Here is a 72,089-nt window from a genome sequence, read left to right on the forward strand (position 1 = left end):
AAAGGCTAATTGTCATTGAGTGTTGGTAACTGACAACAACTGAATTGGAGACACCTGAGGATACAGAGAAGAGGAGCATTGAAGCTGCAGCGGTAATATCCACAACAACCTAATCCTGTTCAAATAGAGGCATAGAATCAGAGACTGGAGAATCACAACATTTAAAATATTTTTGTTCAAAATTGTCTGGATAAATCCAGCAACCAGATTCATCTTAGTGGTGGGAAAGCTTCTAATGAACTGTAATCTCAGCCTGAAGCAACAATACTGGGAGATCATATAGACTAACTTTATATGCTGACTAAAAAATCTAATGTGTACCCTGTTTACCTAAATCATCTGATGACGGCTTATAATTCTGAATCTTCAGTTTTCTTGGGTATTTAAGCCGGTTTAGAAACGAAGAAAATAGGAGCAGGAGGAGGCCATGCAATCTTTCGAGCTTGCTCTGCCATTCATCACGATCGTGGCTGATTGTCCAACTCCATAGCCTAATCATGCTTTCTCCCCATGACATTCGATCCCATTTGCCCCAAGTGCTATATCAAGCTGCCTCTTTAATTGTAGTTGAAAGTGCTTGCTTGAAGTGTCTTAATTTGTCCTTACGTTCAATTGAAGCTGAGAAACAAACATGGAGTCCAAACTCTGTCCAAATTCTGAGGAAGTTGACAATTTAAGTTCACGAGAAAAGAAAGTGACAGTCAAAAAGTAAGTTTGATCCAATGTACGACCATGTTATGCTTCAGCATGTGTTCAGTCTCTTTCTGAACCTGTGCCAAGCTTCAAAGTTTAAGTCTGTAGGATGTTGCTTGATTGGAACAGCATTTCCTCAATCAATATTATGTGTAGTGAGATTAGTAATTGCCAGGTTATTACCACATACCCATGGGATTATACCAACTCTTTCAGGTCATTTCGATTTTCATCTGTTTATCCCAGTTTTCCAGAACGTCCTCATTGTTCAATTTAATTTGAGGAATGTCTAATTCACAATCATCTTGATTAGCTTTTGAACAAAATACATCTCTTCAAGCCACATAATGGTCACACAAATAGGTGGAGCAGTTAGCCATTCAGCCCCTTAAGCATGCGCTGCTGTTCAAAATGATGATGGCTGATTGTCCAACTCAGTCCTCTGTTCCATCATTCTTTGATCCCTTTAGTCCGAAAAAAATCTATTATGTTTTGGACTCAAACAATTTCTATGACAGTGAATTCCAAAGAGTCACCACTGTCAGGGTGAAGAAAAGTTTCCTCATCCCAGTCCAAAATGCCCGAGCCAGTCTCCTTAGACCGTGAGGCCTGGTTCGGGACTCCCCAGCCGTGGAGAACATCCTTCCTGGTTATCTAATTCTGGACAGAAACACTGGCTTGTGCTGCATCTTGTGATCTTCGCCTGGGTCATGTATGGGGAGGGTTGTTCTCTGTATTGCCACATTTTGACAGTGCAAGTTAACCTCTTGCTGATAGCAAGTTGGAAGCAAGGTAGCCATTTGTTGCTAAAAAAAGAGATAGGACTGAGTGCTCACTACCCATATTCAAAAGGGAAGAATGACCTACTGAGGAGAGATATTAGAGAACTTTTGGTAGCTTTAACGGTGGACACTGACAGAAATTGCTGACTCCCGTAGAACACACAGGGAATCAGCAAAGGTGACGCAAAGTGCTGATTCCTAATTACACATGTTGCACTTTCCAAATGACAACAGCCCATTTTCCTTTTTTAAAAATTAAAATGTTCAGCGATGTATGACACACCTCTAGAGTAGGTGAGACAGGAATCCAAGTCTACTAAATCCAATTTAGGAACTTAAGCCTACTGACCAAGGGTAGGGAGACTATCATTCTATCATCAGAGGTCCGTTTTGCATCTCATGCAGAATTGATGCAATTGCCCTTAATTGCTTCATTAATCCCTGGGGATGTAAATAATAAGCCACTTGTCAGAGCATTGTGTGCTGCTCAGGTGCCACTGAGTATAATGCTGATCGTTGAGTCGGAGTGGTCAAGATCTACCTTCGGGTTTAGAATACACTAACTGATACTGCCACGGCAGTGCAATCCAGAGATAATCCTGCACATCAGACTTGTATGAGGCATTAAACCAAAGCAATTCTGCCCTCTAATGGGACCCTTATTATTGTGAATTAAAGTGAGATTATATCTGGTGTTCCGGCCAATATTTATCTCTCAATCCCGATGAGCAGACCATCTGGTCATCATCTCCTTTCTTCTTTTCTCACGGTACACAAATTAGATATCACATTTCTGACATGTGACTACATGATCAAAAGTACTTCGGTTGTTGTATAGAACATCTCTGATTGAAAATTGGCTTTGTCAGAACCTGCATGTATTATTACTCAACTTGGCCGTTCATTTTTCACTCTCTTGACCCTCTGTTGTAAGAAAGCACTCCTTTCCAACTTCCACCAAAGGAGAATGAGACAAAGCTCAGTGCCGTATATTTTACTTTATACTAACATCTGGATGAAACTGAAATACCATTCAATGCAAATATAAAACGAACTGAACCAGTTTTAAAGGATTAAAACAAATCATATTTGTCACCAAAGGAGTGTAGTGAAATATTTCAATAGTTCTCATTTTGTCAAGTACAAGCAAACAGTGGAGTCTGTTGCAATCTATTTTATCTTGTCTAAAGAATAGGCTGAGTAAAAGCATTGGAAGCTCTTTAAATTCGAGAATGAGGAAAGTAGTACAGTGTGGAACAGTGACTAACAGCAGGAAAAATATTCTTCAGATTAGAATAGATATGTAGTAGAATATACTAAAATGATAGAATGAGAGAAGCTAAAGTGGGATATTGTCAGCGGAATGTTTTATAAGCTTGTTAATATCGGGTCAGTGAGGATCTTATTGAATGGAGGAACAGGCTCGAAGCGCCAAGTGACATATTCTCATTTACTGTTCATACCTCGAATAAATTCTGTTAGTTACTCGAACGGAGGTGTTAAACACATTTTAAACTGTTACATGGGCACATCCTGATATTTCCGTCTATGATTCCCTGGGTTTCCTAGTATGTTGTTGACAGTGGTCCCAGGGGTTCTGCACTTGTGTCAGAGATCTGGAAAGAGATGTTTAGGATACTCTGAGGTGGTATTAAGATGTTATATAAATGCGCAGCTTTTCTACTCTGCTGGGTTAGAGAGGGTTTTGCTCTATATCAAACCTGTGCATCATTTGACTTCAATCTGCTTTTCTTTGTTGCATTATTGTATGGAGTTTATTCTCTTAAGTCAATAGCCTGGGATTTGCCAAAGTTTAAGTGGTTTTTACTCACATTGGTGAGTTTCTGTATCACATGAGGTAGATTCATTGCAATCAGTAATGGGAAATATAGCAGATCAAATATAATGTTGTTAATTGTTATTACATCTTTTAACATGGATAACTATGTGCTGTTCTATGAACCTCAAGATTTAAAAGCCTTTTCAGTGGAGCCACTGCTGATTTACCCAATGCGCTCTACTGGTGAACTCACTGATACTGAAACCTCTATAATCTGGGACAATGATGAAATAGAAACTGACTGGAACTGCAACTTATCAAGAAAACTAGGGATCAGCAAGAGGTTGAGGCTGAAGCTCAGAATACAGAGGTACTGCAAACCCAAACACCCACTGACACAGTTTCTCAAGATGAATTATGATGTGGTTCTGCATTATCCAGTTCTGATCTCTGTGGTTTGTGGAAAAATATGATATCTGCTAGAAGACAACTACAAAGCTCTCTTGCGATAATGTGACACAGAATCAAGTGAAATTTGGAGTTCTCCTTATGGGGCTTCTTTCATCCTTTCAATTGGCAGCTGAATTTGGTGATCAGGTATCAGTTACTATCAAATTGGATGAAATCTTGATAGTGATTCCTTTATTTACATTTCCCTATCTCTGAGGTTTGCCCCATTTCTTTATTAAAGAGCCAATGTGTGTGAGATCTCTTTAGTGTTGTCCATAGGATAACCGTGCTGCTGCCACTGTGCAACTTCATATTGATATCTGCCTTTAAAAACAATCTGAATCTATGGTCAAATACTGGTGTTGGAACTAACCGGGATTCATAATAGAATGACTAATTCTTCAACTGCTGCAAACCAATATGGGCTAGATTTTCAAACTGTCATTATCACAAAGGTGCTTTTGGTGCCACATTCAGTATTTAGAATGACAATTAGGTTTTCTGTTAGTGCAGAATTTCTCTCTATTACTTTAAATAATAGTGTGATGTGTGTATGTGCATGTGGTTTGTTTCTATTTATTTCTGTTCCTCAATGGCTTTGAAATTGTTGTTGTATAGGATCAAAGGCAAAGTAATGTCTCCACAAGGACATTGTTGCTGGTTTTCCTCTGAGACCAGAGCAGAACTTTACCAGTTCATTGTAGGCCTGATACATTATAGTTAAGTTTCACTCTGCCAGCTGGTACAACATGGAAATTTGAGTATTGATGAAAATAAGTTTTTTTATTTAAGTCTTTAATATTGTACTTGGCAGGACACTCTCAAGAATTCCAATGGAAAGGGAGAAAGCATTTAATCTATCTGGGTAATGAGTGCTGATTGTTAAAGGCATGGAGAGTGGACCAGGTGATGGTTGGCAGTTAATTGCCAATGCTTGTTGTGATTCGACTAAATTTGTGATGGCCATTCTCTGCCTCATTTGGCATGACAATACCTTGACTATTTAGGCAACCTGCCAATTGAAAACATAACAAAGTTCAGCTGTCAACTGTCCATCACCATCTGACCAGTCCATTTTTCCATTGGGAACATCTCGATCAATAATTGTGCACTTTCCAAAGCATCAGAATTCTTTTCTTGTTCAGTATAAAATGTTATTTTCCTTTATGTCAAAATATTTCTGTATTTGCAAACAATCGTTTGAATTTGGGAACCTTTTGTTAACGGAGTATCCAATATCCAGCTGATATGATTAAAATGGAATCTAGTTTTCGAATTTGAAATGATTTAACCCCCTGACAAGCCCACTTTGTTCATGAAGATCCTCTTTGAATATTGTATCAGCCTGGCTGTTGAAAGACAGCTTTGGAAAGTTGTTTACTTTGGTCAATTTCTATTTAATGAATTGCTGAAACGGTAAAAAATGCATTCTATTGCATTTACAAAACTAAGATATCTTGTGAAATCAGGAGATGTGCACAGTGCAAATAAAAATCCAATTTACTGCTGGCCTGGACAAGACTGGTAAACTTAAACTTGTGCTTATAGAGAAAGGACTGAGATCTTAACTGGCTCATTTTCATCTAATGTATTGAGTTTAAACTTATGTCTATCTCTAAATTCTTCAAAGCCTTGATCCATGCTGTCTCTTGTACTCCTTATATACACACTCTGTTCTTTGGTTCTCTGATTGCTTTATATCTTTTTGTCCATGAGTATGACCAAGCCCCCTTAATTAGCTGGACTTTACAGATAAACTTCCTCAGATGCCCTCTGGTACTCATTCTCTCTTTGAAAGCCTGCTTAAAAGCCGGTTTCATGTTTTTGGTCTTGGTCCTTAATCTTCTGATACATGCCAATAAACTTCCCCTGTTTGGCATTTGGTGCATCCTTTTCTAGTTTGGAAGGTCGGACTCGAATAAATATAGGGTTAAAGACAGGATTCTTGGCAGTGTGGAGGAACAGAAGGATTTGGGTGTGCAGTACATAGATCCCTCAAAATTGCCACACAAATGAATAGGGTTTTTAAGAAAGCATTTGGTGTTTTGGCTTTCATTAACAGTGGGATCGAGTTTGAGAGCCGCGAGGTTTTGCGACAGCTCTACAAGTCCCTGGTGAGACCACACTTGGAATATTGTGTCCAGTTCTGGTCGCCCTACTGTAAGAAAGATGCAGAGGCTTTGGAGAGCATTCAAAGAAGGTTTACCAGAATGCTGTCTGGACTGGAGGGCTTGCCTTATGAAGAAAGGTGGAATAAGCTCAGACGTTTCTCTCTGGAGAGAAGGAGGAAAAGAGGAGACCTGATTGAGGTATACAAGATAATGAGAGGAATAGATAAAGTCAATAGCGAGACACTTTTCCCCAGGGCAGGATTGACTGGTACAAGGGGTCATATTTTTAAGATATTAGTAGAAAGGTATAGAGGAGACGTCAGAGGTAGGTTCTTTATGTAGAGAGTTGTGAATGCATGGAATGCATTGCCAGTGGTGGTGGTGGAAGCAGAGTCATTAGGGACTTATAAGCGACTGCTGGACATGCACATGTTTAGCAGTGAGTTGAGGGGTGTGTAGGTTGTTATTATATTTTACATTAGGATTAAATCTCGGCCCACTGTCGTGGGCCAAAGGGCCTGTTCTGTGCTGTACTTTTCTATGTTCTATGTTAAAGCATCTCATAAATGTGAGTATTTAATGTCCACTTTGGCAGATTTAATTGATTCTAATTGGAATGTATCTGCCAAAGCTTTAGCAAAACTGAATCAGCAAACAGCTTCAAACTGTGCACACATCCATCATATAACATTGCTGCTCCACATTAACGTTTCAAATGCACTGCTCCATTCCAAATAGCGGACCACCCGTTCCCATTCATAGAAATTTGTTTCTGTTGGATGGAAGTGTTTGTTTCGGTACTTCTGCCATTTTTACTGAACTCATCTCAAGTTACACTTTAGAATTTAACACTCAGGACAAGACTGTTTGTGTTAAGCTTTATCAGTTTTGACCAGTTTGCCAGCTCTTCATGTTCTTGAATATTGGAATGGGACTGGGTTCTATCAGCCCACTAGGGACAGGCTGCAGGTCATTAGGTGGATAATAATAAGGGAAGGAAGGAGTTTCAGTGGCTTTCATATTTCCACCTCCATAGTATTTTATTGATCCCAAATTAGGGAAAGGATGGCCACTCAGTTGGTCAATGTAGAGACTGTTCCCGCCAATGCTGGCAGTTTGTTAGCAGTAGGTGGGGCCTCCATTGTGTGGGAGACCTCCTCCTGCATCCTAGAGACACGCCTGCAGGATGTCCCTCCCAATGAAGTACCTTATGGCTCACAACAGGGTATTCCATCTGCATACTGGAACAGTCTCCTGTCCATGGTGGCGATCATTACGGGAACTGGAAATCAGAGTAAGTGAGTGAAAGAAGCCGTGAGGGCTAGAGTGTTCACAACATTCCCAGGACCAGGTTGGCAGGTCCTACTGAGACCAATAATAATTCATTAAGTTCCCCCAATTGGAGCATGGACACTGGGTTGCTCCTACTCCTAGTAAGAGTACTGTGATTACTGCTGTTTCAGTGCTAGCAAGCAAATAGTGAAGTGTGGCCATGTAATAAAATCATTTACATTCAGTGCTGAATACTTGAGACTTTTTTGTGAGAAACTTTATAATTCTTCTCGATGTTCTTAATACACTTTTTGTTTCATACAATGGTGATTTTCTACATAGGATTACAGAGGAAAAGCAGACCATTTGGCACAATCAGTTCATGCCAGCGCTTATGTTCCACTCAAGATGTTTCACATCTTTCCTCATCTAAATGGCCCATTGTAATTCTCGATTCCCATCCCTTCAAAGTGTTCGCCTTGAAATACATCTAAACAATTGATTTCTTCTATTCCGTCTGGTCACATATTCCCCGTTCTCATCATTCTTTCAGTGAAGAGGTTTCTTCTGAATTCCCTTTTGGATTTCTTGAGGTACTGTCTTATATTGACAGTCTCTAGTTACGTTCTACCCAGTAGTGAAATGTTTTCTCTGTACCTTCTCTTTTCAAAACCTTTCATAATTTTAGAACTGTCATCCTTCTTTTCAAGAAAGAAGTGAACAGCGCAACAATTCTTCCTTGATATACACAACCAGAAACTTGTGTAGCATTCTTATAAATCTTCTCTTCACTCTCTCTCATACATTCTATAATATGTCAACTCGAACTGCAGGCAATACTCTTAATTATAGTCAACCAAATTTCTATAGTGACCCTACTTTCAAATCTATCCCTTTAGAGATAAAGCTTAGAGCCGTGTTTGCATTTTTATCGCCTTTGGAACCTGTGGTGAAATTGTTAGTGACGGATGTAATTGTCTGAAATCCTTTTGTTTCTCTCCCTCACTTAGACATGCATCTATGGATAAAAGACCTGCACATTATTCCTACCAAGATCTAACACCTTACGTTTATCTGTGTGGATCTTCATTTGCTAATTATTTGAACATGCCGTAAATTAATTAATGATCTCTTGCAACTTCTTGTAGTCCTCCGAATTGGCTACATTTCAACATTCCTTTCCAATTTGGTGTCATTGAATTGCTAATTATTTTTCTCGTAATTAGATACAATATTAATTTGCAGTTTTACTTTATGTTGTTTTGAATTTTTAGAGAGTTGCAGTAATCCACACGGTAACTATAACAACTAAATGTAGAATGACAGATAGATGAAAATTATTACACACACAGGACTAATTAATACACTCTATTAACTTCAAGGTCAAAACAGGGAATTATTTTTTACACGAATGATATGGTGAGATTATCCGTAGTGCAATAACTTTTTGTCCATTTCTTTTTTGTTGCAGTTTATTTCCCCAGGTCTTTCTGTGCTACTGGTATGAAATTGAAAAGGCACCCATCCTCCATTTTAAACTAAATGATAATACAAAAACAGCGTTTGTATAAAATGTAACATGATTTATGAAACCATCCCTCTAGGCTTATACATATTCACAGCCATGTAGAGTTATATAGGGAGAGGCTAAATGAGCTGGGGCTGATTTCCCTTGAGCGTTGGAGGCTGAGGGGTGACTTTATAAAGGTTTATAAAATCATAAGAGGCATGGATACAGTTAATAGACAAGGCTTTTTCCTTGGGGTGGGTGGAGTCTCATCTGAACCTATACTCGTGAGTATAGTTTTAGAGTGAGAGGGGAAAAAGTTGAAAGTACCTAAGGAGTAACTTTTTCATGCAGGGGATGGTGTGTATGGAATGAACTGCCACAGGAAGCAGTGGAGGCTGGTGCAATTTCAACATTTAAAAGGCATCTGAGTGTGTAGACGAATAGGAGGGTTTAGATGGATATGGGCCAAGTACTGGCAAATGGGACGAGATTAGTTTAGGATATCTGGTCAGCATGGGCAAGTGAGACTGAAAGATCTGTTTCCAAGTTGTACATCTCTATGACTCTATGACCTACCCCTTTGCTCTTAATGTACAAGTCAAATCTCTTTGGATTATCTTTAACATTATCTCCCAAGGTTATCTCATTTTCCGTTCTTGCCCTCCTCATTTCCCTCTTTACAATGTCCCTGCACCCCTTGTACTCTTCGGGATTCACTTGATCTCATTTCTCTATATCTAATATACGATTCATTCTTAATCTGAACCAGAGCCTCAATATCTTTATTCCTCCAGTGTTCCCTCCTCTTACCAGCCTTATCTTCACACTAACAGGAACATCACGCCTCCGAACTCTTGTTATCTCACTTCTGAAAGCCTCACTCTTGCCGGCCGTCCCTTGAGCTGCAAACAGTCTACTCCAATCAACTCTTGAATGTTTTTGTCTCATCCTATCAAAATTTGCCCTCGTCCAATTAAGAACTTTAACTTATATATAATGCCAATCCTTTCCATAAATATTTTACAACTAATCGAATTATGACCCCGGCCCCAAAAAGCTCCTCTACTAACCATTCAGTCACTTGCCCTCCCTTATAACACAAGAGTAGGTCAGGTTTCCTCCTTCTGTGATAGTTACATCTGCATATTAATGAAGAAAATTGACTTTAGCACTTACCAAATTCCTCACCATCCAAGCTCTTAAGACCATGGCTGTCCCACTTTATGTTTGGAAGGTTGAAATTTGCTATTATTACAATCCTATTATTTTAACGTATAAATAAGATCTTTCGACATATTTGCTACTCAATTTCACTCTGACTACTGGGGGGACTATTACAATCGCATCAAAGTAATCATGCTTTTCTTATTTCTGAGTTCCATCCACACAGCTTCACTAGACCATCCCTCAGAAATCCCTTGTGTTAGAACAGTAGTAATGTTTCACCACAAGAAAAATTGACTCCAATCTCCTTTTAGCTCTTCCTACTTCTGCTGTACCTTTGATGGTGGGAGGGGCTTTGAACATAAATTATTCAACTTACTGGTGATGGTTAGTAGCTGAAAATAAAAATACTATTGATGACTTGGGTGATGGGAAATAAAAGGTTACATTGTGTGGAAGGAAAATTCTGGATAGAAACAAGAATTTTAAAAAACGAACTCCATTCAGTGTTTGGAGTCCTTGTTGGTTCAACCTGTGCTTTGGTCTATAATGCAAAATTACAGAAAAATATTAAAGCAATTTAAAATAAAATGTTAGGATATTGGAAGAACAGCTAAGTGCTTCAAAGCTTGACAGACGGCTTGTGGGAAAGGACATGGAAAGCAACAGGGTTTCCAGAACTTCTCATCTCTGCCTTCCCTGATCGAAATCAACCTGTGATTTATAATTGTTGAGGATTGTTATTCATTAATATCGGTGTGTCAGATAGATCTCAGTCTCAGGGAGGGGTGACCTGCTTCTTTGTTTTGTGATGAACTCAGGGGAACATACAATAGTAAGGGGGTAAACGCAAAGGGGTGCAGGAGCAGAGGATCCCCCGTGTGTATGTGCACAAATCAGGGAATGTACCATGACACATGGACAGAAGAGCAAATAAACCCGACTTCATCACCCTACGCTGTAGAGAACAAACACACAGCAATTATGTTAAACTGAAATAAAACAGTCTCTTGTCTCACCTGGAATGTTGCATCTAGTTTCAGGTGCCATGTTTTTGAAAAAAATGCAAAGTTATGAGATTGGGTGCGTGACTGATTCACAACACTATTCCCGGGATGATACACCTCACCAACGCTGAGAAATTGGGACTGTTCTCCTCTGCTGATAGTTTCCAGACTCTGTGACCAGTTGCTGTGATTGGTTCCCAATTCCGTCTTGCGTCATATAGAACTTAATGGCTGAATATTTCAGGTACTCATGAGCTGTGCCTTGCCTGATCACAGCGACCTCTGATTTATTATTTTTGAGGGTTGCTGTTCAGTAATATCCCTGTATCAGACAGATCTCAGTCTCATTCCCTGGGATTTGACAGGTGTGGTGTGTCAAGTAGATCCCAGGAATTGTTTTCCATGAGATTTATGTGTGAGAAAAACTCCAGTTTTGAGAATCTGCCCTTGGATTGTGCACGTGTTGTGTCTGAAAACCTGACTGAACGTTGACTTTTTTGGCTGATGAATGTTTCGTTGGGCGCTTTAGGTGGCGATTTCTGCATTACTAACCCAGGCTGCCCTGACATTGGGAGTACTTTTAGTTTACACAGTATAGAGTAAACTTTCAAACTCCGTTGTCTGCTTTTTTTCGGCTTCTGGTGGAACCTATAAAATTATCATGAGGTGACCCGAGGCCGTGACCCTTGGTGCATAAGTGGAAATGTTCTCTCATCATTCTGCCTCTGGAGTGTTCCATCAGGCATATCGTATGAAAGATGTATTTACATTAGTAGGCTGCATGGTAGAGCAGCATTAAACTAAATGACTGGATAAAATACAATCAAACAGAACACGTGAAAGTATTTGGTTGGGAAAGGAGTAGGATGTGGGTAAATGTATTATGACTGACTGGCCTTGAAGAAAGAATTAAGCAAACTCAAGATTAGTGCATATTCATTCGAGATTTATTAACCATTTCAGAAAGCATTTTTATCCAAAAGATTGATGTAAAAGCTAACAGAAGTGAATATAATGGCTGGATGCCACATTGAGACGAGAACATATGCGCTGTGAGCTGGGAATTTTCTGTACATCAGTAACAGTCACAAGAAAGGGAATACAAAGGCTCATCAGAAAGGGTAGGCAACCATTCTGAGTAAGGAACAAATAAAAACAAAACAAACGGGCTTCAAACAACTGGGAAGCTACAAATTCTTCCAACCACAACCATCTCAAAGATATCAAAGTAAAAAGGAAAATCCATCAATAATTGTCTCAGTTACACTCTGATAAACTGAAGTCATCTCACTGTTAGAGTCAGCAATAGGACAGATTGGAGATTGGGAATTCAGAGACCTTGATAAGCAGATCAGGAAAATCAAAGGGGTCCACAACTCATTCACTTAACCTGGAAAAGAGAGAGAAAGCAATGACGCAGATGTTTATGATCAGGGACTTTCAGATTTAATGTTTATTCAATGTCACACTTCGAGATTTCACACAACATATTGGGCTGATTGGCGTGAGAAAGATGTGATTATTCTCACCTTCACCAGAGTGACGGCAGCGCTGTAGAAAATACTCAGGAAGAACAAGGTGATGAACGTGGAAGCAGTTGTCCAGATGTTGCTGTTATCATCCTCATAGTCTTCAATCCAAGTGCGATCTATTGAATCTATGAATATAAAGCCGAGAGGACGCATTTAGATTGTTTATTGATCCAGATCGATCTATCTGCATCCAAGTCATGTAATTGGAGACCATTACATCTTCATAAAGCAGTCAGGGATTTCTCAAGTGTGACTCTTATCTGTATCTATTAGTGCATTATTGACTCAGCAAGAAATTACAAATACTAAGTGCACATGTTCTTTCTTCATTGTCCATGTCAGAACGTTTTAAATTATTTTTCTTTTCATCTATTATTTAAGGATATTATTATTTGAAGAATGCTTATTACGAATGATGATTTTAATTATATCATTATATTTTAAATATAGGCTGTGACAGCACTTTAGTTGAAAATTGTGGCCATCACTGAATAAAAGTTCAAATGTGATTCTCATCTTTTGTATTGGTGACCAATTGCTTGGCAAATCATGAATATAAGTGACATCACAGTCAGGACATTGCTTCATATTTTTGTTTGAAGGATCTGTATATTTAGGAATAAGTTTTTGTACGTGTGTCCCTTAATTTATTTGATCTACTGCTTGGTGTGTTTGGTTTCCCTTTAATGTTTGTGTATGTGGTTATGAGAGTCTCTTACTTCACTCTTGCCCATGTTGGAGTCTGTGCATCAATAAACATATTCCTGTTCCTTTACTGCTGGTGTGCTCATGTGTTTGTGCACCTTAATTTTGGTCTTTTCACATTGTGTAAGATCATCATGCTAATATGCCACTTCGTTGCTGCCTATGCTTATCTTGTAATGTCTTTGTGAGTGTTCACTTTTCATTAGTGCTATCTAAAACGTGTGCTTCTGTGCCTGTTTCAGATCCTACCTACACTGGGTTATTTTCATGTTTATGCATAATAAATGTTAGCATGCAATGTTATGTTTTGATGGATGTTTATATTTATATGATGATGATTGCTTGTGTGGCAATCTTTCCCAAACCATCTCCTGATAAGCTTGTTTGTGCTATTGTTTGTGGATGCTTGCTGATCCTTGTGCCCATTATCCTTATTTAATAAACGCCCCTCTATTTGTTCATCTATGCACTTGTGTGTCTGCATGTGAGACTCTGAATTTGTGTGTGCGTGTGATATTGTATACATGCTGATCAATGTGGTTTAAAAATAACTAATTAAGCTGCCTCTGTCATCGTATGTTTGTGATTCTGAAAATGGGAAAATAATGATATTAATGTTTATCTCTGTGCACTTACGTGCCTGTGTGAGTTGACATGTGGGAGGACATTTTTCGGAATTTGTATCTGTGTGTTCATGTGTGTATGTCTGTACGCATTGTGCTGGATGAATGTATATGTATTCATGCCCATTTGTGTGTTACCGTGTGTCGATGTTTCTCATGGTTATGTGTGAGTACTCCTGTTCATTTGTGCAAATGATTTTCTTTCGGTGTATGTGAGTTTTTGTATGAGCTTAGGTGAGTGTTCAAGTACCACTTGCATGTGTGGCTCTGTGTGAGTATGCATGTGTGACATCTTATCTATATGCACATTTGAGTGTGCACATAAATATGTGTCTTTAGGTGAGAGCCCGTATATGTGTCATTCCGTGTGTATTTGCGATCATCTCTCTGTATCTGTTCTTATACCAGACTGTAATTTTTATTATTCTAATTTATTGTTCTAATTTTAATGCATTGCCCATAATTAGATTTTGACCTTGGTGTTGCAGGAAACATTTCCCATCGTTGTGCAGAGATAAGCGTTTTATGAGCAACTCCTCTGTTGCAGTGATAGAACTTCTGTCTCTGAGAGAAAAGGCGTGTGTTCAAATCCCCACTGTCCCAGAGATAACATTTCTGAATATGTTTATTAGAAAATGTCTATTTGTGTTCTGTATGTGAAACAAAATGATATCAGGTATTCGAATACCAGAATTGATCCCATGTGTTCCAGAAAACTGAGACAAAACTATGGAATTCAAACTGGGACGATGCAAACACCAGTTTCGGATTATGGGAATCAATGTTAATCATTTGTTAACAGAGCCAAGCGTGTCTAACATGCTTCAAAGGTATTGTTTTGCATGGAAATGTTAAATCTTTGGACAGTAAGCAAGAAGTTGACTGTCCCTGTTAGCAACTGGGTTACATTACAGAGGACATGCACCATGAAACCTCTGCACAGGGAGCAAGAGGACAGACCATTCATCGTTCCCCTCCCCTCTGCTCTATAAGAACTTATCTGTTGATTCTCTTTGGTGTGAAAGTGAAGATACATTCTGTCAACTCATGCGCTGGCGCAAGATCCCTGGCAGTTCCCCAGAAACAAAGGTTACATTCAAACTGTTCTGCACTCTTTACGATTGGTATGTTCCAATCAAATTTAATTTTAAAGTGTCTTAAATTTACATTTCCAATTGGTGCAATTTGGCAGTTTAAAACTGACATGAAGTTTGTAAGAATGTCCAATCGGGGGAATCAAAAACACCAAGTTCAAAACTCGTGCCCTACCCTTGACATAAAATGGACATTGTCAGATTTTGTCACAGAGGGATTTAGGATGGATAAGGTACTTGGTGGAATCCTGCAATGAGTGAGCTTTACTCTGTCTCTGACCCAGGGTGTATCTGAGCAGAGAACATTAACTGCACAAGACACTTGTTACAGACCTGTTAATAGTACACTTTAACTACACAGATGGAATGTAAGTCAGAGTGGGAAACAACTAATTCAGTATTTAACTCACAACTGGAGGAAAAAAAAAAAACACTTCATTACTTCTGTTGAATTATTAAATGCAACTTTGAGATTTTTATTGACATGAATTAACAGTGTCCATCAGTGCAAGTGAAATGTTTACAAAACTCGGTTTACCGCTGGATTTATCGACTGTTCTGTTGATGATCTTCAATGGAATCGCTTCATGTCCCACCACACAGGAGTAAGAAGCACCGCTGGCCCACTCCTCCGCTGTAATGGATAACAGGCTGTAGATGAAGAAGGAAGTGTTGTCGCTCTCCGCCATCACCTCAGTGTTCTTGTAGTTACTGGGATTCACCGGTTTGTCATTGTTTGTCCACTTGACGAAGATCTCTCGGGGGGAGAAACCTCTCACTAAACAGGTGAGGGAGAGAAACCTCTGAGCGGAGATTTCTTCTGTTGGTGGCAGGAGGACCGACACTGATGGCTCCAGCGGATTAATCACTGCAGAATATAGAAGACAAATATAAATCAACCAAAAAAATCCTGAACCAATATCACAATTTCACTAAATATTAAAATACGCCATGTTTAATTTGGGATTTATTTAATTTCGTTTTCTAAAGGAGCAGAATGGTACGCATACTGTTCATTAAAAAAAGGAAAGTTTAATGTGAATGTTGCCTCCATGTTTCCAGCCCACAACGAAGACATTCTGTCCATTTGTCATTGCTGATGGTGGCGTCCCATCCCAGGCTTCTTCCCACCTTATCTGATTTAATCAGAATACAATATCCTTTGGTCCATCTTTTTCTTAATCAGCTACTTAGCTATCCTGCCTTCAGATGCATCATTAATGCTCCTAACGGTGTTTGCTCATTACCAATCAAAGCCTGTCATTGATGTAACTGGATCTGGATTACACGTGGGATCCTTTGTGCTTTAATCTCACCGCTCACCTTTCTCCTTGTGGATGGAGTCTCTCAGCGGAGTCGGTAGATTCTGATGGTACACCACACATTCAAAAGTAACGCCACTCAGCCAGGCTTCAGTAGAAATGTCTAATTTGCTGATCACGCTGTCGGGATTCTGTCCAGGCTGCTCAGCAATCTCTGATTTCTTTTCTTGTTTCCAGGTCACATTGACTCCAGAAGGAAGATTGGACACAACGCAGGTTAACGTCACCGTCGCCTCCAGTAAGACTTGTTCTACTGGCGGTGGGAGGATTTTAACGGTGTTAGGGTGGCACTCGGTATCTTCTATGAAACAAAAATCAAAGTCAATGAAAATGCCCCTTTCTGATACAAACAGCCAATCTTCAGATTACTCCTTCAAAGGGTGAAGACACCACCTTCAAAATGGCAACTCCAACTATTGCTGAAACGATGCTTACTATTGTTGATGTATTTTGATCTGTGAAACATTTGTGATTACCTATAACATACCCTGTGTAATTATTCCGAAAGAACACTGGCTTTGTAACAAGTGAAACCTGTGAAAAAAGTAAAATCATCGAAGATACCATCATGTAACACATGGAATTACCTTTCTTTCGGAGTTTGTCTCTCACTTAAGACCATCCATTGATACTTGTGACAAGAGTAATCTGAATATAATGAGTTCATTTCCATGTTCATAACCTTTAGGTGCAAGTGCTGCTGGTCACACTGACTGCCAAATCACATCCCAAATTTTGGACAGATTATAATAAATAATTATCATTCTCTTTGCAGAGTTCTAAAGTGTTACAGGAGCAGTGAACAGCCATGGAAATTCTGTTCATTATATTTAACATGATTAAAAATACTTTGCGTTATTGGTGTGATGTCATTCTCTAATTTATGTCATTGTTCCTCGTGGGCTGTGTTTGGAATAGATCTGAAAACAAGACATTGAGTACGGCATTGGATATCGAGAAGGACACCCATCTCCTTAAGTCTTTCCCTCCATTCAGTTAGTTCATAACTGGTCTGTACTTTCACTTTATTTACCAAGCTGCATTTTTAAATTTCTTCATAGAGCAGGAGAGAAAAAAAAACAAACAAAAGCGTCTTAAATTAATCTACAAACGCGATGGAAATGTCACTAATTTTATAGACATCCACTACTCACTGTGTAAACATCGCCACCGCAAACCAGGCTAAATCAGCCTGTCTCGAGTTCCTAGTTCATTCATCCCTATTGTAGCATTCCCACCAGAATTTATTATCCTGCCTCATCCACTAATTACAGAAAGCATCTTAAAGAAGCTTAGTGAGATCACGTTTATCCCAGTTCATCAAATGTGATAGCCACTTGGTCTGTGGTCTGATCCCATAAATGAAGTTAAAGAGCTCAGTACCAGATAAAAATCGATGTCGTACAATGTCCAATAAACAGGTCATTCCTGAGCAGGGAATGAAGCATTGAACGCATTTTTGATTTATTTTCAAGGAAGGGTCACTGCATATTTTAACCACGTCAATTTGATAGAGGATCAGAATAAGGCTGTTCGGCCAATCCAGAGTTTAGATCAGAATGATGCTGGAAAAGCACAGCAGGTCAGGCAGCATCCGACGAGCAGGAAAATCGAGATTTCGGGCTGAAGCCATTCTCCTGCCTTCTCCCCATACTAAACAAGAGCCGATCTATCTCTGGCTTGAATACACACAATGGCCTGGCCTCCACAGCCCTCTGCAGCAACATGTTCCACAGACTCATCACCCTCTGGCTGAAGAAATTCCTCCCCATCTCAGTTCTAAACGGTGCCCCTTTGACCCTGAGACTGTGCCTTTGGGTCCTAGTCTCGCCTACCAGTCAAAGCATCTATTCCACATTCACTCGACCTCAGTCTCTCAGTATTTTCTATGTTTCAATCACATTTGTTCGGCACAACATCGTGGGCCCAAGGGCCTGTTCTGTGCTGTATTGTTCTATGTTCTATGTTCTATCTCTCCAATATCCCCCCTCTACCCCCAAACTTACCCTTGAAGCGGCTACCAGGCAAGTATTCAGCACTCTGAATGCCTCTCCCAGCATGGTCAGGCAACAAACTATTTAACAAAGCTCACTGTCTATATATCTATCTTCAACAGAGAGGAAACATGCTTTTCTGACTTGCCAAAAGGTTGAATTATGAGCAATGCTAATGTAACACTCAAACTGAAATGAGATACGTGGCATGTTGGGAAACGAGAAGCTGTACCGTGCTGTTTACTACGCCTGATAAATTAGTGTGTTTGATTCACGTCAGAGTTCAGAGTGATTTGTAGCTCTCTCAGTCTGTGTCTCTTACCCTGGAGTGCGGTGATGTTTTTACTTTGAGTGTTCTCTCCATGAGTGACCTGTCAGGTATAGACCGCACTGTTGTACCATTCACCATAAGGGACCATCAGCCGACTCGTCACCGAGAAGTTCCCGTTCGCCTCACACACGGGAGACGTGAAGAAGCCAGAATCCAAGCGTCGGCCATTTTTCAACCAACTCACGGAGATTGACTTCGGACGGAACTCGATGATTGAACAGACGACGGTTGCAAACTTGCTGCTTGCGATGTCTTCACTGGAGCTCACAGTTAGGAGAAGGGTTGGTGGGAGAATGTCTGGACCTTTAGGAAACACATCGCATACATTATCCGACGAATTTCATAACAAATACAATCAGTTCTCATATATCAAGGTTTCTTGTGGTTAATGGATACAGGAATCATAATTGTGCAGAGTGCTGGAGAAGCTGGGATCCACACAGAAAGATCAGCAGGACAATGTGAAAGTCTAAAATTATTGGACACTGCAAGTGAGTCAAAGAGTTCTAGAAACTATAGGCCGGTTAAATCAGAAGGGAGATAGTAACAATGGATGGTATTCGTTTTAATGACAGAGTCTGATGAACAAGGCAGACGAATTACTGGCATAAATGAAGATATGATGCCGTTGCTATCACGGAGACATATTGAGAGCCGGGCAGGAGTGGCTATTCAATATTCCAGGATTTAGTGCCTTCAGGCGAGACAGGGAAAGACAGAAAATGATGGGGGCGGGGGTGTGCGGTACAGAATGTTGTTTCTGTTGCAATTCTGACAAGAGTATTTTAGGCTGCAAAGAGAAATCAAATCATGGATATCTCCTTGAACAAAGGCAAATGGACAGTACTTCAAAACCAAAACACAGCAAACATAACTATTGGGAGAGCACGATAGACCTTATTGTTGGTCCAAAAGACCAAGTGCAAATACATGGGCAAATTTCAGAGACATGTAAATTAAATAGGGGAATGAGAAAAGAGGTTTTTCACTTCCTCTGCATAGGCTTGGATATTCATTTTGTCAAAAATTTAGAGGGAGCACAATTCTGAAAATGCCCCCAGGAGAATATTTGAACAAAGTATGTGTTTAATACAGATAATTTTAATCCAGACCTTGCAAGAGAGGGGTGAACCGGAACTTAACTTTAGGGAATGAAGTCGACCCAGTGGGTAAAACACCAATGGTGGAGCACTTTGCAGACAGTGATGGTAAATCAGTTGGATTTCAGATTGTACTGCAAAGGAATAGAAATTGGTCCAAAGTTCTGAAAAGGGAAGGACAGTTTTAGTAAGATCAGGTAATGACTTGACCAGAGTGGACTGGAAGCCGACACTTCTTGGTAAATCTGAGTCAGAGCAGTGTGACACATTTAAGAAAGAGATAGGAAAATCCCAGGAAGCCACTGCGTGGTACCAAGAATGCAGCGGGCTCTGGACACCAAAGGGCATGGAGAGGGAGATAAAGAGAAACAAGGGAGGCTTCCGGTCTATACTGAAATCTCAAAACAATAGAAACTAATATGGAGTACAGAACGTGCAAGGGGGAGTTTGAAAGACAAAGGAATTAGAAGAGCAAAAGGAACCATGAGAAAATAATAGCAGTCAAAATAAAGGAAAATATTTTTAAAAGTTACAGGCTCATTCATAATAAAAGAATTATTCGGGAAACAGTAATGCCCATTAAGTGTTATTATTGGAGTGGAGCCGGAGGATTAGTTTGTGGTCAAAACGAATGTGTTGTGTCAGTGTTCACTAGTAATAGTGACAATGTGGGGACAGAAATCATGGAGGGGTGTTGTGATGTACTTTCAGAAATTAGGACACATGACGTGATGTTCTGTGTTGTCTTGCTGAATGAAAAGTGGTTATATTTCCAGGGCAGATGAAAAGTATACCAAGCGGTTGAGCGATGCAAAGGATGAAATAGTTGGGTTGCTGACAATAAGTTAGAATTCCTGTCGGGCCACAGCAGTTGTGCCAAGTGAGTGTAGATCAGCTAACGTTGCACTGTTATGCAGGACGAAAGAAGGGATAAATAATGAAAACACAGATCTGTCAAGCTCGTCTCAGTGGTAAGGAAACTATTGAGAAGTGAAATTAGTCTTCATTTGGAAGATAAATCAACAATTTTTAACACGGTTTTATTGAGAGGAAGTCATGTGTAACAATTTGATAGTAGTTTTCATAGAGATAACTCGATGTCCAGATGATAGCAATAATCAGAGCCAATGGGATCCGAGTTAATTTGACAGATTGGATCTAGAACTGGCTGAGTGATGGGAGCAGGGGATAATAGTCATCGGGTGTCTGCGTGACTGTTAATCTATGTCTCCTGGTGTTCTGTAGGGATTGGTGTTGATTTCCGTGCTATTTCACTTACATACCAATGATTGAGACTCAAATTTAGGAGGATTAACCAGTGAATTCACAGATGAAATGAAAACTGTCATGTTGGTAAGTCATGAGCATAATGGCTTTAGATTGCAGGAGGATATAAAAGGGTTGGTTGTATGTGAAGAGAAAAGTTGCAAATGGAAATTATTCTGAATAAATGTAAGGTGATGTAATTCGGCAGAAGAATCTGTGAGGTATGACGTTTTGAATGGTGGAACCCTGGAAAGGCCTGAGGATCTTTGGTGCATGTACCCACCGATCCCCTATAGTACTGTGTCGTCTGGATAAAGGGTCTAAGAAGGTTGTTGGATATTTGCTTTTATTAGCCTAGACATTGACAATGAAGAGTGGTGAGATGATACTGGAACTTAATAAAACACTGGTTAGGCCATACTGAAGCGTTGTGTGCATGTTATGGAAGGAATGTGATTACACTGAAGGCAGTATTGATGAGATTTGTCAAGGTCTTGCCTGGGTTGGAGGGTTTTAGTTATGAAACTAGTTTAGATAGACAGGGGTTTTCCTTGGAGCAGAGGAGAATTAGGAAGAAGATTATCATAATGTCTAGAATTATTTTAGGCATAGACAGGGTAAACTGGATGAAACCTTTCCCCTTGATGGAGAGATCAATGCCTCAGGGGCACAGGGTGAAGGTAAGGCCAGGAGGTTCCAAGTGGATCTCAGGGGAAAACAAAATCAAACAGAGGGTGGTGTTAGCCTGGAGCTCAGCACCTATAAATCATGTAGAGACTGAGCCCCTCAATATAAGTATGAAGTATCCTTGCAAGGGCAAGTCACACAAGGCTGGCACATGAGACTGGAATAGTTAGGTGGCTGTTATTGATAGGCGTGAATTGGGTGGATCAAAGGGCCTTTTTCCTGTGCTGTATAAGGTGAGTCTGTGAAAACGGTTATAAATAATGCCTTATTCATGTTAATCACAGATGATCTGTTTATCTCAGTTCCTACAACACGTACCTGGACATGGCATTTCTTTGCTCTTGTGTGTCCCGCTGTGTTGAACCTCACAGGAGATTTTGCTGGGGCAATCTACCGCTGACCCGGGCAGGGTTAACTGGCTGCTCAGGGTGTAGGTTCCCTTCTTGTTTCTCACTGATGGGTAAGTCTTCAATCCAGTCGTGATTAGCTCCCCACCTTTCTTCCAGTTTACCTTGGTGACGTCAGGGGAATAGTCCATCGCCAAACAACCAAAGATCACAGAACCGGTGTTGTGCTCCTGACAGGAGGAGACCAGACCATAAAGCGTGGGGGGAGACGGTGTCTCTACAATAGAATGACCAATTGAGCATGTTAGTTTCTGTAAATTTGACCTTATCAGTTACTCAAATGTATCCTCAGCTGTAAACGTTTGCCAGTATGCTCCCGCTGAAGTCGACAGCATAACTGGGGTTTATTTTTGTTTCCTACCAGTTGCTGATCATGATCATTGGTTCACTCTTTAGAAACATGCCCTCGACCTTGACCATTACCATATAATTTAGGAAGAAGAACATCCTGATCCCACCCCAGTAACTGTTTGAAGATCTCACCAACTGACACTTTCACTGGATTGCTGTGAAGAGCAGAGACGTTTCACAAACTACAAACCAAGGAAATGCAGATTCATCGAAATTCTACAGTGTTTGCAAACAGGCCATTTGGCCCAACAAGTCCACATCCACCCTCTGAAAAGTAACGCATCCAGACCCATTCCCCTACCCTATTATGCTACAGTTAACCCTGACTAATGCACCTAAACTCCCAATCACTGAACACAACATTTGCAATTCCCCCAGCTTGCACATCTTTGGACTGTGGGAGGAAACGCACACAGACATGGGGAGAAAGTGCCAACTCCACACAGACAGTTACCCGAGGCTGGAATGGAACCCGAGTCCCTAGCACTGTGAGGCAGCAGCACTAACCACAGAACCAGCGTGCTGCCCCACGAGGTGCCATGCTGCTGGAAATACCCAACAGCTGGCAGTACCCCAGGAGAGAAGTCAGAGTGAATCATAGAACATAGAACATTACAGCGCAGTACAGGCCCTTCGGCCCTAGATGTTGCGCTGCTCTGTCATACTAATCTGAAGCCCATCCCACCTACACTATCCCATGTACGTCCATATGTTAGCCCAATGACGACTTAAATGTACTTAAACTTGGCGAATCTACTACTGTTGCAGGCAAAGCATTCCATACCCTTATTACTCAATGAGTAAAGAAACTACCTCTGACATCTGTCTTCTACCTATCTCCCCTCACTTTAAAGTTGTGTCCCCTCGTGTTTGCCGTCCCCATACTTGGAAATCAGGTCCAGTGAGCCTTCCTCACTTATCAATGCAAGGCAGAATGTTCTCTCTGGGAGGAAGGTCACTGCAGCAGCAGCACAGGCAGGAGCTGAGCACTGGGATGGGGAGGATGGCTGTCACGGCTGAACTCATGCCAATTGTCTGGAAGTTGAAACATCTCATTTACAATTATCTGAATTCTGGAGGCCTCTGAAAAATGGAGGACTATTATGGTTCAGAGACTTTGGAGTGTTACAGCTGAGTATTTACGTAAATATGATTTGAGAAATGAACAAGTAATCTTTAACTTTAATAACTATCAAACTGACACACAGTTCACCACCAAACCTCATGTCTCAGACTAACCACTGCACTTACTCTGTCTAGACCTAAATTCCCACTCACATTGACAACACCTACCCTGCTTTACACCCATTCATGCCCGGAACACACTGCCCCTATCACACGAAACACATCCAAGGCAATCCATATTGGTAGTGTAGCTGAGCAGAGAGATCTCGGTGTCCATGTACATAGATCCCTAAAAGTTGCCAGCCAGTTTGATAGAGTTGTTAAGAAGACATACTTTGTGTTGGCTTTCATCGATAGAGGGAATGAGTTTCAGAACCACGAGGTTAGGCTGCGGCTGTACAAAACTCTGGTGTGGCTGCACTTGGGAGTATTGTGTACTGTTCTGGTCACCACATTATGGGGAGAATGTGGAAGCTTTGGAAGAGTTCAGAGGAGGTTTACCAGGATGTTGCTTGGTATGGTGGGAAGGTTTAATGAGGAAAGGATGAGGGTCTTGAGGCTGTTTTTATTTGAGAGAAGAAGGTTGAGAGATTACTTAATTGAGACATAAAAGGTAAACAGAGGGTGGACAGTGAAAGTCTTTTTCCTTGAATAGTGATGGCTAGCAGGAGAGGACATAGATGACAGATGTCAGAGGTTGTTTCTTTACTCAGAGAGTAGTAGGGCCATGGAACGCACTGCCTGCAACAATAGTACACTCGCCAACTTTAAGGGCATTTAAAAGGTCATTGGATAAACATATGGATGAAAATGGAATCGTGTAGGATAGATAGGCTTCGGATTGGTTCCACAGGTCAGCGCAACATCGAGGGCTGAAGGGCCTGTACTGCACTGTAATGTTCTATATTCCAGATGGACATATGATCTCAATTCCTTTCACTCATTTACACTCCTGCCGCCCTGCACCTGGCCCATGGGTAATCTGGCCCTGACAGGACCTGGCACCATCATTTTCACAACCTCGGACAAAAGCCCACTACCCAAGACATGACCTCAGCCCTTGATCACTGACCTCTCACCTTACCCAAGTCAACCTGTGCACATTGCATCCCAGCTCCTTTCACATCTGTCCTTTACCACCCACCATTTTGCCAGACTCCGAGCTTTGCATTTTGACAACACGTCCCCCTGTCACTTCATTACAGTGACCTTCCACCCCCGAAACATACTGGCACTCTGCCCACCTCTGCACTAACCAGCCTGGCACACTGCCCACCTCTGCACTAACCAGCCTGGCACACTGCCCACCTCTGCACTAACCAGCCTGGCACACTGCCCACCTCTACACTAACCAGCCTGGCACTCTGCCCACCTCTACACTAACGAGCCTGGCATCCTTCCCACCTCTCCATAAACTAGCCTGGCAAAGACAGACCTCTTGCATTTCAGCTCAAACTACCCCTCACCTACCAAGCACAATTCGACCAAATTATCCTGTGACCATTACCATTTACCTTGACGCCACCTTGCCAGACAGAGTGCATGCAAGCTTACCCAGCAGCCAGCTAACACCTCACAGCCTACCAGCCCAAACTCTCCCACATGCCTAATCTAGCCCCTCACTTGCTCACCACCTTCCAACTTTGAGCCTACTCCACCATAAAGTCAGTGAGTCATAAAGTCGTACAGCACAGAAACAGTTCCTTTGGTCCAGCTCATCCATGCTGACCAGAGTTCCCAAATTAAACTAATTCCACTTGCCTGCCTTTGGCCCATATCCATCCAGACCGATCCAGTTCCTGGAGCTGTTCAAATGTCTTCTAAATGTTGGACCTATCTCTGCATTTACCACTTCCCCTGGCAGTTCATTCCAATGTTTTGGACATGTACAACATGTAGCTCCAACTCCTGCACTCAGTGCTCTGACCAATGAAGGTACATGGGCCAAACACCTGCAACACACGAGCTACTTGAGACAACGCTTTCAAGAATCTATGAGTCTGGACCCTCAGGGTCCTGTGTTCAACATCACTATCCAGTGCCCTACCATGAACTCTGTAAGTTGTGACCTGATTTGTCTTCTCAAAAAGCAACACGTCGTATTCATTTAAATTACACTCCATCTGCCACTCCTTAGCCCATTGGCCCAGCTGATCAAGATCTCATTGTACGTTTAGATAACTTTCACTGCCAATTATATCACCAATGTTGGTGTTATGTGCAAACTTACAAACCATGCCCCATTCAATGTTTTCATGGCTTTCAACCAATATTGTACCCTGTTTGCCTTTCTCCCACATATCCGAAGCATTTATTTAAGGATTAAAGGAATCTATCTCCTTATTGAAATCATTTAATGTTTTGTCCTGAATCAATTTCTGTGGTGGAGAATTCCAAAGTTTCACCATTCTTTTGCTGGACAGGAAACAATCAGGATCAATGTTATCGGTGTGTTGGGAAGACTGGTGAGCAGCAAGATTAATGCTGATCCCATGAATGGAATAGCATTCTAGAGGGGCCGAGGGGCCTTCTTCAGCTTCCAGTTTGCATGCTGACATGTCCCTTCAGCAGCATGTTCCAAAACTGTGATCCTTTAGGATAAGGGCGCACATGCATGTAAATGCTTCACCTGAAAGCTCTCCTCCAATTTAGACTTCAACTTGACTCTCAATTATTTCTCTGCCGTTTCCTCTTCCTCAATCACAGCCATGGGACTCACTTCCAAACAGCGCTGTGAATGTGCTAATACCACACAAACTTAAGCAATTCAAATAGACTGATGATAACTGGTTTCTCAAGGCGATATAAAAAGTCTGACACTTCCACACCTGTCTAGAGATTCAAACAACCACTGGAAGAATTGAAAATTATTTGAGGCACTTGTGTGTCTACACAAGATGACATGGTTTCCTTTTGTGTGATTTGACTGTGTTTTCACTGAATGAACAGAGCTATTTCTTAATTATATAATAGGAATGAAGCTTCCCTCATTTTTAGCAACGCAATCACACATTATATTTCCTTATTCCAGGGAAGTATAGTGTTAAATTAATGAAATATGGTGATTGGGATGTTTCAATTGGAAATTGTCAGAGATTGAAAGTTTACTTTCATCAGCAATTAATTCCAGCCTCATTGTGTCACAGTACTCACAGGAATGTCTTTCAGAAATGGTGTCTCCCTTTGTTACGGGCAGTCGAATCAGTAAATCTGGGATAATTTTTGCTTGTTAATCAAAGGTGTTAAAGAGTTTTAGCCAAAGGGAGACCAGTGGATTTAGCTCACAGCTGCTCCATGATCTAAGTAAGTGGTGGAACAGCTCGAGGGGCTGAGTGCCCTCCTCTTGCTCCTACCTTCCTATCATTGTGTCATTCATTAAGCTAGCACTGGCGGTGAACACTTTTTATTAAAATATTTCAACAAATTAACTGTTTCACACATGCTGTAAAAAAATCTTCAGTTGATTATTTGGAAGGGGATCATTGACATTCTCTATCTGAGTGATCAAAATACTTCCACCCAATTACAGCAGCCACTGCGCTCTGGAGTGTGTTGTTACTTCATCATAGTTTCTTGTGAAACTACAGCTAGAGATCAGGGCGCTCCAATTCAATGATTCTCTAATATTTAATATCTCTGAACATTCACAATTTGTTCAAATGCATCTTTTCTCTGAAGAACGTGCTTCATCGAACACAACTTTTTTCAATGAAACAACAAACTTTAAATGCTAGAAAACCAAAATAAAGACAGAAATTTCTGAAGAAACTCAGCAGGTCTAGCAGCTCCTGGGGAGAGAAGGCAAGGTTAACCTTTCGCATCCAGAGACCCCCTTCCCGCCTTCACCAAATTGTTTTCATGTTTTTGGCACAAGAGCTCACACCTGTTGAGATAAACAGTGATTACATTGGCTTGACTCCTGTTGGAAAAATAATTCTTAGCAGAGGTACTGGACGGTCTGAGATAGCAATTGAAGACCAACTGAAAAGCTTTCACCATCTGCTGCAAGTGTTGGATTCAGCGGAACTCCCACCGTACTGAACAATCAAATTCAGCTCCAGCACTGGTTTAATATAAAGTAAACCAGCCTAAGCATAATCTCATCAAATATGCTTCGAAAATGATTCATTCTGGATTAGTTATAAATGATATTGTCATAACAGCAAGTCAAAAGCTGGGATTTCTTTGAGCACTTACTCCATTAACACCATCTAGCGATGCCCAAAAGCTTGTGAACAAATATTGATCTGGAAAAAGCTGCTAACCACCAAACTTCTGTTTAATATCTAAGAGACACAAGTCAGGACAGCGATTGAATAGATTTCATTGGCCTCTGTGAGTGGAATTCCAACAAACACCCAGACATGTCAATCTGCTTTCTTGCACTGAAGTTACCTGATAAGAGATTGTGTTACATACCTCTCTAACAGGTTGTAAGTGAACACAGGCCCCCCGGCACAGAATCAGGGACTCTACTACAATATCACAACAGACCTGAACACAATGAGCTTGACACTATCACGGAGAACACAGCCCACATGTTTTGACAGTACATAAACCATGTTAGTTATTATCACCTTCCAACAACCAGGGATTGTTCCAGAATGTTTGTATAATTAAAGTAACATTTCAACATTTATCGAAGAATGCTTTGACAGCAGCTCCAAATTGTTCAAACTCTATGGGAACTACAGAGGAATAAATCTAGGAATTGCATTGCCATCAATTCACTGTCACTGGATTCCAACCTAGAACTCCCTTCCTCTTTCCCTGTGAATGTTGCTGCACCAGACGGTCTATTTAGTTTGGTAAAGATTAAAATGTTTTGAAGTGTAATATGACCGTTTCCAGTGACATTAAAAGCTGATAATAGGTCTTCAAATAATAAGATGCAAAAAAAATCTGATTCTACATTGTGCCACAAAACATGTCCTGCATAACTGAGGCACAAAGAAAATATACAGCATATTTCCCTCTGCCTCGCTCAATCAAATATCTCTTGTTGCCAACAACCAATTTCAAAACTCTTGCTATCTGCCTTTTGTTCCTGAAACGTTCGTTCTGATTGGAACAACTTAGTCAGGGCTCTCAATTCTGAGGCACCTAATCGAATATTGTATTTCTGGCAGATAAAAGTGGTTTTGAAGCTCAAGATAAAATTGAACTGTCTGAGATTCAGGTATCCAAACTGGACAATTTACAAATGGTCAGGACCATTGACAAGTTAGTGAGAGATAGCACTTAAACAAACTGCACAACAGACTTAATCCTAGAGGATACATTGCTCAACTCCTCACGTCAAATATATTCACTGTAATTGAACATTCATCAGAGGAACTAACCAGAGGATTAATGTGAACAAGAATTTGTTCACAATGAACATAAATAACCACTGAGTTAATAAACTTAATAAGTCATTGTATTTAACAAAATTATTGAGGTGGGAAATATCGCCAATTAAAGCACAGATGTGGAGGAAATGGATTATTCTCTAAATTGTTTTTACATATTCTTAAAATGTTCCTTGAACTGTGGAGATTTTGCATGCACTGCATAAAGTCAATACTGCATTCCAGTGTGGAAAGCATTTCTGTTGAAGGAATTAGGGCAAGGTCATTTTTTTGTTAACTGCTTTTAATGAACGAAAATGTTTAAAAACGTATGAATTGAAAATATGCTTCTGTCTGGAGTTGCCCGCTTTAGCGGATGTCTAAGTAAATGTGGGCACTGCTGCCTCACAGATCCAGGTACCCAGGCTCGCTTCCAGCCTCGGGTGACTGCCTATGTGGAGTTTACACAATCTCCCCTGTGTCTGCGTGGGTTTCCTCCCACAATCCAAAGATGTGCAGGTCAGGTGAACTGGTCATGCTGTATCGTCCATCGTGTTAGGTGCATTAGTCAGGGGTAAATATAGGGTAGGGGAATGGGTCTGGGTGGGTTACTCTTCAGAGGGTCGGTGTGGACTTGTTGGGCCAAATGGCCCGATACATACTGCAGGAAATCTAATCTAAATGATTGTCACACTTAACTAATGTGAGCAGATTCCTTCCGATCGCGACATTGCAATAAATCGGTCAAGTATATTAATTAAAATAAATATTACTCAATTTTCAGTGTCTGAATAAATCATGTGCTCTGTTATCCTCTAGTTCATGTCTTCTGCAAATTTGTGAACACTGCATCTGTCTGAACACATCGATGTAAAATGAATTCTCTGCGTTTGCAGCAAGCACTCCCATGGTTTTAAGAGTAGGGTTCCTACAGTATAGAAACAGGCCATTTGGCCCAACAATTCCACACTGACCCTCTGAACAATAAGTAGTCCAGCCAGACTCATTCCCCCTAATTTATATTTACCCCTGACTAATGCACCCTAACCTACACATCCTGAACACTATGTGCAATTTAGCACAGCCAATTACCTGACATGCACATCTTTTGGACTGTGGTAGGAAACCAGAGTGCCCGAAGGAAACCCACGCAGACACAGGGAGAATGTGCAAACTCCACACAGGCAGTCACCCGAGGGTGGGATCGAATTTGGGACCCTGGCACTGTGAGGCAGCAGTGCCAACCACTGAGCCCCATGCTGCCCTGCGAGGTCATGAATGGATTATTTTAATTAATTTGAAATTTGGCCTTGGTCACATAATTCACTATAGCAGTTGTTTCCAAAAGAATGACTCTTCAGTTGATATTTTGTTGTAAAATGTAACTATTTATTTAAAATGCACAGATTGGGAACACCTAAAGCACTGTGCAGATTAAATAATTCAGTTAATGTTTTATTTTATCCAGTAAATCCAGTTTAATCAGGGACACAACAATTAATTAACTCAAGTTGCATGTGAAACTGATCAAAGCAGTGAAACTGACCTGTTCTTCATAGAATTGAGCAGAATTTCCAAATGGTCTTTGCCAATGATCTTTTCCAGCCAGAAAAATATGTATGTAGTGTACAACGGAATTGAAAGGTGTTTGTCGATCAATTATCACACAGTCATGGCATTTTTGCTCAAGAGCAAGAACTATTAGAACATTAGACTTTTGGAATTCTATTTATATTTCTCTATGACTTGTAAACTGTTAAAAAACACACCTTGTGATTGAACTAGATAGTGGAGTTCTGAATTTGGATTGTAAAGCATGGATTAGATTAATCCTTAATTATTACTTTTAAGTAAAAATGGCGCCCGAAGGTATCTGTTTTCCCTTCATTTCTAAAACCTTTGCGATTTGCCTTTCACTTAATAATTGGCTTTATGAAATTTCATCTCGCATGCTGATTGCAGTGAATGGGGAACCTGGAGCGGTTCACTGTCACCAACCATGTTAACATTGCAAAAACAATGTAGAAACCAGAAACGGTTTCCCAAATATAACATAGTTAATGTTACCCAAGCACAGTCCCTCCTCAACAGATCAACGATCACCAGATAACAACACGGTGAGTTTGCAGCAGAACTAGCTCTGCAAACATTTTCAACAGAACCAAGAACATGATGTAACCTCACAAAAAAAACAAATTGAAGTCTAACAAACCTGCTCAGAATCCAGCAAACTAATGATTAAATTGCATAGAAATAACAAGTCATAACAGCAGCCTTGTTTGTGAGGGGACTTAACACTTAAAGCTGTAACGTTTCTGGCAACAGTTCAATTTATTTCCAACCTGTACACCCTTCCTGATCATGTCAATCTTGTGCAGCACACAGTAGAGCGGTTGAAGGCATATATTGATTAATCACTTCATGGTCAAAACAAAATTACTGAATGGACAAATATTACCACATTATAATTTTAAGTTAGTTTCAATTACATAATCTGACCAATTCTGCAGTTTCAGATTTTAGTCCCAAATTTTATTTTGAATGAGGCTACTCAAAACAAAATTCAGTTAGTTTACAATTAGAACTGAGTTTTTTTTTAAAAAGTCAATGCATTAGAAACTCGTTTTTTTCATTTCTCACACTTCCGGGTTTCTGCCTTAAGTTGTTTTTCAGACCGTTACAAATGGATGTAATGTTTTCAATCAAGCAGAGAAAAATGTGTCATATAAGTTTAACAAATGCAGAAATGATTCATGAAAAACCAAAGAACTTCACAAATATTGGTAATGAAAAGTAATTCAGAGAGTCAATCTCCTCACCAGAGAGAAAACACCGATTACAGAAAGCATAAAAACGCTGATCAATTTCACAAACTGAATAAGATCCAATCAACTCAATTCAACAGAATCAAGGAAAATAAAATCAGAATCCAATCAACTCAAAACAACATATTTGAATGAAACATAATCAGAATCCAAACAATTCAATTCAATAGAATCAAATAAAACAATTTCAAAAGCCAATCAACACAATTCAACAAAACCAAGTAAAAACAAAGTCAGAATCCAATCAACACAGTTCAAACCGAACCAACTAAAACAAAGCCAAAATCCAATCAACTCAATTCAACAGAATCAAGTAAAACAAACTCAGAATCTAATCAACAGAATGCAATATAGCACCGCAAGAAAATTTTATGACAGTTTCTAACCTGCTTGTCATCAACTAATTAACAAAATAAATGCGAAAATATAATCAGGGTAAGAACATATATTCAAGAAATTAATAATGATATTTTAGCATATTTTAATCATGTTTAGTAATGTCTCGAACATCTTTGATTTCTTAGCGTTTGTTGTTGATAATAAAACTCACAGTCAGGGTGTCACTGACATTAAACATTATTTATAGCTGACTGATTAAGAGACATTAGGTGTTTCAAGTAACCCAGCCACACAGAATGCCCATTTGATCAAAAAAAGAGATACACTGAGTAACTGACTCCATCATCCCCACTGTAACTATTTGCTGAGCCTTAACTGAAGTCTGTAATCAGTCTGAACAAAAATCAAGCACAGAATCTGAGTTTCATTTAATTCAGAAATTAGTCACATGAATAGAAAGTTTTTAAAAAGTCACGAAGAAAGTTCAAGGGTCTTACCTGAAGTCACTGTCACCATGGTCCCTTAGCCCCAGTAATCAAGATAGTCACAGTGTTACATTATCTGGACTGGGTCACACAATAACTAGCTCTGTATAAAACAAATCAAAAATCTGCCATCATTTTAAATTTTCAGAACCACAGACAAAATAAAGTCACGATAAATCTTCATCACATAATTGCGCTAGTGAATTCTGATCATTCTTGATAAATTTTAATACTGTTTTATACTTCACAGAGTAACACATGAGCTGATTCTCAAAATCCCCAACTGGTGTATCGATAATTACCCAACACTTTTACAAATTAAATAGTGATACTGGCATTAAACCGCACAGAACTAATACTGCACTGCAAGTTAAGACGGTTTGTAGAAGTAATCACTGACTAGTTTCAAACAATGGAGGCTGAATAGGTTTTTGTATTGATCATAATTGCAGTGTCACCCCAGTTATATGACTGTGAGACACGTTGTGTCAAATACTATAACAGACTGTAAACTGTAAAATGCAGAGAATTTCTTCACTTCCTAGAAAGCAGTGATTCAGACTCCTCTAAAAATGATTTGGTGCATTATTCCAGCTTTTACTATCCATTGTATTTTGAAAGCTTGGAATACTTTTCCAGGTTTGGTCTGCATTTAACTTGACAATCAACACGAAGAAGGTAGAAAAAATTATACATTTGTACAAACTAGCACTACTGGATTGCGTTTAAATTGCATCTCGCATTATTTCTCGCTCCTGCCATGGTAGAAATCACCAATTTGAGATAAACACTTGTTAGTGGTTTTTGTATGAGGATGTCGCTGTGCACAACACTGTGACCCACTGTAGTATCACAATGATGTAGACCAGTAAACTCGTTCTCTGTTCTTTACTCGAGGTCTCAATTTTCATTTGAAAGAGCCATTTAGTACTGGTCATGTTTAGAATGAATGCCATAGTTGACATAACAATTAGCGGTGATTTCCTGAGCTGTCAGATATATTAAAACGAACATTTTGTCCGAGCATTTAATTGATGGAAGTGTTAGCGTACATATGACATGCCCAAAACATTGTCCCATTGTGTCACCAGTTTGCTAGTTTAAATTGTACATTTCCTCTTTGATAGATTTGTAAGAGGCAGCCTGAGGTCTGCTTCAGATTGCAGTTGGTAGAATTGCATTTAAAACTCGTACTGACCGTCAGTTTATGATGGAATTGACAAAATGTTCCCTCGAGCTGTTTTTGAACGGGTCCAGCCCTGGTTCCTCCCGCTGTGGTCTCTTGCACAGTAATAGATGGCGGTGTCTTCGATCTTCAGGTTCCCCATATCCAACGCGAAAATGTTGTTTGAAGTGTCTTTGGACGCAGTAAATCGACCCTTAATCGCTGGTGCATAGTTACTGCTGGATGAACTATAGTAGTACAGCAGCCACTCCAGACCCTGTCCGGGAACCTGTCGGACCCAGTTCATGCCGTAGCTGCCAAGATTGAACCCGCTGGTTTTACAGGTCAGTTCCAGGCTGCCTGAGGGACGCCCAGTCTCTGCCTCTGGCTGGGTCAAAACAACCTCCGACTGGACACGTTTAAAAAAGAAAACAAATAAACCATGAGCATTAATGCTGATGAAATGATGGCTGAGTCTTTTATATTCCTGCGGTAGACTAACATTGAGACAGTCACAAAGAGAGACTTGAACAAAAAACACTCACATGATAAGAAAGTCAGTAACAAACTGAGAAAAAGTGTCGACACAATCATTCTGACAACTTGTGGGAAGCGGTTCTGCTAAGATCTTTCTAAACAGATCCGACCCAGGAGTGTTGAATTACGGTCCAGTGCCCAGGATTTATATGGCCATCGGAAGGGGCAGGCTGACAGCTTCCGCATGTTGGTTTCCTGCTGGAGGCTCAGACTGGATCCTGGTATCAGCTTGTACAGCCCGAACACATGGGATCATGTCTTTACATGAGGTTTTGCTTACACACGGACACATGCACATCTTGGGATATTTCTTTTGCTGAATAGCTTCTTTGGAAGTAAATTTGAGTAGCTTCAGGTCTGTTTCACATGATAGTTGCATGTATTTTGTTTAAAAAAAACAAATTCAACTGGAAGTTAGCTCCCTTTATTTCTACATTCATTCACAAGCAGATAAAACTAAAATTAAAGTTCAAACATATTACTAGCTAATAAAACAGTTGAGCTTTTCTTCCCTGGATACTGCAAGTCTCTGTCGCACTAAAAAATAACGTAATTCATACTAAACATTTCAAAATTCAATTTAGGCAACTGAATACAGAGCGTGTCCAAAGTGATTATATTTAGAATATTCAATTAGAAATTAACTCCCTTTAATCCCACATTCCACCACAAGCAGATAAAGCTAAAAAGAACTTCAATAATATTATTAGCCAACAAAATGAATGACTTTATTTTTGCTGTCACTCAAAGTCTCTCTCACATTACAAAATAACATACCATTTCTAACCTGCGTTTCTAAATTCAGTTTCGGTAACCTAATATGGAGCATGTCTAAAGTGATTATGTTCAGAATGTGAGTGTATGTCACTAAACAGTTTGGACCCGGAGATTAGAAGCACCTCCTTACATTGCAGAATGTCTCTCCCTGCATCTTTTTTTCAAATTGCTCCGTCACTAAAATGCACAGTAAAGGAAAGCTGTGTGCTTGAGAAACAAAATGTGAGTCCGCAGCGACACATAACACCTAGGTAAACTTTTGAAAGAGCATCAAATGAACTAGAACAAGACAGGTCATAACTTTTTTTTTAAACCCTCAACGTCTAAACTATTGCAGGTAACAGTCTGGGGTACATCAGGAATGTTTGGTTAAGTTAGAGAGTATTACAGTAATAATTACCACGAATGTAGGTTATAAACAGTACATTTCTCTGCTCACTGATAGCTCTGACAGGGCAGTTAACTCATAAAAATCAGCAAAAATTCGCTGTTACAGTACACCAGTGTTAACCATGTATAAAGGGCCCACTCAGTTTTAATGAGATGCATGAATCAGAGAATGGTGTAACAAGTGATGTGAGTTTGAACCAATTCAAATTTGTTAATTTACTTTGAGATGATAACAAATGTTACTGCAATGTGGGATTTTGGATCCATTAACTTCATTTTCAGGAGCTTTACAGATACTCAAGAAACAGGCTGAACTAACCAGAACGTCACTGCATTCAATGTCCTGTTTTCTGATAGTCATACAGTGAATGCTGTATTCAGTGACTTTCCTTTTAAAGGGAGAAATGCCAAGTGAAATGTGTCCATTGTGAGTAAATGGGAAAATATAGTTTGTTTGGTAGGATTTTACTTTAGTTGATTCATTTCCCTTTAATCGGCCAGATCCAATAGTTGGCAGCAATTAAGCTGACTGCAGAAAAGGTCCTTGAGTTCCCAGTTTCATTTACTGGAAGCAGGTGGAGTTTCTGCAGTGGGTCAAAGATATTTTGTCTCACGGTTGACCAGTTGGTGGAAAGCCAACTGCAAAATATAACCACCGCCTCCGCAGAAACAAAACGACTCAGCAACAATGCTGGAGAAAATTTTATTTTCAGTTATGTAACTCGGAGAACTAGTCACTCCTCTCATTGAAGGTAATATTCGCAGAGTCTCAGACACAACTTACCATCAACAGTTCATTCAAGGATCACTGTAGCACTAATTACTTTTCTATTATATCATAAAATACTTGTGTCTTTGTTCATATTTAATACACTCTATCTTGTTCCGGAGCTAACACTTTTTCTTTATTTATTTCACTCAAGACTGTATGCTGTATTTTTGCCTCAGTATTGACCAAACTCGGTTTGGTGCCAGCTTATACCACTTGAGCTGCTTTTTCAGGAAGTGAATCTCTCCACCTGTTTTGTCAAAATAATCTGTTCATGCTTAGATCAAAATAAATCCTGTTAATATCATCCCAAATTCAGGCTCGGTTATTTTGTATTTATTCATTGGAAATGAACAGAATATGACCGGCCTGTTCTTAGTGGAGTGGGAGAGGGAGTTAAAGTGGTCAGCCACGGGGCCGTGGAGTTGGTTGGCACGGGTGTCCCAGAGATGTTCTCTGAAATGATCCGCAAGTTAGTGTCCTGTCTCCCTGATGTAGAGGAGACCACAGCAGGTGGAACAGACACAGTGGATGACATTTGTGGAAGTATAGATAAATTTCTCCGGGATGTGGTGGGATCATTTGGGGCCTTGTCGGAGGTGAGGGGGGATGTGTGGGCTGGTGGAGGGGCATGGACCTGACGAGGGAGTCGCGGAGGGAATGGTGTCTCCGGAATGCAGATAGGGGTAGGGAGGGAAATATACCCCGAGTGATGGTGTCTGTTTACAGGTGGTGGAAGCAGTGGAGGATGATATGATGTATGCGAGGTTGGTGCGGTGGAAGAGGGCCAGGAGGGCTCCCTGTTGCGATTGGAGGGTTGGGGTTCAAGGGCATCGTCGACCACATGGGAGCGGAAATGCAGTCTTTGAAAAAGGAGGTTATCCGGGATGTTTTATGGTGGAACTGGTCCTCCTGGGAGCAGGTGCGGTGGAGGCAGAGGAATTTACAATAAGGAATGGCATTTTTACAGGAGGTTGGGTGGGAGGAGTGTAGCCCAGGTAGCTGTGGGAGTCAGTGGGCTTGCAGTAAATGTTTAGTCGGTCACTGGTGATAGAGGTGGAGAGGTCTAGGAAAGGGAGGGAGGTGTCCGAGATGGTCCCTGTGAAGTTTAGGTCAGGGTGGAAGGCTTTAGTAAAGTTGATGAACTGTTCAATCTCCTTGTGCTAGCATGAGGTGGCGTTGATACAGTCATCAATGTCGCAGTGGTAAAGATGGGCAATGATACCGGTGTAGCTGTGGAAGATTGACTGTTCCACATATCTGACGAAGAGGCAGGCATAGCTGGGGTCCATACAGGTGTCCATGGCTACCCCTTTGGTTAGGAGGAAGTGGGAGGATTTAAAGGAAATGTAGTTGAGGTTGAGCATGTACTGCTTGGGTTGGCGTGACAGGAAGAAACGGAGGGCTTCGAGGCCTACATCATGGCGTTTGGGTGTGTACAGGGCCTGACATTCTGTTCTCTCTGGGGCTTATCAATAGCTTGCAGTTATTATGGAACTGCAAGTGCAATGGCTGGGAACTCGGAGAAACCAATGTTTAAGTCTTCTGCTTGAAGCAAATGTTGACCAGAACATTTAAACACCACAAAGCTCACTGTAGGAAATGCCAGGGCTGCAACTTTTAATAATATTTGAAACTTTGTTAAAAATAGAGATTTTTAGTCACAGTTTGTGAAATAATCAAGAAAATAATTAACAGTTAGAACAAGCTCTTTCAAAGAGAGAGGATTTGCAAAGTTTGAAACCATACAGTACTGTGCTTTATTTGACTTCAATGTCGGTCAGAGTTAGATACAGCCAAGGTGATCTCTCCATATATTGATTCTGTTAATCTGACACACCGACATACCTGTCTGTACAAAACTGTATTATTTGTTTAGTTCATCAAAATATAGGAAACAGATCAAACAGAATGTATTTGGCTGGGAAGGTGATGAATACAGAAGACAGAATCAAAAACTGGGAACATTAAATCTGAAGAAAGAGTAACAAGTAGTACAAGATCAAAGACATGACAAGGTGCATGTCGATATGTCCCAGAACTTAGTGAATCGAATGAGCTTGTTAGATGGTCGAAAGACTCGCCCAATGATGTCCTGGAATCAGACCGCGAAACGGCAATCGAAAGGTCGATTTGCAAATGTCACTTCAATGTGATCACTTCACACTCTGTGTCCTGATATAGGCCACATTGGCAGATGTTTCGGCCAGATTGCATCCCCTGGGTTTATTTTCTGATCAGAAGTGAGATGTGTGGCTTGCTGCTGGCACATACAAACAGGAAGTTGCGCGCCAGCTGAGAATGAGACATCAGGCGCTACTTTCCGTATTATCAGCACAAACAGTCTTCCTGCCTCTGAGGGTGAACACACACTGACAGTGTTAAGAACAAACAGGTTGTTGTTGGTCTCAACATTGTATTCAATTCCATTCCCATTTCACAGAATGAAACAGAAGAGACACAAGATTATTTCAGCTAGAGTAAATTATCTGTCAGAGAGATAAGAAGAGTTATCATCGGGTGAAAGGAGCTAAATGACAATGTATAGTTTCACTCATAAACCTATGTTTAAAAGTAGAAAGCTTGAGGGAAGTTAATAAGTAAGGCTAAGAGACAGCATTCATTAAAAGTAGGAATTGTAAGGTTTAAGCAATAAAATTCAGCATGGCTTTGGTGGAAATGATATCATATCGGAAGTGGTTGATTCTGTTTTCCGGAGAGGCAATGAGATGTGACATCGGGTGTAAAAAGTGGGTGTAATGCTTCTTGACTTCAATCAGGTTTTTGACCAGATCTTGCATCTTTAATATGGTAAGGGTTCATGGTATCTGGTGCAGTTTGGCAAATGCATCGAATGTTTATTTATTGGCAGAAGGTAATGGTCGAAGATTGTCATTGTGAAGACATATTGTGTCCAGTGGCTTACTATATGACTTGGTGCTGGATCCTTTGATGTTTGCAGCGTATATGAACGATCTAGTCAAGAATGTAGCAATTTTGATCAGTAAGTTCAAAGGTGAGGTGAAAAATGTTTGGTTTTGCAATTAGTGAGGAGGAAAGCCAGTGTGACATCGATGACATTGCCTGTCGGAGAGAAGATTTGAAAACAGAACATTATATCCTAAAGTCTGTGAAGTAAAGCATTTTCGAGACTAACAATTTAAGTGAATATACGATGCATTGTTGGAATCTACACAATACAAAGGATAAGCAATCTTCTGTTGTGAATATCCACATCATGGTGTGGGGGTTGGAGTTATAGTCTGGAGATATTGTGGCTAGACCATTAATTCAGGAAACAGGTGTCTGAGCCCACAGTGCTGCCACATCAAGTCGTGAATTAAAGTTGATAATTAAACAACTCATTGAAGGAATAAGCTCCACAGATATTCCCTTGCTCTGCTTTTGGAGAGCACAACACATCAGCGCAAAAGTTAAGGCTGAAGCATTCACAGCAATCTTCAGCCAGACGTGCCAATTGTCTGATCCATCTCGGCATATTCCATAGATCAGCAATATCACAGATACCCGTCAGCAGGGAATTCGCTTCTCTCCATGTGAAATCAAGGCACTGTTGGGCAGGGGTAGGGGGTCAGGGGTTACTGCAAATGCTATGGAGCCTGACAAAATTCTGGCAATAATACTGATGACTTGTGCTAGCCAAGCAATCCCGGTACAGCTAAAACACTGGCATGGACAATGTGGAAAATAGGCCAGGCACGTCCTGTGCACAGAAAATAGGTGAAACCACCCTAGCGAATTACTGCCCCATCAGTCCATGCTCAATCATGAGTTAGATGTCGGAAGGTGCTATCAAGCAGCACTAGCTCAGCAATAACCTGCGTAAATGTGGGTTACTCAAGGCCTACTCAGCTCATGTCTGATTACAGACTTGATTTAAACATGGACAAAGAACTGAATTCCAGAAATGAGGTGAGAGTGACAGCCCTTGACATTAAGTTCACATTCGACAGAGTGTGATATTATGGAGTCGTAGCAAAACTGGATTCAATGGGCCTTAGGCGACAAACTCATTGCTGCCTGCAGCCATAACTCACACATTCGAAGATGGCTTTGCTTGTTAGAGGTCAGTCGTCTCAGTCAAAGCAAATCTCCAATTGGAGTTCCGAAAGAAAGCGTTCTTGGCCTAATCATGTTCAGCTGCTTCAGCAATGGCCTTCACTCCATCAGAAGGTCAGATTTGAAATCTGCATTAATCTAGCAATTTTTTGCGACTCCTCAGTCCACATTCAAACGCAACAAAATCTGGACAATATCCAGACTTGAGCTGACAAGTGGCACATAGCATTCACACCACAAAGCTGCAAGACAATGACCAATGACAATAAGAGACAATCTAACCAAAACCCCTTGACATTCAATCGTGTTACCATCACTGAATCCCTCACCATCAACACCCTGGGTTTTATTGTTCATTAGAAATTGAGCTGGACACTCCACATAAATAGAATGATTGTACAAGCAGGCCAGAGGTTAGGAATAGGACAGCGAGTAACTCACCCTCCTGACTCGCAAAGCCAATTGACAAAGCGAAGAGACAGAGGTCAGGAGGCTAATAGCACAGCTCGCCCCTTGACTGGATAGGAGCAACTTCAACTGCTCTCAAGAAGCTTGGCATTGTCCAGGACAAAGCATCCCACTTGATCAGTAGCACATCCACAAGCGTCCATTGCCTCCAAATCTGATTCTTAGTACCTGCCATATGCACTATCTAAAATCCTACACTGCAGTAACTTAGCCACTTCCTGAGACATTACCTTCCCACTACCACTTGCATCTCGAAGGACAGGAGCAGCAGATACAAGGGAACAGCACCACTGTAAGCTCCTCTCTAAAACACTCGGCATCCTGACATGGAAATATTCACCGATCCTTTACTGTAATTGGGTCAAAATCTGGAATTCCTTCCTCAGGCCATTTTGAAACATGTTATTTCAGAAAGACAGCTTACTGCCATCTGCTGAAGGACATCTACGGACAACTAAAAGCAACCACCATGTTCCATGAGTCAATAAAAAACATCGTTGAAGCTAACATGACAGTTTGATAAAGTGGTTGAGGAGGCATTATGAGTATGTAATAAGCAATCAAAAGGTTTGGAGTAAAGTTCCAAAATCAGTCCCTACCATGGTAGCTTCAATGAATAAAAGAGCATGAAATGAAAATGCTGGGATAGTGGCCGACCTACCAAAGGTTTGAAGCATGTTACATGGTTCAGTATTGTCCTTCAGAGGAGGTCGTCTGACCTTCCTACCTGGCCTGCACTACCCGTTCAACAATAAGGTGATGGTCCTTTCCTGTGCCGAACCTGACCAAGAAACCCATCAGGAGAAAGTGAGGACTGCAGGTGCTGGAGATCAGAGTTGAGAGTGTAGTGCTGGAAAAGCACAGCAGATCAGGCAGGATCCGAGGAGCAGGAAAATCAACGTTCCAGGCATAACTCCTTCCTCATGTATCCTAATGAAGGCCTCATGCCCGAAACGTCGATTCTCCTGCTCCTCGGACGCTGCTTGACCTGCTGTACTTTTCCAGCACGACAGTCTCGACTGAGAAGCCATTTGGTTGTAATAACGTTTCTTCAGAAAGATCAACCATAATTAGCCAAGCAAGATGGCAGGCCTTCAAAAAGGTACCACCTTCTTGGGATATGTGACTAACTTTTTCATAAGTCAGTGAAGAATTCAAAAAATGCAAATTATGGTGAGTCAGGCTTTTCAGACAGAGTCCGGTACACAGTTTAGATTGATGATTGGATGCAAAGTCTCCTGTGACGTTGCTGTGAACAGCAGGAGAGTTCTTGCCAGTATTGCACTCCAATATTTGTTCATGATGTAAAGTGTCAGATTGATTGCATTTCTGTTTGTGACCGCTTTCTGTGCATTTCCAATATTAGGATCACAGCGGTGATATCATGACACCAGTATTCCCAAACTCCAGTTTGATGCTGAATGGACGGGGTTTGGATACCATCGTTTGCCCAGGGTGAAATTTGAATTTAAAGAAAGTCTGGAATCGGAAAGAAAGCCAAATGGTGACCATGTCACCCGAGTCAATGGAAAAAAATACAAAAACAGCTGGTTCTCGAATGACAAGGCATCTGTCACCTTCACATGGTCTGGCCGACATGGGATTCCAGACCCATTGGGAAGTAATTGACTGTGTTCTGAGTGGCTTTAGCAAGCTATTCAATGGGCAATTGGGGATAGGGACTCATTGCTGACCCTAACCAGAAAGAAATACATGTAAAAAAACCTCACAACAACTACATCAATTAAATGTAATTGTTGCGGCAGTTCCTGATGTCATTTCAAGTATTTCACGTGAATATTCTAAAATGCACTTTGATGATGTTGCACCGTCTAAACAGACTACAATATAAATTAGTGGGACATTCAGAGTAGATCCAGTTCAACATTGAAGTTTAATTGCAGGATTTTCAGCACTGAATATTTAACCTAAATAAAAGTTTTAAATTGTGTTTATCGTCCAGAAATAAATAAAATCTGATGCAATTCGTCTTCATAAATTTGTATTCACTTATGAAAAAAGTCAACATTCTTAAAATAAACTTGTTTCGATTTGAATCTTACCAACAAATCATTTCTTTCATCTGGCTTTGCTGTCACCATCACTTCTTTGAAACCAAATAAGCATTTATGTAAATAAACACAGAAATAGAATTCTCAGAATAAATTACAGAACAACAAAACCCCAATTTATATTTCCCCACAAGCACAGCAGACGAATTGTAGAAAAAATGCAAATAACTCAATGGATTCCAATAGTAATTGATGTTAGGACTTTTTAATACATAGGTTGTATGATTGTTGAATGACAGAGGTATCAATTGTCATGTTTAGTAAAAAAAACTATAATTAAGAGATACATTGGCACAGCTAATATTTCTGTTTCTCTTTTTCTCTCTTCCCCTCCTGCCTTCCCGCCATTTTTATTTATATCTGATGCCTTGTTTTACCTCTCCACAATCAGACAATGTTTTCCTTAATAACATGAAGCCAACACCTCACCAACATGTGGTCTCAGCCAAATTCATCCATTTCTTTCGAGAGATTTGAGTCAGTACAGCCAGATTTTCTCAAAAATCTGTCTGAGTATTGAGTGATCTGGAAATGCTTGATCGGAATGAGGCTGCAAGACTTTACTGTGATAGTGTTTTCATTGTAACTCACCAGTATTATTCTTGGCTGAGGAATGTTTAATGGTTCAGTGCAATGCATATTTAGTCTATAATTAACTTTTACTGCGCATCTCATGGAATGTTTAATATTGTAGAGGGTGATTTATTCTGTGTCGACTCTGTGTTGTACCTGCTCTGGGAGGGTTTTTTTTAGGGAACCCTGGATGCAGCTCTACACTGTGTCTGAACCAAAATGTATTTGACATGTTTGCATTGGACAGCACAATATAGAGGGATATTTACCTAGCATATTTCATGAGCTGTACAATCACAGAAAACATTTGATATAACCATGTAAAGGGGCTTGAACTCCTACCCACTGTCTTTCTGATTTTGAAATGCTTGATACCAGAATAAAAAGGGAACAACACTATGCATCGAAACTTTGTTATACAAGTAGATTATCATCTACAGGCACAGACAAACATACACACATCAGGAAATCATTTATGAACAACCCTTGCAGTGTTTAATGGATGAGTGCTGAGAGAGCTTCAATATGCAATGTGTGTATTCCATGCAATGCATACCGACAATGTGTTTGATATGGCAGTTGAAATGTAGTTTTGATCTGTCTTTAATCTTTTCTGTGACAGCCGTCATTGTGTTTGACAAATATTCAACAGAACTGGAGGACTATAAATTGCAGTCACTGCATTAGAGGCAGAATGCAATGCCATCAAACAGGGAGAAAGGCGATCCCTGTCTTTTTTCATGATGAGGAGGGATTGAAGCAGCTGGGCTTCAAACATGAAGTGGAGGTTAATTTAAATGAGGCCGATATAATTCTGAAAAGACTAACTTAGTGCAAAGGTCAATGATAGGGAACCAGAAGCAGCCTGTTCAGCCAATGAGGTTTGGTCTTCCAAACAATGACATCGTGGCTGAACTGATAATCCTCACCTACACTTTCCAGCGTTTTAACTGTAAGCACTGATTCAATTACCAAATCAAATTCTGTCCATTTCAGCCTTCAAAGTACTGAATGTCCCATCCTCGACAGTGTTCACAACATTCTGGGAGACAAAATTCTGTTCTGCCTGAAATTTGTGACCTCTAATTCAGAGATTCTACTCCCTGGTCCGAAACTCTCCCACAAGGGGAAACAACATTTCTGCATTTACACCATCACGTTTCCTGAAAATAATAGATGTTTCAGAATGTCACCACTGAATCGTCTATGTTCCATTGAGTATAGGCCCAAACGACTCAATCTCTACTTTCAACACAGTCCCTCCATCCTCAGGATCAGTCAATTAAACCTCATGTGGATTGTTTCACATTCCAGTGTACCTTTTCTTTGATATGAGTCCAAAGAATAATTCACAATATTCCAGCGGTGGTAAGAACAGAGTTTTTTTTTCAGTTTTAACAAACATTATAGTCATACAAATATCCAGCACAGAAACAGACCCTTCGGTCCAACTGCACTGACCAGATATCCCAATCTGACTGAGTACCATTTGCCAAACATTTGGCCAATCTTCCTCTAAATGTTACCTGTTCATACACCCATCCAGGTGCCTTTTAAACGCAGTCATTGAACCCGCCTCCACCACTACCGCTGGCAGCTTTCTCCATACATACACGTGAAAAGGTTACCCCTCAGGTTCTTTTCAAACGTTTCTCCTCTCACCTTAATCCGCTATCCTCTAGTTTTGGACTCTCCCACTTGAGGCAAAAGGCCTTGGCTATTCACCATATCAATGCCCCACATGATTTTATAAGTCTTGTTCAGGCCACTCCTAGGCCTCCTTTCCTCTCACTGCAGGGAAAAGAAAAGCCTCAGCCTATTCAGCCTCACCTTATACCTTTTACACTCCAGGTCGAGCATCATTCTTGGAAATCTTTTCTACACCGTCTCAAGTTTCACAAAATCCCTCATAGAAATGGTCAGCCAGATTTGTCTATAATAATTCTAAATGTGGCCTCACAAATGTTCTGTACAGCTGAGACATGACATCTCGACTCCTACACTTAATATTATGACCGATGAATGAAAGCATGCCAAAAACCTTCTTCCCCACCCTGTCTTCCTGGAACTCCACTTTCAAGGAATGATGCATCTGCACCCTTTGGTTTCTTTGCTCAGCAACACTCCCCAAAGCCCAGCCATTAATTGTATAAGTCCTGCCCTGGTTTGCCTTCCAAAAATGCAACACCGACATTTATTTAATGAAGCATTGGTTCATGAAAGGCAGGTCATGTTTAACTGATTTATTGGAATTCTTTGAGGTTATAACAAGCGTGGTAGACAATGGCGAACTGGTGAACGTGGTGTACCTAGATTTCCAAAAGGCATTCAGCAAGGTGCTGCACTGCTGCATAAGGTAAAGATGCACAGTGTTACGGGCAATGCATTAGCATGGACAGAAGAATGGTTAACTAACAGAATGCAAAAATTGGGGATAAATGTGTGTTTTTCTGGTTGACAATCAGTGGCTAGTGATGTGTCCCAGGGATCAGCGTTGAGACAGCATTTATTTACAATTGTTGGGACTGCAATAGTTTACAATTCAGACAGATTGTTTCGAGTTAGACACCAAATGTAGTGTGTTGTAATTCACAGAAGCCACTTAAATGAGTGATAGAGCAAAGTGTGCAGAAGGATATAGACAGGCTAAGTGAGTGGGCAAGGCTCTGGCAGATGGAGTACAATGTTAGTAAACGTGAGGTCATCCATTTTGGTAGGAATAATAACGAAGTGGTCTACATTAAAATGGTGAAAAGTTACAGAATGCTGCTGTGCAGGGGGACCTGGGTGGTCTTGTGCATGAAACACAAAAGTATGGTTTGCGAGTCCAGTAGCTAATTAGGAAGGCAAATGGAATAATGTTCTTCATTGCCAGTGGGTGGAGTTTAAAATTAGGACTTTCTGCTGCAGCTGTATGGGGCGCTGGTGTGGCCACGCCTGGAGTACTCTGTACACTTTTCATCGCCTTACATGAGATGGCACTGGGGTGGGGTTTGCTGAGGAGGTTGACTACGTTGATTCTGTAAATGAGGGATGGGTTTATGAGGAGAGATTGAGCAGTCTGGGATTATACTCATTGGAATTCAGAAGAATGGGGGAGGAGGTTTGTAAAATTATAAATGGGATAGATAAGACAGAAGCAGGGAGGCTCAAAGTTTGTGAGAAGATTTATAGCTCGGGTGCTCGTTGTTGTGGTTCTGTTCGCCGACCTGGGAATTTGTGTTGCAAACGTTCCGTCCCCTGTGTTGGTGACATCCTAAGTGATTGGGAGCCTCCTGTGAAGCGCTTCTGTGATGTTTCGTCCGGCATTTATAGTGATTTGTATTTGCCGCTTCCAGTTGTCAGTTCCAGCTGTCTGCTGCAGTGGCCGGTATATCGGGTCCAGGTCGATGTGCTTATTGATTGAATCTATGGATGAGTGCCATGCCTCTAGGAATTCCCTGGCTGTTCTCTGTTTGGCTTGTCTTATACTAGTGTTGTCCCAGTCGAACTCATGTTGCTTGTCATCTGCGTGTGTAGTTACTAAGGATAGCTGGTCAAGCCAACGTCTTCACCCAAAGGGTTGTGAATCTGTGGAATCCCCTGCCCAGTGAAGCAGCTAAGTCTAACCTGTTGAATGTTTTAAAGGTGAAGATAGATTTGTGAACAGTAAAGGAATGAAGGGTTATAGTGAGGGGTGGGTAAGTGGAGTCTCAGTCCATTGACAGATGATCCACGATATTATTGAAAGCCAAAGCTAACTCATGGAGTCAGATGGCCTACTCCTGATTGTATTTCTTAAGTTCGTATGTTGTAATGTTCCAACATGCCTCCAATTCAAAAAGTAATGTTCTCTAACTACTAAATAAAAACTGAAAGAACTGTGGATGCTGTGTATCAGAAACAAAAGCAGAAAAAGCTGGAAATGCTGAGAAGGTCTGGCAGCATCTCTGGCGTGAAAGGCTCACCAGTTTATGGTTCCCCAGCTTTTCCATACAACTTTCGTCAATAATGCTGCCACATTAGTACTCTCCAGTCTTCTGGCATCTCATCTATGATTATCAACAATACAAATATCTCAGCAAGGGGTCCAGGAATCTCTTCCCTAGCTTCCCACAAGGTTCTGGGAAATACCTAATCAGGTCTCCAGGATTTGTTCCATTTTTCTACTTTAAGACCTCCAACACCTCCTTTTCTGTAAAATGAACTCATTTTAAGATCACATTATTTATTTCCCAAGTTTCTTAGCTTCCATGCTCCTGTTTACTGTAAATATTGATACAAAGTATTTGCTTAGTGTCTCTGCCATCTCCTGTGGTTCCATGCATGGAAAGCTATGCTGATCTTTAAGGGCTGTATTCTCTCCTTAGTTATTCATTTAACCTTAAAATAATTTTAGAATCTTTTCGGATTCTCCTTAATTCTATTTGCCAAAGCAATTTGATGTCCCCTTTTTTCCCTCATGATTTCCTGTTTAAGTATACTCCTACTGCCCTTATACCCTTCTCAGGATTCACTCAATCCCAGCTGTCGATATCTGATGAATGCTCCCTTCTTCTTCTGGACAGGATTTGCAATTTTCCTCATCATTGAGCTTTTCCCATGCCTTGCCCTTCACACAAACAGAAACATACCATCACTGAGCTCTCATTGTCTCATTCTTAAAGGCCTCCCACTTATCAGCCGTCCCTTTACCTGTGAATAACCTCCCCCAACCAACTTCTCAAGGTCTAATACCACCGAAACTGGCCACACTCTAATTTGAAACTTTCATTTTTAAATCAATTCTATCCTTTCTCATCATTATTATTAAACCAATAGAATTATGATCACTTTCCCTGAAGCGTGCCCCTATGAACACCTCAGTCACTTGCCCTGCCTTGGTTCCAAACAGAAGGTCAAGTATTGCGAACCGTCTCGTCAGTGCATCCACATATTGAATACCAACGTTTTCTTGTACACACTTAACCAATTTCTCCACATTCCAAGATCTTAACACTACCCCAAACTCTGTTTGGAAAGTTAAAATTCGCTACCAATATCCGGTTTTCTTACAGATAGCATAATCGCTTGTAAATTTCCTACTGACTATTAGGAGGCCCATTTTACAAGAGGTCATCACCTCTTTCTTATTTTTAAGTTTCATCCATATAACTTCACTGGGACCGGGCAGTCTCCAAGAAATATCCTCTCTACATCGAGCTGTAATGTTCTTTCTAACCAAAAACACCACTCCATCTCCTCTCTTGCTCGTCTGTCTTTACATTCTATAGCATCTATATCCTGGAACATTAAACTGCCAGTCCTGTTCATCCCTGAGCCACATTTCTGTAATGGTAATGATATCCTTGCCCCACATTCCCATCTCTGCCCCATGTTCATCTGTCTCACATGTCATGCCTCTTACATCAAAGAAAATGCAGTTTAGCAGTCTTACCTCGGTCTTGCCAAACTGTTGTCTGCCTTGACCTCTAGAATTGCTCACTGCATCTCACCTCAAACATTTCTCTTTTCTCAGTATCGTGTTGGTTCCCACCATCCCCCTTACTAGTTTAAAACCTTCAGCATACTGCTAGCAAATTTCCCCACAAGAATATCGGTCCCCTTCCAATTCAGGTCCCTCTTATACAGGTCATTTCTATCCCTGAAGAGATCCCAATGATTGAAAAATGGGAATCCTAACCCCTGCAGCAGCTCCTCAGCCACACATTAGCTGCTCTATCTGACTGTTCCTAATCTCAATATTCCATTAGTTTTTAAACAAACCCCAACATGACATTTGCCATCTTTATTGACAGCTGAAATTAAAAACTAACTTTTTGTGGTTCGGAGATGCGGACTCCCTGTAAATTTCTGAATTCAATCTCTATCTTACCTGTTAAAATGCATAACTTCACCGTTTCTGTCTGATTTCATTTATTTAATCCACATTAAATTATTATGCAAAGCTCCTTGTTCACTCTCTTGTCCTATCTGTATTCCTCCGCAAACTTCTTTTTGTGTCATACTCACCACTTGTCTCCGCTCCAATTTTTGAGTCATTCGCAAACTTGCCTACAGTATATTCACTTTCCTCATCTTCAGTCATCAAAATACTTTGTAATATTTTTTTGTCTCCAGAATAGATTTATGTGGTACTCCACAGATTGACATCCTGTAAAATAAAACACTTAATCAAACTTTTCTGATTGGGATTTCAAAAATCCTCTCTCCATTTTAATACAGTACCTCCAAAGCCAAGGCTCCTTTCTTATTCAGTAAGCTTATGCATGGGTGCTATCAAACATCTTCAGAAAATCAAAACATGTTACAATCACGGTTTCCTCCATTTTCTCAAAGAATTCCGATACTTTTTTCAGGCAAGATTTCCATTTTGTAAAGCCATTCTCAGTTTTCTGCTGTAACATCCTTTTTTAAAGACTCCACCATTTTTTCAATAAATGATGTTCAACTAAATGGCCTCAGTCAATCTTTTTTGTGCCTTGACTTTTTTTGAGTGAAGGTGTTGGTTGAAGGATCTATTATCAGCCGTCACTTCCACCTGCTGGAGAAGCACTGTCTTTGCATCTACTGTGAAAATTTCAACAAAATGTATCTGATATTCATCTACTGAGAAAGCAACTCCACAAATGTTCTCGCTCATCATCTTCTGCTGGTGGTCCCAGATTTTACGAAGCAAGTCGACAAGGCTAATTAGCATCAAGTAAAGATCAATATTTGAGCAAAAATATCTCAATTCCTGGTCACGTATTTTTGTTAATCTCTTTTTAGGATATTAGCTTTGACAATATGGATTCTGTGTGGGTGGAGCTGTGAAATACCAAGAGAGAAAAAACATTAGTGGGTGTCATACAGAGACCCCCAGACTGTAGTGGTCATGTTGGAATAGTATTAAATAGGAAATTAGCCAAGCTAATGATATGGAGACATCTGTGATCATGGGTAATTTTAATCTGCATCCAGATTGGACAAATCAAATTAGCCACAATGTCTCCGGGGGGGAATTCCTGGCCTACATATGGGATGGTTTTCTTAACCAACATGTGGATGAGCCAACTAGAGAGCTTACACTGGATACTGAGTAATGAGAAGGGAATCATTGCCAATCTAGCTGCATGAGACTCCTTGGAGATGAGTGACCATGACATGATACAACTTTTTTATCAGGATGGAAAGTGAGCCAGCTATTTTGGAGACTAGAGTGCTGAATGTTATTCAGGAAACTATGAAGATATATAAGGCATGATTTGGCGTTGATAGATTAGTGAAAGTTACTTAAAGGTGTGACGGTACATAGGCGTTGGCAAATACCCAAGGAAATCATGGGGGAACTGCAACAACTACTTATTCCTGTCTGGTACCAAAGCAAAATGGGTCACAGGGCCAATCCATGGCTTATAAAGGAAATTAGATAGTATCCAATTGAAGGAAAAATCATAGAGAATGGCCAAGAAAATAATAGGTCTGATGTTTGAGAGCAGTTTCGATTCAGCAAAGAAGGACCAAGGGTTTGATTAAGATGGGAAAAATACAGTACAAAAGGAAGTAAGCTTGCAGGGAACATGAAGACTGACACTACAAGGTTATACAGTATGTGAAGAGAAAGATATTGATGAAGACAAATGTAGGTCTCTACAGACGGAAATGGGGAAATGTATAAGAAAGGACAAAGAAACAGCTGAGCAACTTTAGTTCTGTCTTCACAAAAAAGGACCGTTGTACAGGAGGTTGGTGAGGCTGCAGTTGGAGCATGTGTTCTGTTTTGGACACCTTGCTCGAGGAAGGATGTTATTAAACTGGAAAGAGTGCGGAAAAAAATTATCAGGATGTTACTCGGACTCAATGATCTGAGTTATAAGGAGAAGCTGAACAAGCTCGAACTTCTTTTCTCGGCAGTCTAGGCAATCATGAGAGACATGCACCCTTTTTTAGCCAGGGTCAAGGAATCGAGGATTAAATGTCATTAGTTTAAGGTTAGAGGGGAAAAGCATAAAAGGGAACCTGAGGGGCATTTTTTTTTTACACAGAGGCTGGTACGTGTATGGAACGAGCTGCCAGCGGAATTGGTTCAGGTGGGTACGTTAACAACATTTAAAGGCATTTTGACAAATACATGGATCGGATGTCGACCAAATGCAGGGAAATGGGGTTAGCATGGTTGGACATTTTGGTCAGTATGGACCAGTTTGGACCAAACGACCTGTCTCTGTGCTGTAGGACTCTCTGACTCGAAGATACAAATCAAGTACCAGAAATCCTGGAGTGTGCAAAATTTAGTGAGAGGGAAGAACTGAGGGAGGTCAATATTAGTAGAGAAATGGCGCTGGGAAATTGAGGCGATTAAACCCAATAAATCCTCAGGACCTGATAAATCTAGATCCCAGAGTACTTAAAGAAGCGGTTCTAGAAATCATGGATGCTTTAGTTGTCAGGATTCTTTAGATTTTGGTACAGTCCTTGCAGATTGGAGGTCAGCTACTGCCACTCCAATATTCAGAAAGAGAGGTACAGAGAAACCAGGGAATTATAGACCAGTAAGATTCAGATCGGTTAGTGGGGAACATTCTCAATTTATCAAGTAGTTTATGGCAGAGCATTGAGAAAGCCGCGGCAGGATCAAACAGAGATAGCATGGATTTATGGAGAGGAAACCATGCTTGTCAAATCTATTGGAATTCTGTGAAAATGTAACTATCAGAGTTGACAAAGCGGAACTAGTAAATATGGTATATTTGTACTTGCAGAAAGTGTTTGACAATGCCCCATTTAAGAGATCACTGTACAAGATTAAAGTGCATGGGATTGGCGTAAGTGTACTGAGATAAATAGAAAACTGATTGGCAGAGATAAAACAGAGTAGGTCCTAAGGGGTCCGTTTCAAATTGGCAGACAGTAACTAGTGGGTTGCCACAGGGTCCCCAACTATTAACAATACATATTAATGATTTGGATGAAGGAATAAAATGTAATATCTCAAGGTTTGCAGATGATACCAAGTTGGGTGGGATGGTGAACTGTGACGAGGATGCAGAGATCCTATGGCATGATCTGGACAGATTGGGTGAGCGGGCCAATCAATGACAGATGCAGTTTATTTTGGATAAATGTCAAATTATTCACTTTGGAGACAAAAGCAAGGTGGTGAATTACTACCTGACTGGCTGTAAATTGGGAGTGGGGAGTGTGCTGCAGGGCCTACTTGTCCTTGTGCACCAGTCGCTGAAGGTAAGCACGCAGGTGCAGCAGGCAGTAAAGAAGGCAAATGCTATATTGGACTTCATTGTGAGATGTTTCGAGTACAGGAGCAGGGATGTGTTGTTGCAGTTATACTGGGCTTTGGCGATGCCACACCTAAAACAATGTGTGCAGTTCTGGTCTCCTTTTCTGAGGAAGGATGCTTTTGCTCTGGAGGGAATACAGCGACGGTTTACCTGAACGATTCCGAGGATAGTGGAAGTAACGTATGAGGACAGGTTGTCTAGGTTAGGATTGTTTTTGCTGGAGTTTAAACGAATGGGAGGGGACCTCATTCTAACAGGACGAGACAGGGTAGATGCAGGGAGGATGCTCCTGATGGCGGAGGTGTCCAGAATCAGGGGACACAGACTGAAGATTCGGGGTGTATCATGTAGGATGGAGATGAGGAGACATTTCTTCACCCAAAGAGTGATGACCCTGCGGAATTCATTACCACAGGAATTAGTTGATGCTAAAGCATTGAGTGTATTGAAGACGCAGCTAGATGTAGCATGTAGGGCAAATGGGAGCAAAAGTAATGGGGAGTAAACAGGACGAGGCTATTGAGCTGGATGATGAGCCATGATCATGATGAATGGCACAGCAGGCTCCAAGGGCGGAATGGCCTCCCCCTGTTCCTACCTTCAATGTTTAAGAGGACATTGCCCTGAGTAAACCATGGACATTCTTCGTGCTTTCCCATTTACCTCAAAATATCACTCATCACCCCACCCGAAAAAAAATGTGGAGACATAACTTCTCAAATTTCAATGACACAGCTCCTCCCAAAGTCAAGATGTGATGGTTGAAGTGCAGCTTTGTTAATTCTTAGCACAAGATGTCATTTTCTTCTGTGATTGCTTGTGTATGTCTGTATTTCTATGTGTGTGCGCGCATGTGTATTTGTGCATGCGTGCGTGTGTCTGTATGTGTGTGCATGTGTCTCTGTGTGCGTGTCTGTGTCTCAGTGTCTGTGTGTGGCTGTGTGTGTGTCTGTGTGTGTCTGTGTCTGTGCATATCCATGGCTATGCGTCTGTCTCTGTGAAGATGTAAGTGTATGTGAGAGTCTGTGTGTGTCTGCATCTGTGTGTGTGTGTATGTGTGTGTGTGTGTCTGTGTCTGTGCATAGCCATGGCTATGTGTCTGTCTCTTTGTAGGTGTAAGTGTATGTGAGTGTCTGTGTCTGCGTCTGTATCTGTGTGTGTGCACGCGCGGGTGTACGTTTCTGTGTCTGTGGCATTTTGAAGCACATCATATTTCGTTGAAACCACTTTCTTTGTCAGAGGCCACCAGCATGCTCCAGCTGCTGGAAGGTGCCTAATGTATTTCAGATTGCGTGCCTCCATGCAATGTAACTTTCCTGCTTGACGAAGAGACTAATTCATAACAGTTAGTGTTTACCACCAATTTCTCACTAACAGTTACAGAGTGCAATTATGAGTTATTGCCTTTCGTTTTAGCGTCTAAGGTGATGTCCGGTCACCCTAACAGCTCACATCAAACCATTGGAAATCTCCCATTCATTTCTCTCAGCCAATAGGGACTCTCTCCATGTCTAGTCGATGTTCAGGGCTGTCATACCATTCTTCAGCATTCCTGAAGCGGACCCTTTGGTCCATCACTAGCTGCCTGGCTGTAGGAATCTCACCATGCAGGAAGTAAATTCACACGTCACATGCTTCCATTCTGTTGACATGTCCAAGACACACTTGTTAGATGATTTAGGGACTCTCCATTTGAGAGGACACAGAATTCAAGAATTTGTCATGTCACTTCCAAACCTCAGCGTTCCAAAGGGGATACCCTCGCCCACCTCTCAATCAACCCAACAACTCCTCCAAGTCTCCATACAACAGCCTTTTCACTCCTCCCTCTTCATGTTTCAGGTCCACAAACTCCTTGCAAGGGCATCTGTACCTCTCAGATTATTCCAGACAAGACCACCGAGGGAAAAGGACGAAGAGAGGACTGCAGATCAGAGTCAAAAAGTGTGGTGCTGGAAAAGCACAGCGGGTCAGGCAGTATATTGAAGGAGAAGAGTCAGCGTTTAGGGCATAAGGCTTTCATGGAGATTCCTGCCCAAAACACCGACTTCTCGGTCAGGAGTGAAGACTATTGTTGTGACAAGGTCTGCTGTTGGAATTGCGCAGTGAAAATCAATAACTTCATCATCATTCTAATAGAGGGCAATAATTCAACATACTTGTGGATGTATTATCTCATGTTAGAAATAAATACAATGATAATCATTGCTATATGAATCGTGAAGGGATTGGACAACATTAACAGATTATAAACAGGGTCTCAATGCACCCCCCCCCCCCCCAATAACACAGGCGAAGAAAATAAAGAGGACAGATAAGCAAATTAAAACAAAATTATCAGAGACCACATTTGATTGAACGGTTCAGACAAAACAAGAACAGATTGAGAACTAATGGATATTTTTAGTTCAGAGAAATTAACTCAGTTACAACAGAAAGATGAAAAACTGAAGGAATAGCATTTAGGAGCAAACACAGAAGAAGCATCTGAGTGCATTCCCAAATGTTACTAACTTGAAAAGGATGTCTTGATGAGACATTCAGGCAGATGGGAAAGTGGGAGAAATTCATTACCGGGGGCTTATAGAAAGGAGGTTTGGCAGGTAGCACATGAGTCACCTGTGGGTCATTGTGGGAGTGAGAAGAACTCCCACCAAAATACAAAAACATTTTTACTGGCCTGGGTTGCATAAAGATGGAGTTGAAAATTGCCAGAAATGTCATACTTGTCATGTAACTGGAAAACCTTAGGCAGTAATAAAACCAGCACCTTTAAAACCCATTCCTGCATTTGAGGAATCTTCTATAAGGGTCTTACTTGATTGACCCCTACAAAAACAAAACGTGGGAATTAGTATTTGTTAACTATAATTGATGAGTCCATTCGATATCCAGAAGCCATTCTATGTGTGCAATACCACTGCTAGAAGGTTTGTGGAAGAATTATACCAATGTTTAACTCGATAAAGAACACGCACAGAGATACAATACAATGGTCAAATTTTACATCAGATTTATGCATGGCAGTTATGGCTACCCACTGCTTAACAGCAAGGATGGCAAGGGAGTGTAAGAAAGGTGGGGTCAAACTTCAAACACCATTAGTGAGCATAGAGAAGACCATGTTGAGAGCTTATCGTCAAGAGAATCCAAACGACTGGATAAAGGTATTCCATTTGTACATCTTACCAGTCGGGATGCACCAAATGAACCTACCAGATTCAGTCCATTTGAATGAGTGTTGGGGCATGAGCTGAAAGGATCACTGAAATTAAATAAGGAGCAATTAGTGAGTCAGAGTTCAGCGACCACATACTTAAACTGTGTGTCAAATTTTAGGGAATGATAAATTGAGTAGGGGAGTTGACTCCAATTAAGCAATATCCTTACAGACTTACGCCAAAGAAAGTTGACGTATGTTCGAAGACAGACTGAACACATGTTCCAAAAACAACAGCATCAAAGTGAGTTGCAGCAACTGGAGCTCAGCCATAGTAATGGTGCCAAAGCCAGATGGTACCCATGGTTGTGTGCAGACTGTTGCAAAGTTAATGCGGTTGCAGAGTCTGGTTCATATCCGAGTCCAAATTGGGAAGACTGTATTGAAAAGGTAGGACAAGCAACTTAGATTTGTAATTTGGACTTGCTCAGAGGTTCCAGGCAGGTACCTTTATTCGAAGGAGTGAAGACTATTTCGGCTTTTGTAACACTGAACGGACTTTACCAATTTAAAGTCATGCCAGTTGGTATGGAAAATATGCCAGCCACATTTCAAAGGATAACCAATGAAGTCATTTCTGGGTTATCCAATTGCAAGGTGTACATCAACAACCTTGTGATCTTTCAGTCACACACAGGTAGAACATTTGCAGCATTTGTTGAAACTATTAAATTGACTTTGGGAGGCAGGCTGGTGAGAAACCTGGCTAAGTGTGAATTCGCCAAAGTTTGAGTCATGTCCCTCGGCCAAGTTGTCAGGCATGGAACAGATGGCCCGGACCATAACTTTGATAAAGACAGCAGGACTATGACTCCTGGCAGGGAACAGGTTTAACAAAGGTTTGTACCAAATTGTCGTTGTGTGATTGGTCCACTGACTGACTAATTGAAGAAGTGCGGATATTTTAGTGGACAGTAGAATGTCAGAAGGCATTTGCCAGCCTGAAAGCTATGTTAGCCACTGCCCCAGTCTCCCCTTTAATTGTACGATATTCCCCAAGGGTAATGAAACCTGGAGAGCGCATCCATTAGAAATTTGAGGCGGTGTGCTGGGGGCAATATTATACAAGGTCCCATATTCCTCACCATGTATTAAAGACTTAAGGATCTGAAACCACTCACATTCGCCCTTAATTTGGTCAAACAACTGAAGTGGAAGGTTTGTATGAAAGAGTGAAGCTACTCCTCTACTTTTCCAAATAAAGGATGAAATAAGCAGCGGGCCGAATCTTACCTGCTGTAACTTGAAGTGCTCCTTATCAGTTAGATGTGTTTCTTGCAGCAAGGCTACATCGACCCCTTCCTGTCTGAGGCTTGAAAGTATCTTTTTCTCTTAATTGGTGAGTGACTCTCCTTAACGTTCCACGTGCACCATTTAAACGAGCGGTGAGCCATAGCAATCTGAAGCAGCCCATGACCCACTGGGAGAAGAAGCCCACTTTTAGTGCGTCAAGTGAAAGCAGTAAACCGTTCATACAAACTTGAACATATAACTACAATAACAACCAAGTCAAAACTTCTAACAACTATTTCTACAACGAACCAACATCTAACATAAATAAGTGGAGACTTTCCGCCTTCCTGCAGAGGGTGTTCATATTACCCACTAATCCCCCATGGCTCCTCCTAGCTGAAGCCGCTCCCCAAACCCAGGCAAAACAAAGTTTTAAAAAGTTGCACGCGTCTTACAATAAGAAAATTAAAAGTGGGCATTCAATCCGTCCCATCCATACTTTGATCCGAGGCAGTCCTGGTGAAACAAAATGTAACCAACCCCACCATCCCCAAACCCCCTTTCGCATTCCGAGCTAAGTGAGAGAAACGAAAAGCAAATGATAGAAAAAAAAAGGATAATGGGAGTTTAGGAAGAAAGGAGAAGAAAGAGAAAAGAAAAAAAAGGACTTCCACATACTAAAAAAAAGCGTGGTAAACCAGGCAAACGCCAGAGAACATAATTGTCCATATTATTTCAACCAGCCAGTCTATTTTTAGATATACAGGAAGTCCTTTGAGGTTTCTGGTGAGTAAAAATTAAACACAGACCCTCCATGGCTGAAACAGAATATTGCCGGATATCCTACCAGAATATTCACATCCCTCAGCCTCCTTTTTATCTTACCAAAGGAATGACTCTTGCGGATCACAGCCAGAGAAAGATCTTCGAAAAACATAATTCCTAATCCTTTATAGATCAGAACCTACGGATCCTTCCCAGAAGCTCGAGAAGCTTACAGCACTTTTTTTCTCTATCGTGCTGGAGTTGCACGAGGACCGAGTGGGGGCGCTGCTCTGATCCCAATGGGCCCACTCGACCCGCACCCATTCGGCCCTGACTTCCAGCTTCAAAAATTGTATGAGCCATTTCTCCAAGAAGCTGACGAGCTGGCCTTCTTCTTCCTGTTCTGGAAGCCCGACCAGACTGATGTTCTTCTGATGGCTCCGATTTTTGAGGTCGTCGATCTACTCTACTAAGGCCCTTACCTAACATTCCAGGACTTGGACACGACCCGCCGAGGATTCTGCCATGGTTTCCGAAGCTGCGGTCCGCTGTTCCACCTCGATGATGCGCGGCCCTAGAATCCTGCTCCTGCTCCTGCTTCTGCAGCTTGGTTGAAATCAGTTCCAGCCTGGTTCGGGTCTCCTCCATCGCTGAATCAATCTTCTCTTGCAGGCTCTGAACTCTGAGACCAGGCTCTACTCCACATATAAGTCCACTGGGGCGTTCGCAGAGTCCGTCTTCACAGCCGCAGGCGTATCCATCGCTGCAGTGCCCTGCTGGTTGTGATCCTCATGGTTCTTTTCCCTTAGTCATTTTCCTTTCTCACTTAAAATGGCATAGAGCAACACTGGGGATCAAAAACAACCGATTTTACCTCAAGAGGGAAGAAAGAGAGGGTGAATACATCACTTTGTCTGGGTACTAGTGCAGAGCTCAGCACAGCAGACCAACTTGATCACCGCCATCGTGGATCTCACCCGTATAATCACTGTTAACAAACTTTTTTTGAAATGGTTTGAAGATGTTTCTTGTAGGGGGAGACAATGGAGAACTATTGGATGTGATGTAGTTAGATATTCAGGTGGATGTTTAAGAGTTCAGAAAGTGAATAGTAAATAAAATTGAACCAACGTGGTTCAGGGGCGACTTTTGGAAATTGAAAGGTAAAAGTGAATTTGGCCTTCAGTTAAGGGAAATTGGAAAATCGAAGTAAAAGCGTTGGCACAGACTGCATGCAGTGTGGATGAGATTACACCTGTGTTTTGTACTGTTTCAAAGAATGAGAGGTGATCTCAGGGAAACTTAAAAAAAATCACCCACAGCAGACTGACTAATACAGGGGCATGGAGAAGTGCAGCAGGCAAAGTTAGGGGGAACCCAAGATTTTCTACAAAAAACATCAAGCTGAACAGAATAACCAGATAAAAATTAGGGCCGATTTCGAAACAAAGGGGGTAATCAGTATGTGAAACTGGGGAACATTGATAGACTGTAACATGAGAGCTTCACATCTGTTTTAGTTGGGAGAAGGAAGATGCATGTACAGAATTCAAGAAGATGGACTGGGAATCTCTCGAACAGATTCATATAAGATGCAAGTTGGGATTGTTGGTGTTGGATGATGTAAAGTCCAGATGAGTTGTATCGCAGGATGCTGTTGGAGACAAGAGAGGAAATATCCTGTCCTAAATGCTTAAGTCGAATTTGACCACATAAGGGAGGTGTTAGAGGACTGGAGAACAGCTATGTGGTCCCAAGTTACTGGAAAGGTGGTAGAGATAGACCAGTGTCTGGTGGTGTACGACAGCGAGCAGTGCAGTTGTATTATTTGTGGTATTCATAAATGATGTAAATATGAATGTGGAGGGGGTGGTGGGGGGTGGGGGCTAAGCGTAATAAGTAATTTTGTGTTTGACACAAAGATTGGCCAGGTGGTTGGCAGTGAGGAGGAAGGCCTTATGTTACAGGAAGATACAGGTGGAATGGTCAGATGGTCATATCACTGGCAGATGGAATGGAACCCTGGTAAATATGAGGTGATGCACTTTGGAAGAAGGAGCCAGACAGGGGAGAATTCAATGAATAGCAGAACACTAGTGACGTCAGAAGGTGTTTCTCCACACATCCCTGAATGTGATTGGACAGTATAATAGCCAGTTCAGAAATCACACGGGACTGTAGGCATAGTGTTCATTCATCGAGGAAATATAATATAAGTTAAACATGCCATTGGTTAGGCCATAGATAGAATACTGTGTGAAGTTCTGGCAGACACATTACAGGAAGTGTTTGGCTTTCTCAATAACATCAGAAGCTATTGGGGTCTCCACAGAGTTGGTAGCTTCAGGGGAAGTCTCCTGGCTGCAACTCACTCTAAGTTTTCACTTGATTTGTTTTTCCTCCTAGATTAGAGAACTGTACCTGAGAATCTGTGTCTGATCTTTCCTTTTTGCCAAGTACATGTATCAGAACACTTAATTATTAATAGATTCTAGGCCAACGCCTTCAAATGTTTTTGAGGAGTTCTGCTGTCGTCCATAACACGTGACTCCTTCTCTTCCTGTGTAATTGGTAGGAGGCACTAACTGAGCTATCTCTACACTTCTCCAATAATTTCATTGAGCTGAATGCCTTCCTCATATTCCTGTGAAGCTACCGTGAGGAGCTGAATAATCTCCTCCTTTTAACTGTGGAAATGTGCAGTGTCCAGCAGCACTGTTACATGAATGTTACCAATACTTACAACAGCACAAGCCTGAATGTTGTCCAGGTCTTGATGCACATGGACACAGACTAGTTCAAGAGCTGAAGGGGGACGTTTTTCCTGAATATTGTATGATCTTCAGTGAATACCCCCACTTCTAATCTTATGGTGTGGGCAAGACATTTATGAAGCAGCTGAAGATGTTTGTGCTGAGGAAGCTACGTTGAGGATGTTTTGCAGACATGTCCAGGACTGAATGGAGTTTTGTACACAAACCCCAGTCATTGTGCGTTATGCTTTCAATCACTCTAACCAGGGAAGTTTACAACTCATTCGCATTAAGTGCAATCCTGCTCAGGCTCTTTGAGACCGTCCTTAGTTAAAAAATGCCTTGATGTCAGGGCCAGTCACTCTTCCCTGAGCCCTTGTATTCACGTCTTTTGCTCATATCAATAGGTCACAGTGGGGGGGGGGGCATGGAGTGCTTATTGACCAGTCAGAGTTGAGAGCTGTGAAGAATTGGACATGAAAGAGGATATTAGACCTTATGATCTTGTGGTGGGTGAAGACATGCCTGCGGGGGCGGAGGCGGAGCATATGGATGACTGACATACCCCTGTTTGTGGGATCCTCACATACTATTATTGGAAAATAGAGGGTGTTATTTTCCTGGAAGCGATGTTATTGAATGTTGCCAGATTGTCTGGACATCTCTGTTTGAGGTATAGGGGCTGTATTCACAGTGCATTTGGGTCTACAAAATGACCAACAAATGAAGCACAAGTTGCAGACAGGAGAAGCTCTGTAAAGAGAGATGAGGGGCCTCTTTCATACCTAGCCTGGGCTTTCCAATTACAATTTCCAAACAAGCCCAAACTGAGTTTGACAGTTTTGAGGGGCTGAATGGTCTCCTCTATTTCTGTGCACCAGTTTACAGCAGTAGCCTCCAACTGCTCCTATCTAGCAGGTTTGAGGGACTGAATGGAACGTAGAAACATGGGACTGAGGAGCAGGAGTGGGCCATTAGACACTTTGAGCCTTCTCCACCAGGCACTAAGATTGTGGCTGTTCAGGTTATGGTCACAGACGCACTTTCCTGTCTGTATCCCATTATCCATGACTCACTTCTCTGTCAAATATTTAACTAACTCAGCTTTGAATCAATGTAAACAAAGAAGCATCTCAAACTTGTGGGGAAGAGAATTCCCACTTGAAATGTCTGTTTGGAATGTCTCCTCATCCCTTTTATAGAGTCATATCGCATGCAGATTTGTACGTGCTGACCAGACATCCCAATCTGATCGAGTCTGATTTGCCAGCATTTGGCTCATATTCCTCTAAACCTCCTTATTCAGACACCCATGAAGATGCCAGACTCTACCACTTCCTCTGGCATATAATCCCATATGCACACCTCCCTCTGTATGAAAACATTGCCTCTAAGTTCCATCTAAAATATTTTCCCTCGCACCTTAAACCTATACCTTCTATTTTTGAATCCCCTATTCTGGGAAACAGCCCTTGTCTATTTAAACATCCATGCCCCTTATGATTTTATAAACCTCTATAAGGTCAGCCCTAAGCCCGTGATTCTACAGGGAAAACTGCTTTAGCCTATTCAGCCTCTGCTTATAGCTCAAACTCTCCAAACCTGGCAACATCCATATAAATCTTTTCTGAACCCTTTCAAGTTTCACAGCAACCTTCGTACAGCACGGTGCCAGAGCTGTACACAGTATTCCAAAATGTGGCCTCACTGACATCCTGTACAGTTGTAACATGACATTCCCAACTCCGAAACTCAATGCTCTGACCAATGAAGGAAAACATGCCAAACACCTTGTTCACTATCCTATTCACTTTGAAAGAGCGTTGCACCTACATCTCTCTCTCTTGTTACTCAGCAACATCCTGCAAGAAAATTCCATTAAGTACCCCGATTTGCTTCCCAAAATGCAGCACTTCACAATTATCTGAATTAAATTCCATCTGCCACTCATCAGTCAATTGGCTCATCTGATCGGGATCTCATTGCACACTGAGATAGCTTTCTTTATTACCCACAACACCAACAATTTTGGTGTAATCTACAAACTTGCTACCCTTACCACCTATGGTTACATCCACATCATTTATATAAATGACGAAAAGCAGTGGGCTCAGCACTGATCCGTGTGGCACACGACTGTTCACATGCCTCCAGTCTGAAAATCAATCCTCTACCAACCTCTGTCGCCCCCCTTCATTCTCAGTTTGTATTCAATTGGCTTGGGTGAGTTGGTTCCCATGTGACCTAACCTTACTAACTTGCCTAATATGCAGACTCTTGTCAAAGAACTTGCTCCTGTCTATATGGAAAGCATCGACAACACTGCCTTCATCAATCTGCTTTGTCACCTCTTTAACATACTCAGTCAAATTAGTGTGACACGATTTCTCATGCAAAAAGCCATGGTGACTATCCACAATCAAGCCTTGCCTTTGAACATGCATGCAATTGGCTATCCCTCAGAAACCCGTCCGACAACTCACCCACCACTGATGTCAGGCTCACCGGTCCAGATTTCCTTGGGTTGTTGAGTAACTGTTTTCTTTTCTACTGCCACTCCTCTATTGGTCACGGCAAACTATCGGTGTGACCAGTTTGACGATATGGCTTATAATATAGGTCTCACATTGCGTCAGGGCTGTCCTAGGAAGAAGTCATATAGATTTCCTTCTCTGTTAAAATAACAAATTCATGACTAAAACAAAGTTCCTCATGATGTAAAAATGAACGACAAACAGTGTAGAAATTACAAAAGTGTACATTGATATTTCCATTACTAAAAGTAATGAGGAGCACAAACATATGCAGACACACACAGATACATACACAGGCACACTTAGACAAACACAAACACACACACAGACATACACACACAGGCACACTCAAGCACACACACAGACGTGCACACGCAGACACACTCAACCTCACAAAAACACACAAGCACAAACACACGGACACACAGACACACATGCACCTGCAAATACACACACTAACACAGACGAATGCACGTACCATAGTGCGTACAAAATTAGAGCAGTAAAAAGGCCATTTGGCCCATCCAGCCTACTGAACTATTGATCATGGCTGACATGTTTTTCAAGCCAGTTCTACTATCCTCTCACAACAAGCCTTGAGCCCATCTTTAATCATAACTTATCGAGTTATATCCTAAAGACACTAAGATGTGTGTGTTTGCGCACGTGCATGCACGTGTTTATCTGTGTGTGTGCGTTTGTGTGTGTGTGTATGTCCCTTTGTGCGTCCGTGTGTGTCTGTGTGCATGTGTTGTCTTTGTGTGTGTGTCTATGCGTGTGCATGTGTCTGTGTGTCTTTGTGTGTGTGTATTTTTGTATGTGCGCCTGTGCGTGTGTGTGTCTCTCTGTGTGTGTCTGGGTGCGTGTGTATGTGTGTGTGTGTGTCGTGTACGTGTCTGTGTATGTGTGTGTGTTTACCTAATAGCAGGAGACAGCATTATCGAGGACGGTTGTTTTTCATACTGGAGGCCTGTTGTTATGGACTACTCAAAATATTCTTGAGCAGGCAGCGCAGACTATAACTTTGTAATTTGTTTCAGTAAGTGCACAGTGAAAATTATCAGATTTTAAAATAGACAAAATATATTCACAAAACTACACAATGAAACACAAAGAACAGAATAAAGAACCCCTACAAAACTCAATCTATTCAAACTAAACTTAATTAGCTGTTCTTGAAGTACACAACCATCCCAATAAGCAAAGCCCCCTTATAAACAGTACAAATGGAACAAATGATTGCACGTTCAAGTTAGAAGGGCAGAAGGAGAGACAGAGAGAGAGAGAGAGAGAGAGAGCCTGTCCACACAGCTAAACTCCAAACTGGTTCTGGACTGAACTGCTCACCTCGAGAGCTGACCACTCCCCTTTCATTATACCTTTAATCACAAAACCGTTTAATCTCTGTACCAAACCATTCACCTTGGAGCCGGGAACTATTTACGACGCCTCTGAAAAAAAAATCAAGGACACAGTATCTTTGAGAAAAGGAAGCTTTTAGAGAAAAGGTTTGTGACACTGTGCACAGTGGTGTTCCACAGGGACTTCTGCTCAATCCATTTTTGTTTTGACATTTAGACAAATGATTCAGATGAGAATTATAGAACGTGTGGTTAGAAAGATTGTGGATAAAACCAAGTTTGGCTATATAGTGGACAATGAAGATTACACAGGGACCCAGATCAAATTACTTGAAGAATCTAAAGAGTTGTACAGCACCGAAGCAAACACTTTTGACCAACTCGTCCATGCCAACCTGATTTCTGAAATTAATCGTGCCCTACTTGGGGTGGTGCAGTGGCTCAGTGGTTAGCACTACTGCCTCCCATACCACAGACCTGCGTTTGATTGCTGGCACAGCTGACTGACTGTGTGGAGTTTGCACATTCTCGCTGTGTCTGCGTGGGTTTCCTCCCACAGTCCAAAATTGTGCAGGTTATGTGAATTGGCCATGTTAAGTTGCACATAATGTCAGGTGCATTAGTCGGGGTAAATTTGGTGAGATGGTTCTGGGTGGGTAACTCTTCAGAGAGTTGGTGTGGACTTGTGCTACACAGTAGGGAATCTAATCTATTTGCCAGCAATTCTAACATATCATTCTAAATCCATCCTATCAATATATCCATCTGGGTGCCTTTTAACTGTTGTAATTATACCTACCTCCACCACTTCTTCTGGCAGTTCATTATGTACACGCTCCACTTTCTGAGTGAAAAAGTTTCCCCGACGTCACTTTAAAATCTTTCCGCTCTCACATTAAATCTATGCTTTCTAATTTTGGACTTCCAAGCATGGGGAAAAGATCTTGACTACTCACTCCCTATCCATACACTTCATGAATTTATAAACCTCTAGAAGGTGAAAATGAGCCTCCCACCCAGGGCCTGTACTTTCAGTCATCCGGGACTTAAATTCTGAAATTCGATACTGACACCTCTTCCATCTCGATCAAAACACAATTTTAAAACCATTTTAGTCAACGCGTTCAGATGTGTTATAAAACACCTCGACTTGGATTAGAAACCAAACCTTTGGGGCCAGAGGTAGGGACACTACCACCAATCCACAATCGCCCCAAAAGTTGCAACATTATTCTCCTGTGTGTTTGTTCATCAGCCTTTCCTGTCATGCTGCACCTGAATCCAGACAATCTGGTCTCGAGCTAGGGACACTACCAGATAAGTTCAGGAATTCGAATAGAATCCAGACGTCTGGCTCAGAGGCAGGGATACTACCGACTACACAAGATCTAAATCATGTCCGAATTGTTAACTTTAAATGCCAGCTTTCAGATCGGTATGGATCCATTGAAATCTGGGTAACTTTACTGAATTACCCACTTAAAATAGTAACGTTGTTAAAAAATGCAAGGTACTTACCTCAACTGTAGGATGTCGAGTTTATGTGCTCTGCCTCCGAGATAAACTATGAACATCTTTAAACACTTGGCTATTATTTCCGGTTTAAATGGCTATTATCTGTCGTCCTCAATATAAGGGAATGAAATTCTGCAGACACACTTTGCACTGTGAAGGAACTCGAATGGATATCAATACTGAACATCAGAGACAAAGACAGAGCGTAAATTTCTGGCCTGAAACAGCGAACACTGTTTCCCACCTCTAACGTGTGACTGCCCTCTTCCGAAAACAATTAAATGATACAAGGCAACTGATTATTTTCCAGTCTTTCTTCCCCAGTATTATCATTTACTGGGCAAAAGAATTGCAGATGGAGTTTAATGTTGATAAATGCAAGGTATTGTACTTTGGTAAAACAAACTAAAAAACACATATACAATTAAATGTTGAACCATTGGTAGTGTTGTAGAACAGAGCAACCTAGAGTTTCAGGCATAATTCGTTGAAGTTTGCTTCATATGTAGACAGGGTGGTTATGAAGGTGTTTCACTTGCTGACCTTCATTATAGAGACATAGAATCATAGAGATATAATGCAGGGAAATAGACCCTCTGGTCCAAATTGTCCATGTCGACCAGATACCCTAACCTAATCTTGTCAATTTTGCCAACACTTGCCCATATCCCTCAGAACCTTTCCTATTTATATACTCATCCAGATGTCTTTTAAATACTTTAATTTGACCAGCCTCTGGCAACTCATTCCATTCACATACCACCCTCTATGCATAAAAATTGCCCCTGAGGTCCCTTTTACATCTTTTCCCTCTCATCCTAAACCTTTGCCCTCTAATTGTGGACTCGCTCACCCCAGGGAAAAGACATTGTCTATTTACCCGATGCATGCATCTCATGATTTTATAAACCTCCATAATTCACCTTTCAGTCTCTATGATTCAGAGAAAACAGCCCCAGCCTATTCCGGCTCTCCCTACAGCTCAAATCCTCCAGCCCTGGCAATACCCTGGTTAATCTTTTCTGAACCCTTCCAAGTTTCGCAACATCTTTCCGATTGGAATGAGACCAGAATTGTACACAATATTCCAAAAGTGGCCTAACCAATGTCCTGTACAGCTGCAACATGACCTTCCAACACTTGTATTCAGTGGTTTGAACAATAAAGGAAAGCATATTAAACACTTACTTCACTATCCTATCTACCTGCAACTCTATTTTCAAGGAAATAGGAACCTGTACTCCAAGGTCTCTTTGTTCAGCAACACTCTCCAGGATTTTATCATTAAGTGTATAAGTCCTGCTCTGAGTTGCTTTTCCTAAATGTAGCACCTCGCAGTTATCTAAATTTATCTCCATCTGCCACTTCTCAGTCCATTGGCCCATCTGATCTAGATTCCATTTTACTCTGTGGTAACGTTCGTAAGTGTTCACTACAACTCCAATTTTGGTCTCATCTGCAAACCTACTAGCTATATCTCCTATGTTCACATGCAAATCATTTATATAGATTACGAATAGCAGTTGACAGTCCTTTGAATACAGGAGTTGGGACGGTATGTTCAGGTTGCACAGGACATTCGTGAGGCATGTCCTGGAGGACTGTGTGCAGTTCTGGTAGCCCTGTTATATAGAAAATATTATCAAGTTTGAAAGAGTTCAAAGAGATTTGTCAGGATGTTGCTGGGAATGGAGTGTTTGAATTATAAGGACAGGCTCAACAGCCTCGAACATTTCCTACTGTAGCATAAGAGGTTGAGACGTAACCTTGTGGAAGTTTATAATATCATGAGAGGTTTCGATAATGTTAAATGGTAGGTGTCTTTTTCCTCGACTGGGGGATTGTTTTACGATAAGAGGAGGAAGTTTCTTAAAAGAAATAGCGTCATAGAGCTGCATAGCATAGAAACAGACCCATTGGTCCAACGTGTCCATGCCAGCCAGATAGCCAAAATTATTCTCCTTCTATTTGCCGGCATATAGTCAGTTTCCATTTAAACCCTTCCCATTCATCTGTCCATCCAGATGCCTGTTAAATGTTGTAATTGTGTCAGCCTCAATACCTTCCTCTGGCAGCTCATTACACACGGACCATCCTCTACATGAAGATGTTGCCCATGAGAGCCCATTTTTGTCTTTCCCATCCAACCTTAAACCTTTGCCATCTAGTTTTTGACTGAACTACCCTAGGGAAAAGACCTTGACTATTCACTTTATCCATTGCACCCATGATTTTACTAACCTCTAACGTCAACCCTCATCCTCTGATTCTCCAGGGAAAATAGGCTCAGCCTATTCAGCCTCTCCCTGTACCTCAAACCCTCCAACCATGGCAACTTCAGTGTAAACCCTTCTTGAACCCTTTCAAATTTGACAACATCCTTCCTGCAGAGCAGGGAGATCAGATTTGCATACAATATTCCAAAAGTGGTCGAACCAATGTCTTGTACAGTCGCAATTATGTCTCCTAACGCATATACACAATGCACTGACCAATAACATATCAAATACTTTCTTCACTGTCCTATCTACCTGCAAATCCACATTCAAAGAACTATAAACCTGTACTCTGAGGTCACTTTCTTCAGCAACACTCCCCAGGACTTTATCTGTAAGTGTATAAGTCCTGCCTTGATATGCCTTTCCAATATGCAGCATCTCACATTTATCTAAATTAAACTCTGTCCGCCACTCCTCGGTCCATTGGCCCATCTGATTAAGTTCCCGCCGTAATCTGAGGTAACCTTCTTTGCTGGCCACTATACCTCCAATTTTGGTGTCATCTGCAAACGTACTAACTGTCCTATGTTCATATCGAAATCATTTATATAAATGACGAAATGTAGCTGGCCCAGCACCGATCCTTGTAGCACTCCACTAGTCACAGGCGTCCAGTCTGCAAAAGAACGCTCCACCACCACCCTCTGTCCTCTACCTTTGAGCCAGTTCTCTATCCAACTGGGTAATTCTCCCTGTATTCCATGTGATCTAACCTTGCTAACCAGTCTCCATGGGGAACGGTGTCGAATGCCTAACTGAAGTCCATATAGATCACATCCAGCGTTCTGCCTTCAACAATCCTCTCCGTTACTTCTCAACAAAAACAATCAAATTAGTGAAACATTATTATCCACACACGTTCCCATTTCACTATCCAGATAAAGGGCTATTGCACAGAACGTCGATTTTCATGCTCATCAGATGCTGCCTGACCTGCTGTGCTTTTCCAGTACCACTCTGATCTAGAATCTGATCTCTTGCATCTGCAGTCCTCACTTTTGCCGATCCCTAATCAGTCCTTGCCTATCCAAATGCTTGTAAATCCTGTAGCTCATGATTCCCTCCAACGCCGTGCCCACCACTTATATCAGGCTCCCCAGTCTATAGTTCTTGGCTTTTTCTTTCCATTTTGTTTAATAGCAAAACTTTAAACAATCTCATGACTTCCAGCATCTCACCTGTGGCTATTGATGATGACAACATCTCAGCAAGGGACCCAGCAATCACTTCCTTAGCTTCCTACAAATTTATTGGGTCCACCTGATCAGGACCTGTGAGGTAATTCATTTTTTACACAGCATGTGGTTCGTGTAGGGAGTGAACTTCCTGAGGAAGTGATGGATTGTGGGTAAAGTTATAGCATTTAAAACGCATTCGGTTAAGTACAAGAATAAGAGGACATTTGGACAAATCTGGGCCAAGCGCAGGCAGGTGGGACTAGTTTAGCTTGGGATTATGGTCAACATGGACTGTGTAGGCCGATAGGCCTGTTTGCAAATACCCTGTACAACTCGATGAGTCTATGCGTGTTCGTGTGTCCAAGTATGTATCTGCATATTTCTGTTCGTGTTTGTCTGTTCCTATTTGTCTATATATGTCTCTGTTAACCTCTGTTTGCATGTCTATCTCTCTGTGCTTGTTACAGGTGTTCCTGCATTAGTGTGTGGATCTCTGTCTCTGCATCCCTGTGCAATGGGAACTCTTCTCGTTTTTGGTGTGAATCACTGAAACGGAGTCAAAACCATTTTCCCTTCCTCTCCCTTTCCCTCTTTTCTTTAAAGTGATACAAGCCCACACTGGTCTGGTTTAGGTCTTTTCAATCCATTCTCACATATAAGGTTACTTGTAAGAGTAAAACATTAAAAATTCCAAATTACAGGAAGTGCATTAAAATTAATCTCATCGCCATGGAAAGTGGCGCACTCGGAATTGCTTGTAAAAAATTGCAATGGAAATATGCTTTAACGTGTACACTGTGTATTGGAAATACTACCCAGTGACAAACCATTTCCACATTGCAGACGGAGCACAGACATTTCTCCACATGAACATTTTCCATTCTGAGGGCCTCAGTACAATGACAATCCTCTCCAAACCAACCTAATGTGTGAGTGTGTGAGTGTGTGTGTGTGTGTGTGTGTGTGTGTGTGTGTGTGTGTGTGTGTGTGTGTGTGTGTGTGTGTGTGTGTGTGTGTGTGTGTGTGTGTGTGGTGCAATCAAAATTCAGGTTGTATTGTGCTGCGAGCTGCTGCCCTCCCTCTCTCCCTCCCAGACTGAATCCCTGATCGTTTACACACTTCAGCACCACGATTACAGTGGCGTGGGGGTGGGGGATCTGGTTGGGGGTGCAACAGAGATTGAAACAAGAGACATCTCAGCAGCTCTGGAAGCATCTTTGGACAAAAATAAAAGTTGACGTTTTGGATTGAGTAATCCTTACTCAGAACTCATATCGGGAGATATTATATCACTTTAAACATCACAGAGACTGCCAGACCCGCCCCACACAGATACACACACGAATACAGACACATAGAAGCACTCACTATACATTGACAGTAATACAGACCTGGACAGTGTGTCAATATTTCACTCGCTCTGTTTGGTGTGTGTCAGTATTTTTGAGTGGAGTGTGACTGTAGGACAATTTCAATATTTGCAGATACCAAACCTGAAAGAATTGTAGAATTTTTGAGGACGGTGTGGAATTCCAACAGGTAAGTTATATGTTGGTGCAGTGTTCAGGTGTATGGCAGATGAGGATCAATGCAGCGCAGTGTGAGGTGATGCTCTTGAGTAGGAAGGACATTGAAAGACAATATAAAACAGTTTGTACCGTTATAAAGGAGGTGCAGGAACAAAGGTCCAGGGTGTATATGAGAACAGGTAATTGAAGATGTCAGGACAAGTGGGGAAAGCAGGAAATCTCACAGATTAGTTTCAGTATCTGAGCTGTTTACAGGGGAGGTATAGCAGGGAGTCTCCGTGCTCCCTTCCTGGGATGTGATGGAAACGATGTGATGTGAGTCCACCCTCTGGCCCACCGAGATCTTGGGGATTCCATTTGTACCAGCTCAACACAAAAGGGAGATGGCATCAGGGTCACGGCTTCTCAATTGTGCCGGGGGGAAACGGAGGTGCCATTAGGTTTAAAGTGAGAATTGCCCTTCACTGAACATTGCTCCTTACTCGGATTTTAGGACGTGGATGTTTCAGAATCTCCACACGAGGCATCCCAGTCCTCTCCGGCTCGTACCAGTCTCTTCCCAACATGGCAGGGGGAGGGGGGATGTGAGTGAAGGGATATCGGGCACTCCATCACTCGGCTTGACCATTACTGTCCTATTACAAGCTTTATCTCCTGGAATGGGAGAAAGGGAGGGACGGAGGGAGGGAGGGTGAGAGTGGGAACCTCTGCTGTTAGTGCTGGTGTAGATGGGGGGAGATATGGTGAGGTGTCTGGAGGGAATCAGTCCACAGTGTCGTATCCATGCAATGTTATTAGTGTGTGTGTGTGTGTGTGTGTGGGGAGGGGGGGGGGGGGGATAATGGGAAGAGAGAGAGAGAGGGAAGGTGCTGTAAGCAGCAATGAGAGTGGTGGAGCATGAACGTTGTTCTGGGTCGCTGCTGCAACAGATATATAGTGAGTGTGAGGGAGCAAAGAGAATACGGTGACCCTTATCCTGACAGAGCCGGAAGGCTATTGATGCTTCTCCTGTATTGCTAGACATTTCTTCAGATCGCAGATACTGCACTGAGCTGGGTGGGAACCTCAGACAATGCTCGGTGAGTCGGATAGTGTGACCCTTACTGGGAAGAGAATGGTCTCCCTCTGTGCTGCCCCATTCACCAGGACCTCCGTGCCCCTGTCGACAAACTGTGGTGGAATTGCCCCTTATCTGCCATGCTCGGGGTAAACTACACAAACCAGCTCCGACATCAACAAAGCTCAACTGTGCGCCCACCGACCTTTTAAAGATGGCCCCAGTGCCAGGGATCACGGAATACCCAGAGGCATCAGTGCGATGGTGAGTACCTCCAGCCGTGATGGGT

At 41.4% G+C, this 72,089-nt stretch overlaps 1 pseudogene across 1 annotated transcript; it reads right to left on the bottom strand.

Annotated features, from left to right (window-relative positions):
* Positions 1-15,175: 15,175 nt before the first annotated feature.
* On the bottom strand, positions 15,176-34,044 carry LOC148136688 (Ig heavy chain C region-like; annotated as a pseudogene). Its single transcript, XR_015754426.1, has 7 exons — positions 33,998-34,044; positions 33,538-33,869; positions 32,298-32,333; positions 21,742-22,047; positions 18,362-18,673; positions 16,047-16,343; positions 15,176-15,591 (listed from the first exon to the last, which is right to left on the bottom strand). The product of XR_015754426.1 is annotated as an Ig heavy chain C region-like (transcript).
* Between the last annotated feature and the right edge of the window lie 38,045 nt (positions 34,045-72,089).

The sequence above is a fragment of the Chiloscyllium plagiosum genome, unplaced genomic scaffold, assembly GCF_037043375.1.
Source record: "Chiloscyllium plagiosum isolate Xiang-an unplaced genomic scaffold, Cpla_swu_hap1 HiC_scaffold_45, whole genome shotgun sequence".
NCBI classification, from domain to species: Eukaryota; Metazoa; Chordata; class Chondrichthyes; order Orectolobiformes; family Hemiscylliidae; genus Chiloscyllium; species Chiloscyllium plagiosum.